At 29.5% G+C, this 60,948-nt stretch overlaps 1 protein-coding gene across 1 annotated transcript; it reads right to left on the bottom strand.

Moving 5' to 3' along the window:
* Nucleotides 1–3,164: 3,164 nt before the first annotated feature.
* On the bottom strand, nucleotides 3,165–21,486 carry LOC107451570 (GILT-like protein 1). The gene is made up of 7 exons (XM_087168665.1): nucleotides 21,333–21,486; nucleotides 16,489–16,632; nucleotides 14,507–14,581; nucleotides 11,665–11,760; nucleotides 10,623–10,754; nucleotides 7,137–7,205; nucleotides 3,165–3,352 (listed from the first exon to the last, which is right to left on the bottom strand). The coding sequence occupies exons 1-7, from the start codon at nucleotides 21,393–21,395 to the stop codon at nucleotides 3,326–3,328; spliced, it is 606 nt and encodes a 201-aa protein (XP_087024791.1). The 5' UTR covers nucleotides 21,396–21,486; the 3' UTR covers nucleotides 3,165–3,325.
* Nucleotides 21,487–60,948: the final 39,462 nt, after the last annotated feature.

Here is a 60,948-nt window from a genome sequence, read left to right as displayed (position 1 = left end):
TTACCCGGGCGGGTGGTTAAACACAATTTGAACCTACCTTCCGGATATGTATCTACTCTAAGTCGTGTGGTGGGGCAGTTGTACTGGATTATAGGTCCCCACTCTATTTAAAATTAATTTTTCAATTTATATGTTTTTATTCATTATAATAATATATATTTTTTTTTCTAAAAAGAAATTGATAGTTAAAATTTCAATCATCTAGAACGAAATTTCTATAGGCAGTGGTTTTTATATTTCTCTATTCACGCATTCAGAGAAATCAAAATTATAGTGTCAAAAAATATGATTTAGTAATTTTAAAGTTTTTATATGATTGTTTAAACTAAAATATTCATCCCTTTTTTATACTCTTTCTTGGTATAACATCGATCGATAAAAATAAAAGTATAATCTGAAATTTAAATTCAATTTTATAATTAATAACTTCCTAAAATTATCATTTTTTATGAATAATTAGAAAAAACCATATATAAATGATATTAAAAAATGTGAAGTAAATTCTAAGCTATCGATTTTCCTACATCCTGCAAAATTTATCGACAGCTCTGAACCTGTTTATGATCATACACATTTCCAAACATAGTTAGTAAGTGAATCTGTTATGACCCTGTAGATGGCGCCACGAATATTAAAACTTTATGGCATATTGTAAGGTTTTATACATCAAGTCTCTATTTCCCCTAATTCTCGGTACTCAATCTTAAAAGAAAAGAATTATTTTTCATGATCTTTTTACGTAGATGAATCTAAATTAAAAATCACTATATGATACTTTTATTTCTCATTGGTGCCAAAGATATTGTTTAGAGATAGAACGTAGTAACCTTGTAAATATTCTTTGTCACAGTAATAGAGTCGTAAAAAGTTACTTTGTTTATATTGCAGATGATATGTAATGAAACTTTGAAAGGGTAACTATTTTATTATTTAAAAATAAATTAAACCCTGAATGTCCACTGAATTAGAAATCTCTGAATATCAGAATATTAAAAAATTGTTTCAGTACAAATTGTTTTTAATTAAGTAGTGGCGTCATCTGTCGAGTGTCTGCTGTAAAAAACAGCTACTAAAACTAGTATTTTTTTCGTTGTGTGCGTATATATATATATATATATATATATACATTTTTCTATTAAATACAGTCAAGCATCACTGGCTGCGGTCAGTGTGCAGGTGGGTGACCCACTTGGATCAGTCTGCGTAGGGACCGAGGGTATGCTGTATTGGTCCTCGTTAAACTGTGCTACCGTAAAGTGCTCAACTTCGCGTGCAGGTCGTCGGGCTACCGAAGCGGGGGTGCCATCCCCTCTGCAGAGGATCAAAATTGTGATGGCATGTCTTCGGATCATCCTCCGGGATGTTTCCCAGACCGTCGCCAATAGCCCATTGTGCAGCTCTAGTGCGACGTAAATGATCTACAACAACAACAACAACCAAAGGTGGAAAACTGGAAATTAAATTGCATTCCAAAACTTCCATTGAAGATCTTTAAAAAGAGGAAATAATCACTTTTAAACGCCATTGACTTGAAAAAAATTCTCAATTGATAATATCTTGACGCCTGCTTTTTATTCCTACCTTTTCGCAGTGGTGTCTGGGACAGTCCCGCAGTGGACTGATCCCAGATACGGTTCCCAGCAGATCACCGAAGTCAAGCATCACTGGCTGCGGTCAGTGTGCGGGCGGGTGACCACTTGGATCAGTCTGCGTAGGGACCGAGGTGAGCGGTATTGGTCATCGTTAAACTGTTCTACCGTAAAGTGCTCGACTTCATGTGCAGGTCGTCGGGCTACCGAAGCGGGGGTGCCATCCCCTCTGCAGAGGATCTAAATTGTGATGGCATGTCTTCGGATCATCCTCAGGGATGTTTCCCAGACCGTCGCCAATAGCCCATTGTGCAGCTCTAGTGCGACGTAAATGATCTACAACAACAACAACAACCAAAGGTGGAAAACTGGAAATTAAATTGCATTCCAAAACTTCCATTGAAGATCTTTAAAAAGAGGAAATAATCACTTTTAAACGCCATTGACTTGAAAAAAATTCTCAATTGATAATATCTTGACGCCTGCTTTTTATTCCTACCTTTTCGCAGTGGTGTCTGGGACAGTCCCGCAGTGGACTGATCCCAGATACGGTTCCCAGCAGATCACCGAAGTCAAGCATCACTGGCTGCGGTCAGTGTGCGGGCGGGTGACCACTTGGATCAGTCTGCGTAGGGACCGAGGTGAGCGGTATTGGTCATCGTTAAACTGTTCTACCGTAAAGTGCTCGACTTCATGTGCAGGTCGTCGGGCTACCGAAGCGGGGGTGCCATCCCCTCTGCAGAGGATCTAAATTGTGATGGCATGTCTTCGGATCATCCTCAGGGATGTTTCCCAGACCGTCGCCAATAGCCCATTGTGCAGCTCTAGTGCGACGTAAATGATCTACAACAACAACAACAACAACCAAAGGTGGAAAACTGGAAATTAAATTGCATTCCAAAACTTCCATTGAAGATCTTTAAAAAGAGGAAATAATCACTTTTAAACGCCATTGACTTGAAAAAAATTCTCAATTGATAATATCTTGACGCCTGCTTTTTATTCCTACCTTTTCGCAGTGGTGTCTGGGACAGTCCCGCAGTGGACTGATCCCAGACACGGTTCCCCGCAGATCACCGAAGTCAAGCATCACTGGCTGCGGTCAGTGTGCGGGCGGGTGACCACTTGGATCAGTCTGCGTAGGGACCGAGGTGAGCGGTATTGGTCATCGTTAAACTGTTCTACCGTAAAGTGCTCGACTTCATGTGCAGGTCGTCGGGCTACCGAAGCGGGGGTGCCATCCCCTCTGCAGAGGATCTAAATTGTGATGGCATGTCTTCGGATCATCCTCCTCAGGGATGTTTCCCAGACCGTCGCCAATAGCCCATTGTGCAGCTCTAGTGCGACTTAAATTAACTACGACTACAAAATATATATATATATATATATATATATATATATATATATATATATATATATAATATTAAATATTTCCATAAAAGAATAATTTCCATTCAAATAACAAGTATAAAAAAAAACAAAAAATAAAAAAAAACAAAAAAAAAACAGTTAAATGAGGAAGATACTATACCAGTGTTCCATAGACTAATAATAATAAATAATTTATTTCTTTATTTCTCCACATTTCCAAACTAAACTTTTTAAAAATGGTTTTACAAATTACAAACTAATTGCAACAATTTTTTATTTTCTTCTTATATTACATTGTTTATGTTCTCTATTTCTTCTCTTTCTGTTTTCTCAACATCAAGACTATTATACTTACCAATATATCTTTATTTGCACTCGTCAGGTTTATCTGCCTGTAAACATATGAAAATATTTTAAATTATAATAGATGTGTTTATGCTTAATGGGATTTTATAAACAAGAAGAAAAACGCAAGAAGTCATTGTTTTTTAATTTCATATAATAGTTTCATTATTTGAAACGAAAGTTTCACACATTAGGGAGGCGAATAGAGTAATTTTTTTTCCCCTGAGGGATTATCTCTGAAAATATTTCTTCCCACGTATGGTATCTATCTTTGTAGGAAAAAATGAGTTACAGTTGGATAGCGATTAAAAAAAATGAAGTTCGAAATGAGTTTGAAAAATTACGATGTAAATTGTAATTCAGATTTCTTGTTTTAATACAAGTAAAAGAGTTCTTATATTCACTGGCACCCCCGTAAGAGAAATTAAGCTGAAGTATCCGGAAATACCAAGTACAGCATCAGTTTTGACTTAATCAACCTTCACCGAAGATAATACAGATTGAATAAATTAAATTCAAAAATGGATTACGGCAATACATAATGAATGGCAACATTGTGACATTGGTAATAGGTACATAATAAAATATGCTCTCTTTTTAACTGCGACTTTCGATGTATTTTTACAATCATCTATGCTGTTTAGTTAGCTGAAAGTTTCTTTTGCGTTTTGAGCATAGGTACGCTATTTTTTTTTTGCTTCATGAGTCATGCAACCAACAGAAGTATGTTTTATTCCTGTGGTAGCCGGGTCGTCAGTGTAAGGTTCGTAATCATGCGTGGCATATACCCTTTTGGAAGGGAGACTTAATTTTTTATTAATATTTCCTTGTTAATAATACATAATTTCTCATTGTTAATAATACTTAGGACTTAAAAAAAGTTTATGTAAATGAAATGCCGTTATGTCCTTTTTCTAACATAGTTGATTAATAGGTACATTCATACGCTTTCAATAATATGCATTGAAAAAAGTTGACTAAGGCGTAAAAAATTTTTACTAATGAGCATCTTTTATTTTATAATCGCCGTTGTACAGCCGACCCAAATTTGAGTTTACGACTGTCAATGTTAAATTCCGTAGTCTTATAATTTTGAACGTAACCTATAAGATAAGAGAAGTCTTAGATCATGCATTGTGACAAACTAACCTTTGTGGGGGACCACATTTGCGTTACACAAAGAGAAGAATCACGAAAATCTTTCACTGCTAGTCCGACGACAAAGAGATTCTAACCCATGATCTGCCTACTACTGAAGATATCTTACGTCAGCACTGTGGTCAGTGAGAGCCGGGAGCAGAATTCATACAAACCATCGATCTCTGGGATTCGAACCAGAGACATCTCATTGGGAGAAGAAAGCCCTATTCCCTGATCTACAGCAGTTGTTATGCAATTTTTTGTTTATTTTATAACCGTCAGAGAACAGCCGACCCAATTTTTTAGGTTTACGACTACTTATGTTCTACTCCGTAGCCTTGTAATTTTGAATCCAATCCTGAATATAAAGGAGCTACTGGATCAAGTATTGGGAGAAATTTGCCTTCGTGGAGGACTTTTTTCACGGAATTAGCCCACATTAAAAATGCATGGAGAGGAAAACCAGGAAAACCTCGTACGATTAGCTTGACGGCAAGGGGACTCTAACCCATGATCCGTCTACCACTGAGAATATTTTACGGCAGCACTGTGGTTGGTGGTAGCCAGAATTCATACCGACTAGCCCTAGCTGGGATTCGAAATCAGTTCACCTCATTGGAAGGCGAATGCTCTATCTCCTGAGCCACCTCGGTTTTTATGAAATTTTTTTATATTTTATTTTATAACTGTCGTTGAACAGCAGACCCAATTTCGAAGTTTATTAGAACTTTGTAGACTAACATGTCTGGTACCTAAAATAAAAGTTTTAAGAAACTTTGAGTCCCATAATATATATGTAGGTGCAAAATCAGGATCGTCTAAGTATTCAGCAAAATTAATAGATTGCAACTGTATTGAGAGTAACCGTTGAATTTCACAATATCTAATTCAAATACCTGAATGAAAAATCAAAACTATTACAAATAGTTTTCTCGAAAATTAATTTTATATTTAATATTTATTTATTGATTACTTTCACTTGAAGACTGTTAAAGATTGTGAATTTATGCAATTTTAAGAAAACAATTTATTAAATTCTCGTCATGGGAAAGTAGTCTAAAGAATTGTTGTGGAAAATATTGAAAATTCATTTTATTTAATGCTTTAATTTATATATTATTACTGGGTCACTGTCATTGTCATTTATAAGGTGTGTTACAGTGAAATAAAGCTACCTTGTTGTTGTGCCATAAATGGGCACAAAGAAATCCAATGAAAACGAAACATACATATGATGTAAGTCTATGTACAAATACTAATTTATTAGGAGTAACTTAATTCCTGTCGCATCCTCGGTAGGAAAAAAAATCGTATTTGTAAAAATGGAAATAAAATAGTAACTAGCTGAATACACACACTTCTGTTAATAGCCAACATATCCACGATGTTTATTTACGACTTGTAATATACGATGCTGCTTGGCGTTTACTAACCCCTGGAGGACACTACCATCAATATTATCTCAAGTTTCAATGTTGGTAATCTTCAGTGTTTCTGTAATCTGAAACTGCTTTTTTTAGGAATAAAACTCTCGTTCAGATATTGGAATGGTATAATAAATGGCAGAATATGTAATCCGGACACCTTTTGTTTTTCTTTAATAAAATTTTCGAATTTTTGGTCATTTCTATAGTAACCGGATATAAATACCCCGGATAGTATAAGATCATATTTAAGGAGTATCTTCTGTTCAGATCTTTGCTTCTTATATTTTCTTTAAATGCACCGGTCATTCCTTTTCGTTCTTCATCGCTATCGTAAACCCCGTCCAGGAATAAATCGTAGTTTCTTCCTTTAAAAAAAAAAAAACATTTTGACCAGTGAGAAGTTTACGAAGCTTGGTACTATATGGTATATTTTAAAAGGGAGCGATAGTTCATCTCTAATGATTTTGCCTGTTCTCATATAGGAGAAAAGAAACAAATATGTACGTTATTTTATTATAAAGTTTGTTTCCGATTTTATTTTGCATAATGCTGACATGCATCTACTTTTCTTCACACACAACTTACATTCAGTTTTCACTTTCCTTACCAACATACCTAATCTCTTAAACTTTCTTCACAAATATTTTTAGAAAATATAAGACAGATTCAGTAAGAACCACAAATTAATAATTAGCATGAACCTGATTAAATATCATAGTTCAAGTATAATTGGAATAATCAAAACCTGCTTTTTTGTCTGATAAAGTAACAGAAAGATTTTTTAATTATTTTCTTGAGAGTTTACGTAACAATCACTTTGTAAACAAGTTGAAAATTTAAAAATAAGTAGAACAGGAGTATTTTTTTCTTTCTCTATTTTTTACCGACTCGATGTTTCCAAATTGAATATTAGTTTGTTGTCTATTTTAAAGGTTGGTAGTAATTTATAGTAAATCAGTATTATAAAAATTCGTTGTAAGACCTGCTAGTTTTTGAGACAAGTCATTTAAAAGAAAAAAAATTAGATAGACTTAATTAAAGCTTAATGAATTTTTTGTAAAAAATATGCCAGCAACTTAATTTAAACATAAAAAAAAATAAATCTATTTCTACTTTGGCTATTATTAGTTGTCTTCATTAAGAAATGTTTTTATATCATTATTTTGTACTTAAACAAAAATAAAAATTGCATAAGTTAAAAAAGTTCAAAGGTTCATGTCACTTTATACTAAATTTAATCATAGATAAACAGTAAAACACTTACCTGAAGCTCATCACAAATAACGTTCATGAAATGTTTAAAAGCTCGCTGGTTGAAGTTCTTCCCACTTTTCTGTAATTCAAATATTTTAAGCTTTCCGTTATTTAAGTGTAAAAAGATTAATAATATCTAAAATAATTCCAACCCTTGCATTTACTATTAAATGTTAATTGCGTTTAATGAAATCAAATTAGTTTAACTCAATAAGTTACCTTCTCTCCTTTTTTATTTTTTAATAAGCGGTGTTTTAGCTCTTAGCCAGGGACTCCAAAGCTTTTAAATGTTGCATATCTCATTTTTCAAAAAAAAAATCTTTATCGATATATTTCCCTCCTTAACGCAAACGCGTTATTATGAATGTGATTATTGCATTGTAAAAAATTACTGTAAAAAGTACCGGACCGGAACTTTTTACAGAACATTAATATGTTACGGAACAGAAAATGTGATATACGGTACAGTAAAATTACTTAATCACTATAATTGAAGAAATATTACTGTAAAAATTGCGATGCGAATGGATTTTACGGTAAAATAGATTTTACGGTAAAATAGATTCCTCGATAGAATAAATTTTGCGGATGATGCTCTCAAAGTGTACTTTATACCGTAATTTTTCCGGAATTTTTCGCAGTGTAAGACCTTAGTGGTATTATAGAATTAAAATTTTTTTTTATTTATTAATGCTGAAAATAAATTATTAAATTTGTGTTTTTCATATTAGCTGTAAAAATAATTTGCAATTACTCTGTTAGCATTTTCATTCTATAACTATGGTAAAATAATCGCAGCAGTTGCCCAACCGATTAATGTTTGAGTTTACAGTGAAGAAATTTTTTTACCTTTATGGTTTCGAAACCGTTTACAACTAATATGGCTGTAAAACCGTGAATACAAAACTATTCGGTTTTTTAACCATTTACAACTAGCATGGCTTTAAAACCTTAGAAAAAAATTGATAGAACATAGGAACTAGGCTTTTCCTTAGACAATGGAGAATTCAGGGCATTGGAACCTCTTCATGTGTTAAAGGGAATGGAGGGAATAGTGTGGTATCAGCGCTCTCGACCCCTAGCTTATGAACTTAAACATGGTGTCTGTTCATAAGTAATGATAATGATACTAACAGATTATGAATGAAGTAGATTTAACACAAGGATCATCTGAAGTGTTTAATTAATGGCTGCATGTCTTAGAAACGACTTAATTAAAAAATCTGACTCTGGTTATGTGTAGATTAATGGGGAGATAATGCGTAGCAGAAAAAGAAACTTGATATTTATTAGTCTGTTACGGGAAGTTGAATGATTTTTTGTACGAAAACTCACCCCAAATTCTAATAGGGCAAAGACTAAGCGCGAGTTTTTGTAATAAGATGGATAAACGATCCTGAAAACGTTTGCAATGTTGATTCAAGTATACAGAAAATTTGACACATGTGAGCTGAAAATATGTTTGCAAATTTTGCAAACGTTTTTCAGACGAAAAAGAAACTATGGATGAAATTCAGTTCGACAATCAACAAATGGACAATATCAAGCTGATGGGAAAGATCAGTTGTTCCCAATTTTTTCCAACTGTGGAACCATAAATGATCGACCTTATTTTGACGGAACGTTGAGAATTAATGAATAAATTTCATTAGCAAATGTGAACAAATTAACGGAAGACTATTAATTATTTTAAAATCTAAACTTAATGAATTATTTCGAAAATATGTAATGATCTAAACTTTATTAACTATTTTAAAAATATGTAGTGATTTGAATTTTATTAATAATTTTAAAAATATGTAGTGATCTAAACTTTATTTATTATTAATTATTTTGAAAATATGTAGTGAACGAATGAAGAATGTAATTTTTTCATCATATATTAGTCATAAAATTGGATCTTATCTCAGACAATTGAATTCACTGGTCTAAAGCGGCATCTAGTCTAGTTTTTTCTTTCTTTTGATTTTGAATTGAAATACGATTTCCATTAAAATCAAATCGAAAAAGGAAAAAATAAATAAATGTTGAAAATGGTTATCAGAGGAGCATACTTCTCCATTGTTAAATTTTTTTTTTATTCGATGTGAAATATGTATCTTTTTCAAAATTTATTCATTATATTGTTATTAGGAAAGACATTGTTTTGAATTTTCTTTCTTCACAAACATTTTAATTAATTTTCTATGAATAAAGAAAAAAAAAATAAATAATGAACATTTGGACTTAAATTTAATTACATACTTCAAAAATAATAATTGGTAAAAAAAGTCAGGGAACCCATACCCCTTTACAACGGAAACCTAGGGCTCCACGGAATATTATATGGGAACTGCTGAGATAGATGATGCAGCTTAGATATAGGTCTTATATTTGTAAAGAATTAGCAATTTGCATAGATAAATTAAACACAATCTGTCCTTATTTCATTCTGAACACATTGAAGACATGTCGGGATATTATCAATCCTACAAAATTCCTTTACTGATTCCTCCCAGTTGTTATTTTGACTAAGTCCAAAGTGTGTTTTCGCTGTTTGTTAGTTTGCTTGAGAACGAGTTGTTATTTTTTCAAAAATGTGCTTTTGTGGTTCAATTTTGAGATGCATTTCGTACAATATAAGTGTGTGACGTCAGGATTTTGCATCAACCAGCCACTGTTGGGGTTTGAACCTCACTAATAGGTGAACGCTCTATCCCCTGAGCCACTGCGGATCTGTATGTGAATATAGAGAAAATCACGATCAGTAAACTGTAAATTGACTAGTGGCCTCTGCCACTAACTCACTAATGCTTATAAAAATTACCATATGTGATCTTAATTGATTATCTCAGCTCGTTTATCTCAACCGATACCATATGAGCGGAGAATTTACCAAATGAATAGTTTAAATACCGTACATTTTGTTTTTATGAACCATAATTTTGGATTTTTTTATCCGTATATAAGACAAAGCGCATGAAGCAAAACACATACTTATTCTTTTATTGTTTTGTAAAATAAATGTATTGAGTACAAGCATTTGTGAACATACATACATTTGGTAAAAATATTGTTCGCAATATTTTTACCAAATGTAAATGTATACAATAACTTTTAGTATACTTATGATCTTCCTTTCGAATCATTAAGTTTGCACATAAGAATAGATAAATCCAGTCAATAAATCAAAAGTCATTGAGGTCTTTATTGAGGTCAAAAGTCATTATTTTTTTTTTAATTTTGAGCTCTGTATATCATTTGACATTTTTAATTAAAGAGAAATAAAAAAAAAGATACCTGCATGATTTTCGAATTATAAGAATTAGTGATTTATATAGAGTGTTTGAAACTAAAAATTTCCGTAACTTGAAATGGTTTGAAAAAACGAAATTAGCTAAAAGTAGGGTTAAAATAAATGTGTTTGCTTTGGAATGACTAAGAACAAATTCTATGACTGTTAATCTTAACTGCTATTATTTTATAGAATGTACGAAAGAACTTTATTTTCACTTACGCCATTGATGACTATCCAGGGAATAAAGGAATGAGGCGGCGTTTCGAGTCCAGCCTTCAGAAGTAATTCATCACCCATTATTCCATCTGCGCAGTGTTTAATTTTATTGTGAAAGTTCTCATCGTCAAAACACTAGATGGCACAAAAAATATCAAAAACATTTAAGGAATTACAAACATGAACTTAAAGTATTTTTCGCATTTCTTTAAACTTGTGACAACAAGCCTTAATAACCTTTAACCGTTGGGAGATTAATCTAAAATTTAAGGGTTCAATTCATGATATATTAGAACTTTTTTCAAACATTCGCAATCTTAATCTCTTTTTGTTTATTTGGGGGGGGGGGAAGCGTAGTAATAAAGCTTTTTTGAGCGTATGTCGATCGTTAAAGCTGCCTTTTTCTCCTGATCTCAAACTGCATGACTTTCTTTTGTAAAGCAATATTGGAGACAAAATTTACGTAAATAAACTCCAAACTATATCTGAGATCAAACCTGCCACTTAAAAAACCATCGAAATTATCGATGTCTCGAAACGTTAGTAGTTTATTCAGAATTTTGCTATTGGTTTGCACTACACCATTGCCATTAAAGACAATCATATTGAACATGGCATAACTAAATTCGAATATGTCTAGAGACATTCAAAGTTTGCCAGCATTTTTTTTAGCTCAGTTATTGAAAATTTTATTTTTTTATCTCATTCAGCTTATTTAGTCATTCTGTACCTAAAAATAAGCAAATGAATTTTTCTATTATGGTAGGTAAAGGTGTAACTTTTTTTTTTAATATTTTGTACTTCAAAAAAGACAAGCATTTTTTAATATTATGAAACAGAGTAAAATAATTATACTTTCCGTAAATAATAATCGATCTAATAATCGTTTTTGTATGCATTCTGGTACAATCATCACTATTTGAGAATCGCAATTAAAATAGTCAGATTTATCTGATTTAAGCATTATGGAATGATCTCGTTGCAGGGAAAATATATGGGGATGACGATTAGAAAAAAGTATATCGTTAAAAAGAAGTTAACTTACGTTTTCAACGTGTTTCTTTGCCTTTTTAACATCAAATGCACAGTTGATGAATTTTACTTGATTTGTTGTGTTTCCATCATATGCTATGAAACATGCCTAAAATGTAAATAAGTCATATATTTTAAGTATAAAAATATCAGTAAGCACCGCTGTAGTATCTACACTGCAAAAACTGTGGTGTAATATCTCTATTAATATGAAGTTGAAAAACCCTAAAAATGAGGGAACACTTAATTCTCGGTTAACACCAAATCGATCGTTCGTATACGTTTTAAAAGGGTCCCCTTTCCTTCTCTTAAGCCTAATTCGAATTCATCTTAGAACTGTTTCTGTGCTACGCGGATATTTGATTTACAAACTAATTTTATTTAAAAAAAATTACTGTATATATATTTATCCTAAATTAATATTTCTTTCTTTATATTGTATTGTAAAAATAACTTTATTGACGGTTATGTGTACCTTTTCTTACTGTAATTATATTGTAATGTTATTGAATAACAGACATCATGGTGACGACTTTACACCAAGTAGTGTAGAACATTGGTGTAGTGAAACATTAGATCCAAGAATAATGTATGTGTTTCACTGTGCCACTTTGATGTAAAATAGTTGCCACCATTTTTAGTGTTGAGATACACTAAAATGTTTTACATTATGTAATTATAACCAATAAAAACCTATTAAATTTGTCTTAGTTATTTTAACCGACTGAGCGTTTCGTAATTGGGTACTTGCACTTCAAGAAGAAAAAGAATTTGGACGCCCGTACATGTGACCCATGATGTCAGCGCCAGCTTATAGTTATACGCAAAATGACATGTTGCAGTTGAGAAAAGCTTCTCCACATAAGTTAGAATGTTAATTAACGTGAAATTAATTAAATATAATGCCGTATCGCTCCTCGAATTCGTTGAAATATAATTCTTTCTCGCCTATGTTTTTTACTTAGCTTAGATTTATTATTTGTTTATGTATTTTATTATAACCATGATATATTTTTGTTTTGTGTACCTGACAACTTCAATGCATAATTAGTTTATGTTCTGGATGGCTTCGTGCCTGTCTTTGTGTTAAGTAAGAAATATATGGTGAACGAATTGAAATCTTTGTGTAATTTTTTTTGAAAGAATATAAGATTGTGTCACTTAAGATAATTGATACTTGACGAGTTTGGCTCACTCGAAATAGAATGGTAAGAGAAGCAAATGCCACGGTTCAGCAACCAATCAGGATCGAGAAGCCCAAACTACGTCACTTGTAGGTATCCCATTCTACTTTGTACAGATTTTCCTAGAAAACACAAATCTCTCGTTGAATGATACTTTTTTAAATAAACTGAACATGTAAGCGTCTCAGACGATCAGTTGGTTTTAAGACAGAACATAAAAAATACGCGAGACAGGAGACGAAATGTTTTTTGACTATTACATACAAATAATTTAAAAGTCAATGCATTTTACTGCTTTAATTACTAACTTTAATAACATTATTGCAAAATACACAATCTGTGGTATGAACTTAGAGCGTCCTCAGGCTCATATTAATATGATATTGGTCACCGTTTTGCATCGATGACAGCCTGCACACGTCTGGGAAGAATTTCCACCAGTTCTTCATAGGTATCCATAGGAATTGACTTCCAGACTTCCATCACAGCTGAAGTGAGTGCTTGCAGAAAGGATAATCGATTTGGCTGGTTGCGTAATTTACGCTCTAATTTGTCCCAAAGGTGCTCTATGCGATTTAGATCGGGGCTCCGAGAAAGCCAGTCCAGTTTTAGAGCACCTAACACCGATTTCGTCAAACCACGTCTGTGCAAGCTTCTATTTGTGAATGGAGCAGTTATCCTGCCGGAAGAGAAATGGGCCTTCCCCGAAATATTGCCGTAGAGATGGGAATGCAGCATTGCCCAGAATATTCGCATGCATCTCAGAGCTCATATTTCCAACCACAGGAGCTGACGAACCCAGGCCAAATCACGAGAAACACCTCACCATTATGCTTCCGCCACCAAGCTTAACAGTTGGTACAATGCAGTCACTAAAGAAACGCTCGCCGGGCATCCGCCTAACCCAGACGCGCCTATCCGACTGCTAGAGAGCAAAGCAAGATTTCTGAATCCAAAGAATAGTTTTCCACATGTACACAGTCCAATGATGGAGAGATCTGCACCATTCCGATTGATTCTTCGCATTCTTTGGAGTGATGCTCGATTTGTGCGTGGCTGCACGACCATGGAATACCAAGTTTTTTAACTGTGGACGAACAGTCCTGCTGCTAACACTAACGTTTGATGAGCTTTGGAACTCCTGAGAAATTTCCACCAACGGGGACTTGCGATTTTGTTTCACTACACTTTTCAAAGTTCTGCGCCTGCGTTCACCAAGTTTTTTCAGCCTACCAGGTCGTTTCTCCATTCGCTCACAATTACATCACAGTGGATTTAGGCTTCTGTAGAATGTCAGCAATCTCACGAACTGATTTCCCACAATGGTGGCATCCCCCTATACTGTTACGGTTACACAAACTAAATTCCTTTGACTTACTCATTATCGCACAAACGCATAAATGCAACCTGACAAACCTCTACCAACACTTTTATAGCTTACGATTACGTATCAAATTGCATTACTCGATGGAACCTCTTTTCAAGGGGCGTCCGGATCCTTTTGGCCAGATAGCGTGGGAATATTTTATCCTGTTTAAGAAATTCACGTATTTAAACATTAGTTTGATTCTAAATATTATGTTAATTTTATTCTAAATATCGCTTACTAAGCTCCGTATTTTCAGAATATATTTGTAAATCACAAATATATAATAGTAATGATTTTCTTACTTGAATCTTGTTTCTGTAGCATTCATTTGGGCCATGTTGACATTCGAATTTGACTTTACTTGGTAATCTACTAATCTAAAATATAATAATTTATTAATTTGGTGATGATGAAATAAATTAGAAATGTATAAAATAGAATGTTATCATAAAAAATTTTATTTGACATTTTAAGGAGAATCATACTTTTTAATGTAATGCTTTTAAAAGTATGTTTATTGATTAAACATAATATAAAAATATGATTATTTATTTTTTCATTGTTCTGAACTATATTTATTATAGTTAACGAAAATATTCTTCAAATGAAAAACTTTACTAGCAATATCATGTTATTAATTTTTATTAAGCAACATGAAAATGAAAAAATAACCAAATATCCCGAAAGAAATTTTAAGCCGTACTCATCTCGAAAACTTGGATAACTCTGGGTACTATCTTTTAAATTCTTATGTAACGCAAGAGTTAAAATATTGATATTTTGAACCTTTCTCACAGGGAGGAATTGTGACTGAAATGATTTATTATTTATGAAATCTCCTAAAATTATTAAAATGCGCATTATTAGAAATTTTAAAGCATGATGTACAATAATATCACGCGAATATTCTCTACCCTTATATCAAAGCAGATTGGGAACCATATTGCCATCGTTCTAATGAAATAATCTTTAACTTAAATACGCCTACTGCGAAACAAAATAAGGTTAAAGCTACCATAATATGATAAAATTTACATCGTTCCTTGCTTTATTAAGAATCTGGGGAATTTTTCTGAAGGGCTTTTGTAGAATTAGCTATAAAATATTTTTTACTAATATGTGATAAAATTTGATAGTTTTATCATGATATCTTAGAGCATGGCATGAAAACTATTCATTCGCATAAATTTCCTTTTTAGCTTGGTATTTTTTAATATATGTGCCGTAATAAAAACTATGATTTTGAAATTCTAATAACAACTATAATTTCAATAAGAACTTTAATTTTAATTCGTAAATTCGGTCAGCCGACACCATATGAGCGGATAAATTGCCAAATGAATGGCTTAAATACTGTATGTTTCAGTTTTTATTATCATAATTGTGTTTTTTCTATCAGAAATTTCACTAACATACAGTATGGTAATTTTATCAGAATTTTTTTCCGTGTGATAACAAAGGCTCAAATATGAACGGATATTTAACTGAATTTAGCACCTTATTAAGGTTGAATAAAATATGCTAGATATTATGGTTCAAGCTTTTATGGTTTAACGTTGGAATGATGTGCGAGTGTGACCCATTAAAACATTTATGTAAAATATGTTTTAACTTTTAAAGTGTGTGAATTTGTTTGGAACTAATGCAATTTTCATTATTTTGAAAGAGATAGTGTAAAAACTTTCGTCCGCCATACATTAATTTATTCAAAAAAGGGGGTACTTGTTTTTCCTTTCAAATATCATCTAAGATGCTTTTGAATGGGAATTCGTTTTAAGAAAAACATTTTGAACGCAATGCAAGCTCACATTGATACAAAAAATGTACTAGCATTTCCAGGAACAATATCCTTAGAAAAAGATTCCTGAAACAATCAAAGCGGTTGCTACAACTTTTGCGTTAATAAAAATTAATTTTTGAAACGAAGTAACACTTCGAACTTTTCCACTAAAATAGATGTCGCAGATAAATAAAGTGTTTTTTTCTTCTCAAAAGCTAAATTGAGCTTGCCTTTTTTAAGGCCAATTCAATTTCAAGGAAAATATTACAGAATTTATGAAAAAATTTAAGACTAAAACATTTGAAGAACAATTTAAAAGTGAGATCTATAATTCTTTGTTAAATAGTGGTCATTTTACTGAATCAATTGGTTAATAGACGAAAATAATAAGCATTTTATCAAATATAAATTTAAATTTTTCGATTTGTAATTGGAATAGCTGTTTCATATATAACGTAATAAAAAGACAGTATATACATGTATATTTATATATGTTTCACTTACCAGTTCATTTCCAAATGGTAGAAACTTTACATTCATATAGTTAGACAACCTGTTAAAAGTTGGAACAAACTGCTTATGGAAAAACCTTTTACTGTCTGGGCAAAGGGATTCATAAGCGATTGTCACATTCACACGTACAGGACTCTAAAACAATGAATTATTAATATTTTACAAAAATAAATAATAAATTTACTGTCAGCCGGCCAGAAACCATTTTTTCACCATTTCACCAATTATATTCATTAATTTGTAGAAAAGGCGTTATGCATAAAGTCAAATGTCATTTCACGACATTTAACTGGATGTTAAATACAAACGTTTTATTTAACCATACATCTTCTTCTCCACTGATTTTCTGGAATAAACAGAAATTCAACTCAAAGCGCCACCTAAAGCGTTTGCGACTAACCTGATTTTGTTGACTTCTATCTACAACTCTATTTTAAAAATTTGATATGGGTGCAAATCATTCAATGTTTTCTATCCGTATTACAGCCAATATGTTAGATATTATTCAAATAAAGTGGAACAGCAATTAATAATAATTTAAATAAATAGCAATTTATTTAATTGTTATTTAACAATATTCAATCAAAGAAGAGAAAAAAACCAGAAAAAAGGAGGTATTTAAACTGTTAAATGTGAGAAAACTTGTTTACTGATTCTACGGTTTATTGACTGATAAGGTTAAACAATAAGAGTTTTATCTAAGAAACTAGGATGAGAATCAAGCTCACGTTCATGGAAAGCTAAGCCATGTGACAAGGATTAAGAATTCATATTTTTATTTCGCATCATCAGATAACTGACACAACAGAAGATGTCTAATTTTCTTCTAAAAATAAGTGTGTGGTGAACACTTTATGAACTTACTCATGGCTTACTTCCCTGCAATTTTTAGCCGAGTAATTTAAATTAGCTAAATTTTTTGGCCGAGAGGGCAAATTTGACCACCGCATGACAGGCTGAATAGGAGCTCGAATTCCAGCCATTTTCCCTCTATTCCTTCATCGCATGAAGAGTTTCCAGTACAGGTGTGAAGTATGATGAGGCAGAAGTCGAATTCTTGGTCATAGGTGGCGCCACTAAAAAAACAAGAATCGCACACTCTAACTTAATTTGCTCTGTTTCACCAAGCAGGCTTGCACGTTGGCAAGTGGCATTAGAACCAATCAACCAGAGTTTCCAGTGTCCTGCGTAAACATGGACTATTGGAATACGAAATTCTTATTCACAGAGATGCCAACTGCTCCGGACACGCTAAAATAATTAAAAAAAAACGGTAAATAACTACGAAGTACATTTTGGAAATATTTGTTTATTTCTGCTTGCTTTTTAAAAGGTATAGCTTATCATAACTATCATACAGTGGTGAAATATATAAGCCTACGAATTATTTAGAAATAGTGGCGGATAAAAATCTACTAAATTGAATTTATTAAACCAAGAATCACAATTGATAAACTACCACTTTAAAATATATAATTGCTGTCCGGAACAAGTTGGCATCTCTGTATTCATGTAAAGGTGGCAGCACCACAGCTGCTTAACACAAAAATGTCTAGTATTTACCATCTCACACGATAGCATCAGTAGTTAAAACTAATTAAAATAAATTCCATGGTTCAATTGAAAAATAAAATACACATCACAACTACAACCTAACTCCTGTCTCCATAACCTAGCTTTAATGTCCAGTTAGATTTCGTTTTTACAGTTTTGGAACCATGTAAGGTGTAGTTTATTACAAAACTGTAAAGTCTTACATTTACGATTTTTTTAACCATTCTAGCTGTAAAAGATTTCAAATCCTTAAAGGTAAAAAAAAGTATATTTCAACCGTAAACTTTATGATTAGTTGGAGAGACAGACTGTTGCCAGTTATTTAATCGTAAGTTTAGAATGAAAATTCTAACAGTGCTTTCGATTTTGGAACGATCTCTAAGTTAGAAGTTGAACTGAAAGGTGTGAATATCATTCATTTGGTGCTGCTTGTTAGTGAAAACGTAGAGCATTTTTTTAATTTTTTTTTTATAATTCTTAATAGCATAGATAATGCTAGTAGAGCTGATATTACAAACTAGAGATAGATAAGTGCTAAAGCATTCTATTTCAGTTACAAACTAATACATGCTAATACGAACAATAACCATTTAAAAAGTTTTCATACTTTTCGCATCAAAAATATATCAATATAAATTTAGAATAAAATTATCAAGAGTATACAGAATTGCTAAGTAGAAATATTGTTATTGAGGGTAACTCATATTATATCAACGAGAGCAAATCCAATTATATTTTTACATAGAGAATTACTTATAAAAAGGAAAAATAATCTAAAAATTTTATTCTTTAAAATCTCGTTCTTTTGACAAAATTTTTCTAAATTATGTTTAATATGTTTGACTTAAGAGTTTAAAATATCTTAACTTAAGAGGTACTTAAGAGGTTAAAATATCTTAATACTTTCTTTGGAATTAATTTAAAGGTATTTTTCAATAAAAATTATTTATTTGACTAATTTGAAAGTATAGCAGTTTCTTTTTTCAATTCAACATATGCTTTTTTCAAGTTTAATTTTAGTATTTCATGTTTAGGTTATGTTTCATCGTTTGTTATCCATTGCATCAAATAAAACAAAATAATTCGGAAAAAATTTATGCTGAAACTGAATTGAAAATAATTCATTTCTGTCCAGCAGTCGTTAAATCACGCAAACCACCGAAAGTATGAGTTCGGGAAATTTCAGCATAGTTGACAACAAAAGTATTAACATTATTTACCGCTCTGTCATAAGATAAGATAAAAAAAACTCATCCTAAAACTTTATTACATGCTGAACTACTTCCTCGATCATCTCTCGAGCCATAATTTGAGTATTGTGCATGCTATTGCTCGAAAACGATAACCTCGGTCACCAATATTTGGTACTGCAGTATGTGTGGCACCATAGCACCGTTTATGTTTAAAACTTCTATAGGCATTTTAGGAAGGATAAAAAATAAATGAAAATAATTAATATTTCTTAATGAAATTTTTATTTCTATAAAAGTACAAAATTATTCTAAATAAGTACTTAATGTTTATCAAACTATTTAATACTACTTGAATTATTATTTAAGACATTTTAACAAAATGAGTCTAAATAAATACTTAACGCATAGCTAATTATTAAAAACCACTTAATTTATTACTTAAGACAAACTTAAAAGATGAATATTTACTCTAGCATTGCCAATAGATAGAGAAATTCATTGTTTATGGGCCACATAAAGGGTATATATGTATTCGTAATTTTGTATTTTGTATATTTGTTGTTAAGTTTTCGATTAAAGTTGCTAATGTAATAAAAGCAATTCTTTTCTTAGTATTTTCTTGAGGTATTTATATACATTAAAGTATTACTTAGGATGAATTACCATAATATCTGATACAAAACCATCTCTCGTACTAATTACATTCAATATCAATGAATAAAATAGGTATTAATTGTAATAGGTCTGCCACTTAACAAAAAGACTGTTCCTAATATTATCAATAGCAAAATAAGGTGATATTATCGAAACACATTGTGTACCGTAGACACAAAAGGTATAATTGTTATTTTAGAAGTTTTCTCATGAGGTTAAAATTTCGCGATTCCTGATTATGCTATGGTGATTTGTACATTATAAAAGGTCCTCACAAATATTCCCAGTGAAATACAGTTCACACGTTTGAGTCCCATTGGCGACTTGCTAAATTTTGGCGGTTTTCCATCAAGTGCAGAAGCGAGTTACATTACAAAAAAAAAAAAAAGAAATAATGATAAAAAAAAATGCTAGTTTTTCTTTCTCAAGATTTGGTTTAGGAATTTCTTTGTTACCTGACTTGAGTTTAAATGAACAAGGCAGTGGAGGGTAAAAATGTACTTGAGGGTGTCCCTTGGCGAAATCGGCGACTTACGTTTGGCGCCATTCCTGTTTGCGCGGAACACCGTTGTAACAGGAATGACGGCCAAAACATAATGATATTTCAATAAAACATTAGAAAATTTCAGCAAAACATCGGCCTAAACTTTATAAAATTGCAATGAACCCAACATAAGCAAAATTAATAAACCCAATAAAGTGCATTTTGAATCGAAACAAAAATTATTGGAGTAAGCACAGAAAGAATGAGAAAAAAAACAACTCAGTTTTTCATTAAGCTTGAATATCCTCAGGCACAGAATTCTCTAATAGCAGTTAGATACTGTCTAAATTTAGCATGAATAGAATCTGCGTACCTCCATCGTCCCATAAATTCGGCGAAATACGAATCGAAAATGGCGACTGTGGTACCGGACTGGCGGTGACATTTTTTTTCTCAAGTCCCTTTTTATGACTGCGCACATACCTTCGATCTTATTGACCAGAAGCAAAAGTAACCTTACCAGCCAGTATCCAACCTAGAACTAATGGACCTCTGAAATTACATATACCGTTGAATATTTAAAAATAACGCTAAAATCTAAACCAATCAGGATCACGATTGTGTTTCGACATTGCCCCAGCTTTGGCGATCACAACTTGGCGAGAATCAAGGGGCAACCTCAAATATAGTCTACCCCAGTGGAGTTTAAAATTGGTAATTGAAAACTTGAAATGAATCGACGTCTTTTCCAAATTAAAATACAATTTATGCTTGAATTCATGCTGCGTTTAGTTATATTCAAGCAGCAGATTATACAAAAGTGTTATAGTTCAATATCGAAAATCTCGAAATTTAAAGATCACGCACAGAAATTTTAGACATTCAAATAGTTGTAAACAATCAAACTATAGTGGATATTACTTCTTTTAAAAAATAATCGAATATTTTACCTGAGAACTACCTATGCTTTGTAGACATGCAAATAACAAAATTATGAACGAATGAAATATCATTTTCGTTTTCACATGTATCACGAAGAGATAGTGGTTGTATGAAGCTTACGCAGCTTTTCGCGTGATTGCAGGATTAAAAAAGCATCAAATGAGCTATGAACTGAATTCCGTCTGATTAACAATCGAGATTACCGCCATTTTGGGAATACATTGAATTCTTGTTTTCTCTTTCGTAAAAGCATTCTCCATCAAAGCATTAAGCTTCGATTTAAAATATATCGAATGAGTGATACATTTTTGCAGTGCATAATTCTGTAACAGTAGATTTAATTTAACATTCTATTTGGGTAATATATATATATATATATATATATATATATATATATATATATATATATATATATATATATATATATATATATATATATATATATATATAACATAAAATCATAGAAGCCTGACTCCGTTTTCCATTGTTGTCGGCGCCAGTTTTCCCTCATTCATTTCCATATTGTTTTGGTTTTCATCACCACAAAATTAACAATAGTCGTAAAGGTATTGTTTTTCTTTAAATATTTTTGTATCCCTAATTTAAACTTATTTTCCAGTACTGCTACTATTAGCGAGAGTATTAAATTATGGTTGTGAACTCATCAAGTTTGTTTGAACAATACAATGCTATAAGAATATAAATATTATTTTAAAAAATGATTACTTCGAAAAATCACTTCCGTTCACCAAGAGATGTAATGTTTGGGTAAAGTGATTTTTGAGAGTAATATTTAGACGTGGGAAGTAGAGGCACAAGAGTAAGTAAACAGAATTCCTTTTAGTACATACATGTTAAGTGAATAATTTTAACTTTAATAGAAAAATTGTTTTCTGCCAAGAAAAGACAATTATTGCGAAGCAATATTGCAAAGCAATAATCGGGGTTGGTGAGCGGCAGCGAGCAGGGGGCTTAGCCCCTTAATATATATATGTACAGTGGCAGTCAAAAGTATTCGTACACTTAAATTACTAACTTCAAAAGTGAGTAAAAATTGAAATTGCGTAAAAATTAATTGAAATTTTCAAAAAATCTTAATGCTTTTCAAGTTGTTGCATGAATGATTTGAATTTTTAAGAGGAAATTTTTAAATTTGGTCATAAAGAGCTCCTCTATAGAGTGAGAATTTGAATCTCACCACTAAACCTCGTGCTTCAAAAGTATTCGTACATCCACATTTCAAGTTGTAAAATAATAAAATTAAGACAATTTGTGAGCCAAATATCGTTTGTGGGAATATATTTGGCGAGATTTTATATTATTCTTACTTTTACCGCTTTATCTGTTTCATTCTTATGTTTACTAGCTTTGAAACTCGCATTTTTTGTTGTCAATCATACAGCTTTAAATTGAGATGGCTCGGAAGGGAAAAGAAACTTCTCTCGCTGAAAGAAAACTGATAATGAAACTACATAATAACTCTTTAAGAAAGATATCACTTGCTATTGGAAGACCCCGATCTACAGTGCAGAGTGTTATAGATCGACATTGCCAACGCAATACTGTTGAAAATATTCCACGAAGTGGACGCCCAAAAATTCTCAGCATTAAGCACAGACGCTTACTCGTAAGATTGATTAAGAAAAATCCAAAATTGAGTGCCCCGGCAGTAAAAGCAGAACTCCTCAAACAGGGAATTTCGATCTCGGTAAGTACTATACGCCGCACTTTTAACGAATCAGGATTCCATGGTCGAGTATCTCGAAAAAAGTTTTTTGTGTCGGAAGTAAATAGAAAGAAACGAATGTCTTTCGCCAAACAGCATGTTAATAAAAATCCTGATTTCTGGAACAGGGTTATATTCTCGGATGAGAGCAAGTTTAACGTGTTTGGATCTGATGGCAGACAAATTGTGTGGCGTAAAAAGAATACAGAGCTACAACCAAAAAATTTGAGTGCGACAGTAAAGCATGGCGGTGGTAACATTCTAGTTTGGGGATGTATGAGCGCACATGGAGTGGGTAAATTGCACATCATTGATGGGATTATGGATCACAAAAAGTACATTGACATTCTAAAAAGTAATTTAAATTCTAGCGCTTCACAAATGGGTCTTCAAACTAACTATATATTTCAACAAGACAACGACCCTAAGCATACAGCTTATAATGCTAAGCTCTGGGTATTATATAACACTCCCGAAAGACTCAACACACCTCCACAATCACCAGACATGAATCCTATTGAGCATTTGTGGAGTATTTTAGACGACAAAATCAAAAATCGAGGAGTAAAAAATAAAAATCAGCTGAAAACCGCCATATTGGAAGAATGGGCATCAATTACACCAGATATTACAAAGAAGTTGGTAGATTCAATGCCAAGTCGAATGAAAGCAATAATTAAGGCGAAAGGGTATCCTTCTAAGTATTAAACTGTGATATACTATATAATTTTAGGGAATTTTCTTAAGTGTACGAATACTTTTGACACAAAAGTTTTGATAATTAATTTCTATTTTTTATATTTTTTTCTGTAATTGTTTTACAAGAAAACTTCTTTTGATTAAATTGCTCAAAAATAATGGATACAAGGACAGGTATCTGTGTTTAATGACGTAGTATAATTAATAAAATTCTATGAAGCAATGAGCACTTCAAAATTCATTGTACGAATACTTTTGACTGCCACTGTATGTATGTTTTCACCTCGATTTAGGTCAGAAATTACTTTTTTAAGCCAATATGTAACTTGCGACACCAGAGTTTTGCTACAGAGTTTACTCTTATTCTTAGATTTGATTTGAAGAGTTTTCTGGCTAAGGTTGGCAAGCGGATAATGTTTTGAACCTGATTTTAGGATAATCGTAAAATGTTTAAGATTGGCTGAGTTACTTAATTTCTGTTTGTTACTGATTTGAAAAGACGATTTCGAGTAAAAATCGCTCGAAGTTAAAATTTTTTTAGAATGGATGATAAAGCTAATAAATATGAATAAGTTATGCTCATAGTGGTCAAGAGAATATAGAAACTTGTATGGTAATCTGGCACAGATTTCTAGATGAGATTTTAACCTTTTTTCCTTGTCAGAGAGTAAAGTCAAAACTTCGGTTGTCAAAAATGCCGATTGTAGATAATATAGTAAATAATTCTGCTCATAGCAATCTGAAAAGGAATAAAAATACGTGTTGTCAGCCATCACAGAACTCCAGGTACAATTTGCCTAGTTTGAAAGTTGGAAATTGGTTGAAATTTGATTAATGATTAATTCTCAATTGCGATAATAAAAACAGATACAGAATAACGATAGCAACAATGATAGTAACTAAGATAATGTAAGAATATATTCTGCTTGTAGTTGTCTGGAAATGAACAGAATTATTTATATTGTCATCCAGCACAGATTTCCAGATAAGATTTAAGTGCTCCAAGTTAACCGGAAAAGTCTCAGAAATTAAATTTACCAAAAATTTAGCAATTGTCATCAAATAATCAAGCGGTTTGAATCCAAAATAGCAGAATTACTATTTATTTAATTAAAGGTGCTATTTATTGCTTTCCTGAAACATAAAAGCATATTTAATACCAAGCAGACAAATAAATTTCTATTAGAAATTTATTTGTCTGTTTGGAACAGCAGAAATCTAATCTTTTCTTTCTCCTAGGTTCAATCCAACCTTTTTTTTTTTTGTCTTCAAATAAAATTGTGGAGTTTCGTTATGAATTTTGTGGCTATCTCATCTTTAACTTTAGGAGAGATGGCAACTTTTCATTAATACGTATTGACGCATCAAGGATAGTAGAATTCTTAAAAATTTAAAAAATAAGTAGCGAAAGTAAAAGAAATAAATCGTATTTTAGTAAATTAGTCTTCACTACCACGCTTAATATCTCCCAATAAATAATTCTAGTTAAGACATCTTTAGGTTCAGTAATGGTTTTCATATAGTTTTGTTTCATAATTCGTAATTTTTAAAGCTAATAAAAAAATCCTTACCTTTTTAATATATTGAAGCCACTATTTTAAATTTTATTTTAAAATAAAATGCAAAAGTTGTTTCTTTTATCTTCAAACCTATCTTTATTGCAACTGCTTACTATCTGCGTCTTAATTGGCATTCTCAGTTCAGATTTTATCTTTTTCAAATGGTGTCAATTGACACCCACCTTTGATGACTTTTCCTTCTAAATAGCTAGTGCATTTAACTAAAGACCTTTATTGCTACGCGATTTGTCATGAACTTTTGTAGAATGTGTTTTAATGTTACAAACATGCCTCAGATACTTCTTTCTCCAATATTCCCTTGACTCACACCTGTGCTATAACGCTCTAAATTCTTCTTCGAATTGTTTTCTGTTCGCAGCTAGGGCTAGTTTACTTACCCTTTTCTTTAGTGCCACCTCGCCAACTCATCTTATCTCATCTCACTATATCTCCCTTACCATGGTTTCCATCGCCACCTTCAATCACCACAGCTAAACATTCTCTCAAGCCTTTTTAAGTTGTCTCTGGTATGTTTTGTAAGATTCCACCCTCATACTCAAGTACGCATGATAGCTCAGTAATAAAAAATCATTAGTATTTTTTCAATGCCTTTGAATAATTTTTAATGATTTTATGGTGGATATTTTTTTTACATGCATGAAAGTAAAAATATGAAAGAAAAGTACCAGTAAAAGGGGAAACTTATGTTTAAAACTATTCTACATTTTTTGAGTTGTCGTTTCTAATGCCACTTGCTAATAACAGCAAGCCTGCTTGGTGAAACCAAGCGAATTTTAGGCAAAGGGTGCATTTCTTGTTTTTCAGTGGCGCCATCTATGGCCAAAAATACGATTTAAGCAACACACACGTCACTGCTCGTTTATAGGGTGGACTCATTCATACATCCATTTATTTATTCACAAATCGTAATTTTGACATGAACCAGAGAACGATCAAGCTCCTATTCAGTACCCCAAGAGGTATTAATTTGGCATGGGAACATGAAGGACTTTGTGGCCCAGCAGATTTAACATGCACCAGTCACCATTTACTATACGGGGAGTTTTCGGAGGTGGGGATCGAACTCACGACCTCTTGGACATGGGCTGAACGCCCTACCAGTCAGGCCTACCTGCCTCACAATTAAAAAAAAAACTCGTTTTCCAAAAGCTTTATAGTTTTTAGTAAAATTACGAAACACATGCACTTTCTTGTCACCAGCTGTTTTCAAGATAGTCTATCTTTAAATTTGTTACATTTATTTACTTAGCCAAGTTATTTTCCTTCATTTTTCTATTTTCCTGTGCTGAAATGAATCAGAACTCGGATATAATTATTTACGCAGCTTAACCAAATATTAAAAACAAAAAATACACTCATTGCTTGTGATAACAATAAAAAAATATTAAATTGAAAAAAAATTAATATCGAGAATTTTTATTGCGATGTTGTAAGAATTTTTTTCTTCCGAGATCGTTATTTCCACATCTGATAAAATTCACCCAAGCAAATTAATTACAAATCTTTTCATTATATTTGAGCCAACTTGACTACAGTTTTTTTTATTGATGATTAATTTGCTTCATATAACTTTGAACTATTTTCTTGTTATAAAAAGTAAGCATCTAATTTCCCGGATTTCTGTTATTGGATCTTTAATAGAAAAATTAATAAAACTTCTTATCTGTGTAGTTGAATCATTATCTAAATTAAAATATTAATCAAACGCAAGGCTATCTTACTAAAATATGAAAAAAAATAAACCGCAGGATCATGTTTCATTAAAATGTTTCCTGCCGTCATGAGTTATATTTTCACTTTAATTTTGGTAACAGCTTAAAAAAGTTTTGCGAATTAAATTTTTTTGTTTCGCAAATAATTATTAATTTTAATTAGTTTTTAACAGTGGTGGTGTTTTTATGATTCATGAACTTTTCAGTAAATTGCTCGGTTAATAAAATTGTATTTGATGTACAACGTTACAATGAGAAAAATAGTATGGTCAAAACTACCAGAGTATGTTAAAACTTACCATGTTTCTAGATCAACGAGAACACCAAAAAGCTCAGTAATTCTTACCAAAGCTCTTTAATAAATATTGTTTTAATAAAGGGTTTTAAAACATGCGATAAAATTTGATAAAAGTTTGCAGTTTTATCGTACCTTAGTGCAAATAATTTATCATTTATTCGGTTAAATTTACTTTTCAGTTTTGTATTTTTAAGTAAATAAACTAACTAATAAGAACTAAAATTTTGAAAACCAGAATTTCCTGTAAACTGATACCCTATGAAATGATAAAGTTACCAAAATGAATAGTTTAATTACCTTATATTTTTGTTTTATTAACTAAAATTAGGATTTTTTTCCAAAAAATGTGATTACCAGACAGTGCGGCAATTTAACAAAATTTTTATCTCCTAGTAAAAGTATTATTTCGAATTGATGCTGAATGTTCTTCAAACTAGTAGTAATCTTAAGTGCCAATTGCATCATAATGGTGCATATAGACACTTAAAATTACGCTAAGAATTAAAATTGCATTAAGAATTGCCAAATAGGGTTTCATTGCCAAGTTGCACCGTAAATGCGAATTTGGCATTTAAGATAACAGCAAGAATTAAGATAACATTAAGAATTGGCAAATTACATAATGGTTAATTTGGCAATTTCAATGAAACCCTATTTCTGTATTAAGTTAACAATCTGATGTAAGAAGAAGACCTTATTTTGAGCTACGTGACACCATAATCTGAAATTAGTGAAAAACCAATTTGGCGTTAAATTAATCTAATTTTTGTGCTAATTTCAATTGTACTATTGCTATTTAGCTTCTGTAATGTACCATACTATGTTTAAAAGTAGATCAGAATTAAAAATTTTTTTTTTTAGATAAAAATACAAAATTTGAATGAGATTGGTCGAGTAACTCCAGAGAAATCAAATTTTAAAGAAGTTATGCATTTAAAATTCAATTTTCAGAGAACTATTTGTCCGACTTTGTTCAAATTTTATATTCTGCTATCTAAATTTATATTCTTTAAAATCTAAAAACTTGTATACGTTACAGATTAAATTTTTTTCGACTATTATCAAATTAATAAATAATAAAGAATAATATATAATTACTAAAAATAATTTTTTACTTGGAACTATCATCGGATGAACGAAGTTTATATTTGTGTACCAAAATGTTTCAATTCACTTAAAAACTTTGAAGATATAACGCAATACACAACAATTAATATTAAGGGATCCAAACTAGTGAGGTCACACTTTCCATATTGCGGCTACTCCCTATATTTTTTTTTGGGGGGGGGGGGCAGAAATCCGAATCCATCAAAAAAAAATGTACGTTTATTCAGAGAAAGCACGTTTCTGTATCTGATTTCGTAATCTAAAATATAATTTTCTCTAGTTAATTAGAATACTTCAGGTCACCCTTTGAACCGTTAAAATTGAGTCCTAGTACGTTAAAATCCGATAATTACATCAAAAGATACCAAGTTTTTTTTTCGGCGCACTATACATTAAAATACGCATTATGCTCTTCATGAAACTTATTGATAGTTTTATTCAAATGTCAAAGAAAATGTTTCTTTTTACATGAATTTGATATGCATTTCATCTCATTTTAATCAGTATCACGGATATGCACTAACAATCAGTTTTTTTTTTCAAAATAAAAGTTACATATTTTAATATTTAACATATAGTATTGAGTGCTACGCATAGTAAACCATTATTTTAGATCACTGACGCTAATTACTATTGAAATTCTAAATTGCTACTGAAAACTCTAATTTGTTGAGAATCTGCAATTCACCAGTTTGGAATCACCATTTCGCTCGAATATTTTTCATTTAAAATGACATAATGTAAAATTATGCAAAAATTGCCCGTTTAAAAATTTTTATATTCAACCATTACTTATTTGAAAAATTTGAAAAAAGGCAATTATCCTTTTCATTTGGAATTATCTTTCAATAAATACATTATAGAGGATAAGTGTATCGTTGTGTGTAAAAATATTTTGATTATCTTAAATAGTTTTAGAAACATGGTGGGATGCGTAAAAAGTAAAATAAACCTTAAGAAGTTAAAAAAAAATTCAGCAGCTCTCCTGATTATATATATTCGACCATACTTTCTAGATTATTGCTATTTATCTTTCACTGTCCGAATCTGCCGGAAAAAGGTACGATTGTCCAGAGAAAATTCTTCTTTGTGTCTTATTTAATATTTTAATGAAACAACAAATTTAAAGTATAATCATTGAACCATCCAGTTAGTATCTTAGTGAGTGAAAATCTAACCATTAGATCAAAGGTTATTTCGTTTCATTTACTTCGCAGCCCTTATGCATAACTTAACGCTAAAAAGGCAAGATACAATTTTCGTAGCAGAAAAATGGAAATAGATTACTTTTTGCTCAGCATATTGAAATATATATACATTAAAAGGAGAAAAATCTCCTTCTCTTTGGATATTTGTCTATTTATAAGGACAAAATAAATAAATATCGTTAAATGTGACCTGAATAAGGAAATAGAAAAGTAATACCGCAGTGTACTCAATTTATCAATATTGAGAAAAAAACACGATATGGGGCTCAGATCTAGAATATATTGAATTATTGATCAAACAATGACAAAAGCCTACTGCCGAAAAATCTAGTTTTTCCTTTTGCATTGACTGAGATTAATAGATAATTTGTATACCTTTGATTCTTTCGACTTTTAAATCAGCGTAAACAGTATTAAAATTATTTATTTCATCCCATTTTTGGAATGAACTATTTTCGTTATTATTATATAAGAGTTTCGTTTAAAGCAATCGTTGAGATCCATGCAAATTAAATATCTTGGATTTACAGACATTTCAATTTGTTTAAAAATTTCTTAGGTAATTCTTAGGTGCTTCTAAGTTCAGATTTGTTTTTGATAAAATAAGGAATGAATTTTTGGAATGCTGACAATTTTTGGAATGCTGAACTATTTTCGTGATTATTATATTAGAGTTTTGTTTAAAGCAATCGATGAGGCCCACGCGAATTAAATATCTTGGATTTACTGACATTTCAATTTGTTTAAAAGTTTCTTTGGTAATTCTAAAGTCGGTAATTCTTAGGTAATTCTAAATTTTGATTTGTTTTTGATAAAATAAGGAATGAATATTTTTATGATTAGCTTAGTAGTATAAGAATTAATTTGAAGCCATTTTTAACCTTTCCTCTGAAATTATTACTAATATATTGATTTACTAATCTATCGAATACGCGTTAGTGCTGGGTATAGGGGCTGCAATTGGTAATTTAAATGATTAAAACAAAACGTAATCTGATAAACGATTGAACTGATGAGAAATGTAAAATAATTAATTAGATCTTTGATGCTGGATAAGAAATTAGAGACAGTCTTATTAATTTACGTTTATTGAGGAAATTAATTTAGAAAAATAAGAAAAGTTAATTAATTTAGAGAAATAAAAAAAGTTAAATAATAAGCGCTCATAAAATTTAAGAACATAAAAAAATGTTGCATAAGTAATTTTGACATAATCATTAAATTTTTATTGAGATGCAGTTTTCCCTGATAAAAAGCAATATATTCGAATGAACATACCTTTTCCTAAAATATTTAAATGCTTGTTCCCTTCCCTGCAGCCTGGAAGATCTGGCCCCGATTATTAAGTGAATTAGACCATCATATTTTTATTTTTCGTTTATTTTATTATAGCTCTCAGCGGGAAAAAGTATGATTAAACTATAAAACTGCCGGGATTTGATAAAATTTACATTGTTTCTGACTCTATGGTAACACCAAAAAGCTTTGCAATTTTCATTATACCACTTTTGTAACGAGTTTCGTGAAATTAACAACAAAATATGGTTTTATAATATCGCTCATAGGCTGCAATAGAGGCACAACTCAAAAAAATACGATTTTTGGACTAAGAACAGGTGTAAATAGGAAAATACATATTCTTTCAGCTCATAATTGCACACAACTCATAATTAAACTCATAATTTAACTTGATGGTAATGTTCGTTTAAGCGAGCGAAAGCATTTCTTATGCATTTTCCTTAGGAATGAAAACTTTAAACCCACTTATCTCAAAACATGATGTTTTGAGTTTTGCCGCTATTGCAGCGCATGATAGATAAGTAATAAAATTCCAAAAATTTGATTAAATTACGTAATTATATGGCATAAAAGCCACTTTTTTTTATCAAATATATATTTCAGATATATGCTTTCAGTTATGTACATAATTGAAAGCTTACTTTAGATTATTAGTGTAATGTATTTTTTACTAAATGTGTGGTAATAAGAACTATAATTATGAAAACCAGAATTTCCAGTAAACTGTGTTACCATATGATTAGAAAAATTACCATATGAATGGTTTAACTATCGTATCATTTTGTTTCATTAACTAATATTTTTTTGTTGCCAGAAGTAAATGTTGTTTTGAAGTATGAAGTTATTTACAAAAATTTTTTTTTGTTCTCAATTTTATTTATTAAGAAAATTATCCAATTACATTTTAATTTTATTTCGATAGCATAGTTGAAATATTTTTAATACTCATTTACTTGATAGGAGTCTAAACAGTAAATGCAAGGTTAATTTAGTAACAGGTTCCATTAGTATGATATTGCATCAGTAAGCAAATCTTTTAAAATTGATTATTCAAAAAAGTGTGTTTAAGAAAACTGTAAATTTGTTTTAAATTAAAAAACTTACAATTTTAGTAAAAACATTCGAATTTTAGAATTATTGAATAAATAAATGAAAAAAAAGCAGCAAAACTTATAAAACGGAAACGTAATTTAATATCAGTCCATTGTTTTTACAAAATATTCTAGAAGATTTCATTGGTAAAAATTATTTTCCAATTGTTTTTTTGTCATTAAAATCTCATTATTGATGAGTTAAAAAAAGCGCCTCGAAGCGTGAGGCTTATTTTCAAATTATCAAGGAAGGTTTAAAAATTTATTTTCGCTGGATTGGGTAACAAATGATTTCGTTTATATCTTACAAAATAAATTATTGTAGTGAGAAAAAAAATGTCATCGACACAATGCAGTTTTGAGCTCGTTATATTGTTTGAAAAATAGAAATGAAAACATAATTCTTTAGTTCTGAAAGAAATTTTCTTTTAAATTTCAAAGCTTGTTTGTTTCGAAATGTTAAATAAACAGAAAAAAATATTTTCATTTCAAAACGTATTTTACCAAATTCAATTTTTAAGAAAGTTAGGAATATTAATCATTTTTCATTTCAAAGAGGTTTTGCTTTTAGGCAAACATCATGATACCCCAGGAAATATGATACCTTATGGTTAAAAGAAAAAAAACTAGCAGATATTGAGAGCGATAAGAAAAAGTTTCGAAAAGACTTGAATACATTTTGCTGAAAAATTAATTTCAGATTTTGTATATATTCCACTCTGTAATTAAAAATAAACAAACGAAATAAATTAAAAATAAACGGTGTTCATTTCCATATAAGCTATCAGCTTTACTTGCTTCAAAAATCATGAAGGAGAAAGTCGACTTATCCCAAGAGATAACAAAATAAGTGTCCATTTTTGATTTGCCAGATATAAATGATGTCTGGTGAATTTTCAGAAGTGACGCCCTGTCCAATAACCTGCTGATGAAGTCAAGCACTTTAGAACAATTTAGCGAGAACCGATACCGCACATCCTATGTCCCTTCACAGTCTGATTAAAGTTGTCACCCAGAACGACAGCTGCCAGTGATGCTTGACTTCAATGATCTACTGAGAAATATTTCTTACTATCAGTCTACTCAGAGACTAATATTTGAACTAAATGAAGTGATAATATATTCAAGTATATCATTTCACTTCAGTTTATTGGGATTATTCATTTGAATCTAAAGCTTGTTATTCAAAAAGTATTTTTAAATAGTACTAAACGAACTATAGTTCGTTAAGGATAGGTTAACTTTATGGTAATGGTAAAGGTTAAATTTAAATGCATAATAATTATATCACGTGACCTGATTCAATAAAGCTATCAAAAATTAACTTTTAACTCCCATGGAGAAAGCAATTTTGGTAAATTATCTTACTGTATGGTAATGATGGCATTTGTGTTAAAAAAACCCATTTTGAAATCTGACATTTAAATTTACCATTTTGAAATCTGCACGTGAAGCTGTCCCAGATCTGTTAGTAAGTGAACCCAACGAAGTAACTAATGTGTGGAAGGAATACTTTCAAGACCTACTTGCAGGCAAAAACGATACTGTCGACTCTCGGATCGACCAAGTGGATTCAGTCACTATTCGAGATGCGGAAAATCCTCTATCCTATATATATATATATATAAGTTAAAATATTGAGAAAATACAGAAAATAATAACAAAATAATGACAAGAGAAGAAAATTATTAAAATTTTTTTCAAAAGTATTTAAAAAAATATTTGTTAATTATCTAGAAAAAAAATTATTAAAAATCCGGAAAACAAAATAAAGGAAAGAATCTCTTCATCAGCTCACACGATTATATCCGCAAAAGGGAGTGCTTTCTTTGTTTTTTTCTCTTTTCTTTTTATTGTGCTATATATATACATAAATAGCACATATCTATCTATCTATCTATATATATATATATATATATATATATATATATATATATATATATATATATATATATATATATATATATATATATATATATATATATATATATATATATATATATATATATATATATATAATATTTACAGTTGTTTTATCGTTATAAAAACCACACAAAATTTATTACAATATTTTGCGATATGATTGATAAGAATAACTTAATTATTAAAATAAATTTATCCACAATTACACAGCACTTATATACCATTATTCATAATACTAAGAATTAAGTAAATTAAGGCTGAAATTTATAACATTTGTTGAATAAATATATATTTTATGAAGCACATTGACATCAGAACACCGATGGTTGTTTACAAATTCTAATCAAAGATGTCCGCCAAATGGCTGAATGCTGTGAACGACAATACACAGACACAATATTGCCTACGACATAAGTACATTAACGCATGGGTGTAAAAGTCTGTATAACTGTACTTTTTTATTTGATTACATTACTACTGTTTACTATTAAGATTAAAGGTAATAAAAAAATAGTGCGTGGAGTCCCTCCGCGTGGAAGAAGTTAAACTTCGCAACCTGCGACGTTAATTGTAGAAGAATCAGCTGTCGTAGAAGGATCACTAGTTCTATTTAACGACTCTTTTTCCTGCTCCGCTCGCTTCCGTGCTCTGTAATCACGGTAATATTGTGCATTTTTCCCTCGTGGACCTCTTGAACCAGTGGAAGTGCTTGTGGTTGCCTCATCGTCTCGCCCTGGAAAATGTATTTGTATCAATAATGTATATGAATGCGTAATGTAATTTCAGAAGAGAAACAATCAATTGATATTCACATTCGCATTGTCCGTGGGATTGTTTTCACTAATTTTTTACAATTGTTATCCACTAAATATGAAAATAAAAAATACTACCCTATTAAATTATCTGTGTATCAAACCAAACTAAAAAAAAAAATAGTGCGTGGAGTCCCTCCGCGTGGAAGAAGTGAAACTTTGTAATGTGGAAATGAAAATAGGAAGGGGTAGAAATTGATTTTTAGTGAAATCATATTGCTTCTTTAAGACAAACTTTATTAACAATGCTTACAATTCACAATTGATCGCATCTTTTAATTATCATTTTTGAGTGGTGAAATATCCAAATCTATAACATTTACCATGGGATTTTGATAACTAAAATAAGATACGAAATGTTTGAGTTCTATTTTTTCAATATTTCTTGCAAAAACTGTATCAATTGTAGTTACCCCTTTGGTTGTTGGATCATTCCTACCATATATCATTTCCAATCCAAATTTGTCTTTAAGGAAGGTTAATAATGTTTCAGCTTGAGGTAACGAGAAACTCACATTAAAATCTCCTGCAAGGATCACAGGCCGCTCACAATAATCAATTTCTTCACCAGTAACGTCTGCCAGAGCTTGTGAACCTGCAGTGGATAGTGGCAATAAAGATTTTGCAATAAATAATTTAATATCCCTCATGGCTGCATTTGATGAAATATAAATGGCAATTAGAAAAGAAAAAACCTAACAATCAATTGATATTCACAAGAGACGTACCTTGACATAACCTTAAATCCGTCGCATTGTCCGTGGGATTGTTTTCACTCATTTTTTACAATTGTTATCCACTAAGTTTGAAAATAAAAAATACTACCCTATTAAATTATATGTGTATCAAATCAAACTAAAATATTTATAGAAAAACAATACTTTTATTATTTTTATGCTAGTGAGAACCAAAACAATATGGAAATGAATGAGGGAAAACTGGATCCTACCACGTGATTTCCTGGCCAATAAAAATGTAGCGTTAAATGTTTAACGCAACCTTGTTGGAAGTCGCATAAGAAGTATAACTTCAAAAAATTCTATAATTCTGTTATATATAGTATATCGAAAAAAATAGTACGATTTAAATGTGTATATATATATATATATATATATATATATATATATATATATATATATATATATATATATATATATATATATATATATATATATATATATATATATATATATATATTAATTATATTTTCTATTTTCTATTAAATTACGTATTTCTATTAAAATACATTGCATAAAAAATAAATAAAAATTTCCAATACAAAAGTGGAAAACTGGAAATTAAATTGCGTTCCAAAACTTCAATTGAAGATCTTTAAAAAGAGGAACCAATCACTTTTAAACGCCATTGACTTGAAAAAAATTCTCAATTGATAATATCTTGACGCCTGCTTTTTATTCCTACCTTTTCGATCTTAGTTGAAGAGGGTGAAAAATTGAGTTTAATTTATTTCTTTTGTTCGATGTCAGCCATTGAATTGGAACATGAATAGTTTGATTGGGAGTTTAAAAGTGGGAGATGGTACTCTACCTAATTATTTTTTAAAATTGAATTATGAATGAAAAGTCAGAAACAGTTCAGCATTTGTTATTAACTTAGGCTTAAGTATCAATAACATATATATACTTATTTATACTGTGTTGGGTTAAATAAGAAATCAAATTTTATTGAAAGGTATTTTATTGAGGTTTCAGACAGGATATAAATCGGTAAATTTGGCGAAAATTTCAAATTAGATAACTGAACTTCTTGTCAAATCAAAACATGGTTATAACTTTTATAATTAACTATTATTTCATGGTTATAAATTTCAAATCAAAACATGGTTATAGCTTTTAGAACCAACGTAATATAAATTTTTAATAATTTTTAAAATAAATTTTTCATCTAATATTTGTCTTAATTTAAAGTCAAATTGTTAAAAACTTAACAAGAGTAAAAAACACATAAAAAATATTATTTTTTGTCTCTTTCTTTATGAAATATATTCCTATGTGCTCTCGAAAAATATGATTAGTTTATTATTTTGTTTAGTTTAATTATAATATTTTATAATTACTTTTCATTAGGTATTTATGCTAACCCAGTTTTGAAAGCTTAACCCTAAAAATATTATTATCTTGTTCTTCCATTTCATAATGTTAATGTATTAGTTCTACAACACAACGATGCTTTTATTAAACCTTTAAAACTATGGTCAGAGATAGTAGTTAGAATCAATCAGAGGTTGATAAAAATTATTTGAAAATAATCAAACGATTAAATATTTTTATTGTTAACTTTAAACATATTAATATAAACATATTATATTAATAAAACATATTATATATATTATATTAATAATTTACATCAAAGGATAAAACAACAAAATGGGAAACAATCTATTCAAATCTATCATTACATTTTTAATCTTAATATTATTTACTTAATTTATAAATTCTGCTACACTATGAACACAATAGCTATAATATATTAAGCTGATTTGGAAACTTTATAGTTTTTGTTGCTTGTTCTGTAACAATAATGAATATTAAATAGACATTGTTAATTCGAATCAGGTTGTGTTTTTGAAGATGATACGATTTTTGACTTTAGGTTATCGTCAAAAATGTTTGTGAAATACTAAGCTATAAGAAATTTTATAGGTTATGTCTTTCAGAAATGAGTTTAAAATTTACGGAGTAAATTTGATTCATTTTTGATAATGTATTGAGTAAGTTTTACTCATTTCTGGTAAATTTACTGAGTAGATCTTATTCATTTCTCATAAATTTGCTGATTAGATTTTATTAATTTCTGATAAGTTTACTGAGTAAATTTTATTCATTTCTGATAAATTTACTAATAAATCTAATAAATTTTAAATTAGATAAGTTGAGTTAGTAAATCAAAATTTTCTGTGTTTCGTAATTTCAGAAAAATTAATTTCATTATTTTTGAATGATTTCATTATTTTTTTATTACTGTTTTCGTAGTGTCCATCAACTAATCAATTTTGAGTGCTAAATAATTATGTTTAAAAGTAAAAAAGTTTCATTTCAAGTAATTTTATATAGCCCCGAAGTTTCAAATAAAATTTCATTCTAACTATAAACTTTGAAATTGAAAAAAAATCTTGTGATGCATGATGTGAACTGCAGTTAGATAAATATAAAGCTGTTTAATACATAAGTCCTTAACAGAAGACTTATAAAAGAGGTGATATTTCACTGAATTTTGCAATATTTTACGACTTTTTTGGACGTTACTTATTTAGATGAACTAGAAAAATTTATTCTCGAAATGAAATTATTCGATATTTAGTCAAAATTCTTCTCGAAATATTTGTGCAATTATGTAAAGGAAACTTTATTAAAACATCATAATTTTTTTAAAATTTTAGCTACTTAAAATACATTAACAAAAGTTTAATACCCGAAACTCTAGTTTGCATCATAGATATTCTTGAAATAAAATGGGTTTTGAAATATTTGTGCATACATATTTAGCATAAAATGAATCATTTTGGACTAAAATTTCATGGAAAAAATATTTTAATTATAACTACTTAGAATTCCTTAACATAAGTTTAACAGCCAAAACTTTCGTATGCATCAATTATGTAGGATTTAAAGATTAACTTATAAGAAAAAAATGTGTTGCCTCAAGAATATTTTATTGCTAAAGAACATAACTTTATTTTTTAATATTTGGAAGTAGAGAATCTAAGTTTTACGGTGGTTGATGTTCTCTTTTTATGAGTAATAAAATGATGCTTTATTATGGGTTATGCCAGTAGGGATCATAAATATTAGTTCAGGCTCGAAGGTGATAATTAAATTCGGAAAATTCTAGAAATAAATATTTAATTTATGGCTTGTTGATCATTATCGCTAGACTTTTTCCTTTTGAATATGTCTATAAGATTTATAATATTATATATGATTCGAATTTAAAAATGGCATTAGTTTTCTAAGGAATTACTGAAATTTTTTTCCCTAATTATTAATGTTTTTAATCAAAAATTGTAATTAAATTTAATATTGAAATATGTAATAAATTCCTCACTTTTTTGTGTTTTTCTATAGTCGTGTTCAAAGAGTTCTTCTTTATAACAAACAAAAGAGTGGCCAAATGTATCTGTATATTCAATAAAATATTTAATAGAAATAACAAAACCAATAAATAAATTTTGACAGTGGTAATATCAAAGAGAAGTTTTATTCAGGGTTAAATTAAATTGATTATTTTTGAGATAAAAGAATTAAATTAATTATCAAATTAGGTTATGTTAGTAAATTGACCAATTATACCAGTTAAATTTCTAAAAGTTTATATTGTGCAATAAATGGTTAAGTTTAAGTATTTAACAAAAATTTTATGACCAAAAACAAGGATGATTTATGGCAAAAAATTATTAAAAAGAACCTCCCAGGAATTTTAAATTACGCTAAAATACATCTTTATTCAATTTCAAGCTAGATCAGATATAAGCTTGGTTTAAGTTATGAGTTAACTCATAAACGTAGCAAATGTTTTTTAACTTGAATTGATGGAAAATTTCTATAATTTAAATTTTTATTGGAAATATCATAGCAAGAAAAATTTGCTGATAAAAAAGTGATTAAATCTTGATAAAATTATCCTATGATATGAATTTTGTTAATCATAATTTTTTTTATTTTAATAGTTTTGACTCAAAATATTTAATGTTAAGTTAAATTACTATAATAATATCATTTCATCGTATCATTTCAAAGTTCTTTAATATCGCTTCCTTTCAGAATTGTTGCAAAACGAAGTATAATTATATAATGATTATAAAAAAAGATATAAATTTAATAAAATTAATAGATGACTGCTTCTAAAACAAGGTTAAATATTGAAAAGATTAACTTAGAATATAAAGATGGTATGTGTAAATTACTTAAATGTTCATCGCTTTAAATTAGAATATTTGAAATGGAATATAAAATTATATCTTTGTCAATTTTTTTCTGTAATTTTGTTTTATTTCATAAGAAAACATGACAATAAAATAATAATAAAAAGATAACCATTTAATAACATAAACAGTTTTTATTTAAAAATCACAGTTGAATCGTAATAAAATTGCTGCAAATATATTAAAAATATTTTAGTTTTAATCATCTTCCAATATTTACACACAAAATAAAACAGCAGCTTTTGCGGAACGTCAGTGTTTGCAATTTTCTAATTTAGACTTTTTCAGTTGAATCTCACATTCAATCCAAATTATTTAATCCAAGATGCATCATTTGCTATACATCTTTAGAAAACTATTCCTTCGATGGCAAATAGTTTCTAACGTTGTGAGTTAAAACTAAAACTAAATAGATTCTAATTTAGCCCATGAAACAGTGTCTTGGTAATACTTAATATCCGTTTTCAACACATCGAGAGAAATTGTTTTAAAATACATAGGAGTACCGAAGACAAAATTGTTATAACTTAATTATATGAAGTTTCGATAAACGCGAGGTATATTAAAAATAAATGTTTTGTCAACTGAAGGATTTTTCTATCATAAATAAAGTTTTAGAGAGCATAAATATTTGCTAATTTCAAAAGTTTTTAAGATATTTATGATACTGATAAGAAGAGTTCATTCAGATGAAAAATCCCTTTCTCCCAAGCGAAAATCTTTATTTAATTTTGAGCTGATTTAATTACTTTTGAAACTTATTTTATTATCCTAACAGAAGAACTATTGCTTGATGTTTCACGCACAGAACAATTCATTTGTCTTCGGGGGCATTCGAAGAATTTTTGTTATCAGTGATTTTGGCAACCCAATTAATTCTCAGGTAAGATAAATTGACGAAACTTCTGAAGTTAGACAGTGAAGAGAACAAATTCTTCGTTTGGCCTTAGGTAATGGAAACCAACAAAACATTTTTCACATCTAACTTGCGTTTACGTACGATAGATTTAATTCTGTGAATTAGAAAGATTTAACATTTCAAATGGGTGATTTTATATCAGTTGGGAAATAAATCAGTCTTGTATGTTAGAACTTTATTCAAAGCTAATTGAATATTTATTTTCACATTGCCGCACAAGATAATGATCCAATATTACTGATAAAGATTTCAGATAAGTGTTTTGACAGGAGTTAAAGAAATAGAAAAGCATTGCAAATTGAGATGAGAAATCGGTCTTAAAGAAAATGCCTTCATGTATAGCGTATGTTTTAAAATCGATATCAGTTTTAAACTTTTTACAAACTAATGTGCGAAAGTTGAAGTATTTATCTTTTAAAGGAGTCATTTAAATCGTTAAACCCGTTATAAAATTGTTTTCAAAACTAAATATTTGATTTTTTTAAAACTTTAAATGATGCATATATATGTAATCTTTCAGCCTTAAGAAAATTCGATAGATACCTATAACAAGAGGGAATTGTTGGAATTGAGCGAAGGAATTCAAGGAAGGAGAATTGTAAGAGAGAGAAATTCTTCGTATACAGAATTGTTGTCCGTAAACGAAGAGGGAAACTGGAGGAAATCCAAGAGGAAGAGGAAATTGTTGTATGCATTCCAGATATCTAAAATATAAATTTCAACGCGCAGACAATATTTTAGATACAAACTATAGATGAGTTTATTGTACCATCAAAAGGGGATGAAGTATCTCATCTATTTATTTTATTCAGATACTTTTCATAACGCGAAAAATCCTATTATAAGCACATGGCATAGTTGCTTTTATAAAACAAGTTTACTGTACCACAAAAAGACTTTTAATATGTTAAATTTATTCGAAATTTTATTAACATTTATTAAAATTTACCTTAAAAATTGTATACTATATATTTTAAACACCAAATGTTTCGTTTTTGCAACATTAGATGTCTTTGGATTCCAAGTCATTCGTTGAGTTACGCTGTGTGCATTTCATTCAATTCTTATTATGACACTTATTCAAAATAAATAATCCTGCTTGAATAAGGAACAGAGAGCTGAATATAAGTTCAATTTATTTTGACCATGAAGATCAGAATCATAACTTTTTAGGGGTCTCACAAGAGAGTGAAAGTGGCAGATATTATTGAAATACTCAGAAAGTAATACAAGATATGCGTTTATTCGTGCTCAATACTCAGTTTTTGAAAGTTTGGCGATTAATAAAGTGATGACTGGCTTCCATCTTTTATACTTTCTTGTATTATTTAAAAATGATCGAGTTGAAATTTAACATTAAAGGGGTTATTCAATGCATTCCTAACAATGGCATTTTAAGAGCCGCGGTGGCTCAGGAGGTAGAGCGTTCGCTTTCCAATAAGGTGAACCGGGTTCGAATCCCAGCAATGGCTGGTTGATACGAATCCACATCCGGCTTGCACCGACCACACTGCTGACGTGAAATATCCTCAGTGGTAAATATATCATGGGTTAGAGTCCCCTTGCCTTCAGGCTAATCGTGGAGGTTTTCGTGGTCTTCCTCTCCATGTAAAGCAAATGCGGATTAGTTCAATCGAAAAGTCTTTCACGAAGGCAATTTCTCCTTATACTTGATCCAGGAGTTCCCTTTTCTTATGGATTGGGTTCAAAATTTCAAGGCTATGGAGTTAGTAGTCGTAAACCCAAAAATTCTGTTGGCTCTTCAACGATGGTTGTAAAATAAAGTTGAAAAAATGGTATCTTAAAGATTTATTTTATTTTTAGTGATTTCTTTCCGATTTTTGCAATTACTATCATTTTAGCGATGCTGTTTTTGTAACTGAATAAGTTAAAGAAAAAGTGGCCTTCTTTTATTTGACTCATTTACAGATTTTGCTTGCCCTTATAACCATGTCTAAGAAATACATAATGATAAAATAAACAATGGCCTTCGTTAGAAACATTTTCGGATTCAGATTTGAAAGATGTAGATATTTGTCTGTTAGAGTCTAATGAACTGATGTGGGAAATATAAATGAAAGTAACTAAGAGTCATTTATTCTATTTTATGTCTGAAGAATAGTGTTTATATAAGTGATATTAGACAAGAGGAAGTAGAAAATTTAATACTCGAATCAGCTGCAAATGAAAAACGAAACAGTGAATACTAAATTAGACAGTCAAACGCGAAAGTGATACTTGATGAGCACCAGAATTGAAAAAGAATGAAGCATTTTCGTAAAACCGGAACATCTGAACTCATAAAATATGATCTTTGTGACATAATTCTATAATATATTTCTGTAGAAATGTAGAATATCTTGTCATCATATAATCATTTTATGATTTATGAAGAGTTTAAGTGATTAATATATTTCCCAAAATGATGTTTTATAATTTCTTGGACTTCTAAAAGGGAACCATCTTGTTCCGACCGAATGTATGTACCGGAAAACAGAGTTTAACTACTGATTGTCCAACAAACTACTAACTACTGAATTTTTTACTGACACGTTAGTAAAAAATGTCCCAATCGAACGCGATTGTACCAAAGAAGAAGTATATTCAAAAATGCTTTAAAAATTTTTATTCAGTCATTTTTTTGCTTTTAGATACCTTTTAGTATTGAATTTATCAAATTTATAGTTATTTAGTTTATCCTTTCTTAATTCGGTATTTAAACGGTTTTAATGACTTAACTCTTTGAGTAGCAGAATTAAAAAAATAAATAAATAAAACATCAGAAGCTGTCAAAATTATTTCAGTTTTGCTCTAGTAGAGCAATTGAGGAACTGGAATCGAGACTGAAAATCTAGAAGAACAAACAATTTAAATGAACTTTTATATTATTTTGCGGTTAGCGTTGAAAACCTCAGCCCTTCAAAGAGCAAAGGTTTTCTGTTTTCTTCTATATTTGCAAAGGTTATCTTTTTAAAAGTGTTGAATAGACTGCAAAAGAATTCCATATGATAAGAGATAGTATAAATTTTTCAATTGCAGTTTATACTTACAATTAGTGTTGATTGCACACTGCAAAAAATTCGGAAAAAAATATGGTAAAAAGTACAGGCCGGTACGGTACTTTTAGCCACAAAATCCATTTTACCGGAACAAGCAATTTTGATATACGTAATTTTTACAGTAATAATCGCCCCAAAAGCCACTGACTCATTTTAATTAATTAAATATTACCTTTAAATATTTTACGGTAACATGGATTTTCCAGCTGATGAACCCGGAGTGCCGGTACTTTGTACCGTGTGTCTCGATTATTGTAGATTTTATGAATCCGTAAATATTAGGCTGTTTGCATTTTTTATAGACTTCGTGATTAAACAACATTTTTCATCCGTTATTTTCTCTTATTGGGCCAAATATCGTTGTTCTAATTATATTTTAAATGATTATTTGTTTTTAAGGAAAAGAAATATGTCTCTCGTTCAAAAAAGGAAGGTTTTATAATCTTTATGCATTTGATTTTGAATGTATATTATTATACAATACACACTGCATCTTTGTTACAGTAAAGAAATCAGAAAATAATGATTTTTGTGCTGCAAAAAAATTTATTACACTTGATGTGTGATTACTTTCTAGGTGCTGCCTCTGGGGGAAATATCTTCATTTTTAGCTTTAATATTTTTATGTGTTTGCTACGGAGTTAAGTAAATGGTCTACACCGAGATATTATTTTCTGTTTTATTAGCGAGGGAGTAAACAAATAAAACATTTTTTATTTGCCATGAAGAATTTCATTAAAGATTATTGGATCACTATTGATGTCATAAGTCAGCAAAAAATATTTATTATTTGCGTGCACATTATTTTATGTGTTATTTATGATGTAATCTTTTCCCCGTGTAGTATTTTTTTAGTTATTATTGAATTCGTAATAAATTGATTTTTTTCGTAAATAAAAACAAAAATGTTTGTTTCTTATTTGAAATCTCTAAAGATTGCAAGTTATTTCTTTTAAGAAAATAGTTTCGTTATCATAATTGCAGAATATTAATAAAGTGTAGCATGATTTATGTATGATGGATTCGCGTAGTTGAGTGTTTCAAGATAAATATAGATTTCAATTGTGAAAAAATAGGCGTGAGAAACGGCCTATATAAACCAAATTGAATTTCAGTTTCTCTTATATATAGGATTCATTCGCGAGTGATATTTTTTTTAATGGAATATTGTTTTTAAAAGTTTCAGAAAATTTTCTATCGCTGTAAAAATATCCGAATCAAATTATGACAAAATGTACCAGCAATCATGGTACCAGTATTTCTTACCGTAAAATTTTACGAATGAAGAAATCCGCTAGATGGTAATTTTTACTTAATATTTACTGTAAAATTACTGAATCACTGCAAGTAAATAAATATTACTGTAAAAATCATGGTTAAATATTTCACGGTAAAAAAAGGATTCGAGGTGAAATAAATTTTACGGATGGTGCACTCAAGAGGCCAGTACTTTTTTTGTACAAGAAGACAAATTTTAAGCCTATGTAGGCATATAAAATCATATCACAATTTTTGTACAAAAAGCTAAATTTTTTTAACAAACTCTAAACAAAAAACAACTGCATTATTTTAGAGAATATGACATTTAAAAAAGATACTTATTAAAATACCATTAATCCGATGCTAAATTAATATATTAAAGATTGTTACTATTTTGTTTTGTTTGGTAACTTACTTTCTAAATTATAAGAAGCATTTTGTTAAATAAAATATTAATTTCTGCAAAGAATTCAAGAGTTCAAGATTTTATGTTATTTAACTAATTGTATTTTTTTAGGATATTTTTAAATATTGTTTGTATACGCTAATTTTCGGATATTTTATTATTCTGATTTAATTATCGCATATATGCAAATGAACGTCTATTGAAAGCATATTTCTTATGGTTTGGTTCCTAAAGTAGATTGCCTAAACCATAAAATATTCTATACGATTTTAATTAGACATTAAACAGGTTTATTTTTTTGGGTGAAGAAATTGATGTGTTTAAGAAAAATGATCAATAGATTTTAAAATTAATAAGATTAGTTAAGTTATCTGGTTTACTTTTTAATATAAGGGTACATTGTTAGAATTTTCATTCCAAAATTACGGTAAAATAACCGTCAGTTGTCTGTCCATCCAATTGACCATAAAGATTACGTAAAGAACATTTTTTACCTTTACGGTTTTGAAAAAGTTTATAACTAACAGAGGTAAAAAAACATGAAAACTGAATGGTTTCTTAACCAATTGAAACTAGCATGGTTTCATAACCGTATAAAAGAAATTTAACTGAACTTTGATGCTAAGCTTTTTTTTAGTAATGAGAATTGGAGCTAGGTTGGGGTTGAGTTGTGTTTTTTCAAAGGAGTCGCGAAACGTGGTTTAATTAGTTTCTCTGGTTGTTTCACCTATCATAAGAGATAGGAAATACTAGACTGTTTTGTGTCAAGCAGCTTTATGGTACTGACATCCATGTGTGAATAAATAAGAGAGTCGTATTGCAATAGTCCAGGGTCACAAATCGGAGAGTGAGGAACACTGGAAACTCATAGTTTGTTGAAGTAAATGGTGGAAATATGGTGTTGTCAACGCTGGAATACGAATCCTCGTACTGTCGGTCATGAGATTGACAGATTAGGCTTCTCGTTTTAAGTAAGGATCCAGCTGCCAGCAACTAAGTGGCTTCATTAGGTGGCCCTAATTGTTGCGATAAAAGTCTGGTTGTTTAACAGCATTAGGTGAAAGTAGTTAATTAACGGTTTTTCTCGCACTGTTTTGCTTGAATTTGTTGATTTGTTCGACTGTTTTGTTTGAATATGGTAAAATAACAATTAAATAAATTGTTTTTTAACAATTTTTTTTTCCGAGAAATTTATAACACTGAAGCTTTATACAATGTCAACAATTTGTGAGATATTTTATGCTTAATGAAGTATGTTCAGTTCCTTTTATAAAAATAAAAATTATTTGCTTGTTTCACACTATATCTAAATTTCTCTATATATTGAGTGTTTGGTTTTTAAAAAGTAGTTTAAAATAAAGCTTTTTTTTCTTTATATGATTTTTTAAGAATTTTAAAAAACTTTATAAAGAAGTATGATTTTTAAAGTAGTTCTTTAGAATGTCTACTTGCGCAAAAGAATGAATTCTGCAGAAACAAATAGAACATTTCTAGTCCTGAAAGTAAATATCATAAAAAAGAAGGATTGTGTCGAACATATTTTTCAGATATTCTCTTACACAATGTATGCTCGGAACTTTTATTTACTATGTTTGACGTTCTTCAATTTGTTTATGCCATATGAGATGCTTTTTTTCATCCTAACAAATCAGTTTTTTCCTCTACATTTTTATAAGGGGTCTGGAATATATTTAACAAAACTGAATTCCTTTATTGTATGTAAACTAAATAATAAAAATATCAATAAAATAAAAGAACTGGGTTTTCTTAAAAAAAATAAGATTTATAACTTATTAAAATTCAAAATGTTTTTTTTTCCTTTTAACTATATATTATTTTATGGTTTGGTTTTTAAAGCAGCATCAAAATACAACCCCTTCAAAAAAAAAAATTAATGCTCAAAGCATCAAAAAAGGATAATTTGAGGCCATATTATCTTATAGTACACAAAGAAAAAATTTCTGTTAAAACTAACTTACTGTATGAAGATGACATTTCTGACAAAAAAAAACTCTTACTCCATTAATTTGGTCATTATTTAAACCATTAATTCGGTAATTTTTTCGTTCTTATGGTAACTGCGTACCGGCAATGCTGATTTTAAAAATCATAGTTCTTAATACCTAACATCCTATAAAAAATACCAAATTGCGTTATAAACATAACTGATTAAATGGATTTTATGTCATGCTCTGAGGTAGGGCAACAAAATAAAATTTCCAAATTTTACAACTTTCCAAATTTTATCACATATTATAAAACTACTAGTGGGCTGCACCCCCCCCCCCCTCACTAACGCTCGCCAACCCCAGAAATTGCTACGCAATCTTATATGATTTGCTTTGCAAACCAAGCTCGCTTCGCTCGCTACTGACTTAGGTACATTGCGAATGCACAAAATTCTAAGAATTCAAAACAATCATTCAAATCCATATAAAAACTTTTTTTTTAAAATTACATCTTTTAGTAAATACTAAGTCATTAAAATAAATGTGAATTCAAATAAATGGCATGTAATTCGTTAAACCTATTAGAAATGTGTTATAGTATAAAATCTTAAAGCGTAACAGCACGACTGAGACTCATTTTTCAATGAATAACTAATAACAATAATAAAACAAATAAATTCGTGACATAAATCAGGAATCGTCAAATGAATTCGTAATATATAAATTCGTGAAAAAAAGCGCTTTCGATAAAATACTAAAATAGAGATCTATCAACAAAGACTACTCACTTCTACCTAACTTAATAGTATGAGATTGCCTCTCTCTGGTTATTTCAGTTTCCGTTTTCAAAAGCGCTATATGTTGAACCACCTCAGCTAGATTAGGCATGTGACATTTTTAGCGGCAATCATTGGTCGAGTTTCTAGCGTTGCCATTCGGAGAGTTGCAATGAGGCTTTTTTTTGTCGCCGTGTAAGAGAAATATATATATAGATATTCTATATTTCATTTCTCCAAAATCATCAACAAATCGCTTATTTAAAAATCCCATAGTGCCAGAACACACAATACATTTTCCCATATTCTGACCATGCCTTTTTTCTCACTGTATGTAATTTAGTGCTTTACTCTTTTAAAGGGCGTGTGTCTGGAAAGTAATGTCACTGAACTAATACGTCATTCTCAGACCAGTTAAGATTGCTAAGATAGTCAGATTTATCATCCATGGTCATTCAATTGTGTTCGAACATCCTGTGGAGTAAGGGCAAGCTTTTAAATGAAACTCGGTGTTGGTTTTTGTGCAAGCTGTTCTGCATCGCCATCAAGTTTTGTGTGGAGCTCGGCAATTTCGCTGGGGAAACTTTTCTCATAATAAAGAAAGCCTTTATTGTTGGTTGCTTTTTGAAACAATAAGTCCAGAAGCTTGCACCAAGGCTCTAGAAGACAGCTTGGAAAATTACTGAGCACTTTATATGTGCATGAAAATCTGCAGATGCCTTAAAATCAGTGAGAAAAGCTTCTTTTGAAACGTTTTAAAGTAGTCTATTGATTTGATAAATAAATGCACTTTATTGGTTAGTGCAGACAGAAATCAGTAGGTGAAATACTGAAAACAATAAGATGACCTAAGACGACATAAGACTGAGGCTTTGTCCAGGCGTTTCTTGGGAGCAATCGAATAAGGTCTCTGGTCAAGAGATTGAACATCGTGGGATTCAATCCTGACGAATCGTCTCATACGTCACATGTGTTTCACGAAGAACATGCCCTCCCCAAACCGTGAAAGAACTGAAAACTGCCTTGAGAAAACCACCCCGAGAAATCCTCTATATTTTAGTATATAGTATGATGATAAGATTCAAAATGTGTATTAGTGTCCGAGGTAATCACACATTTTATTGAGGTATTCATATCTGTTTCATTCTGCCAAGAAGATCCATTTTTCGTGATTGTTTAAAGATCTTTTTCTTGTTTAATTTTCTTATTTTTTGATTTGATGATATCTGTACTATTTTGCATACTAATAAATGTTCATTGTCTCTACTAAATTTTTTTAAAATCAATGTCTGTAATTAATTATTCAAAAACATTTAACAGTTCCCTAGATATTATCAGCTATATATATATATATATATATATATATATATATATATATATATATATATATATATATATATATATATAAATACAAGAAAACACGAAGAAAGTTAAGAAAAACAATAAGTTTCATTTATTGCGCTTAAGCTGCAAGTAAACAGAACTCATTAGATAAGTTCATAACGAAGAATAAAACAAAGAAAAATAATAGACAAATGAAAAAGGGGGGGGGGGAAATAATAAGTAAAAAATAACAGACAACAGTTTATTAAAAATAATAATAATAAAAAAAAAATAAAAATAAAAAAAAATAAAAATCATGAAATGTTAATTAAAAAACCGGAAAAAAAAAGGATATAATCTTTTCTTCAGCCCACACGATTATATCCGCAAAACAGAGTGTTTTCTGATATTGTATCAATAAAGCCAAAGCTAAATAAATTAATACAATAGTGTGAGGAGCACTCAAAATTTTCTTTTAAAAATAACAACAAATGAAATAGATCGCAAAAAGTACAAATAAGTAAAAATAACATGTAAAAACAGATAATAAAATAAAATAAAAGAAAAAGAAAAAACATTAAAAAGGGGGGACTATAAAGCGAGCAGCAAAATCAGTTCAACTTACATGGACGGATATTTTTCAAGAATGATTTGAAAATGTTTTCGTAGAAAGATTGCCAGATTACAAAATATGAAAACAAAAGATGAAAACAAAAGCGCAAATTGAGTGTAACAAGAGGGTTTTAAAGTGTCGTTCTTACTGCACTGTTGAAGTGATTTGTTATTCTGAGTTTTGATTTGTTAGTTACCAAGGATGGGCCCGAAATGGATGTGCGCAAGGTAATATTATACTGGATAATTTTAAAAATTGATCATAAATAGTTTTAGAAGATAGATGTTTATTTAAGAAAAAGTATAAAATAGAAAAGAGAAACATAAATTGCTTGTTTTGCAGATAATTTTAGCCGCGGATTTGCACGATATGGATTAGCACATAGAAAAATTATTTAAATTATCAAAGAAAAAATTCTTTCAATAGATAATTTTGACACGGATTTGCCCGAAATGGATTTGCACATGGAAAAATTAACAAAGAAAAAACCCTAGTAGATAATTTTAGCCACGGATTTGCCCGAAATGGATTTGCACATGGAAAAACTGTATAGATTAACAAAGAAAATTATTTAGTAAAGGAATTTTTAGTAAATAATTCTAACCACGGATTTGCCTTTTTCATTTGTCTATTATTTTTCTTTGTTTTATTCTTCGTTATGAACTTATATATATATATATATATATATATATATATATATATATATATATATATATATATATATATATATATATATATATATATATATATATATATATATATATATATATATATATATATATATATATATATATATAAACAACTTCTTTCAACAAGCTGCTGCAAGTATATAGAACTCATGAAATAATCTAAAATATTAGGAAAAAATGGAAAATAATAGAAAAAAAAAGACAAGAGTAGAAAATTATTAAAAATATTTTTCAAAAGTATTTAAAAAAATATAATTTTTGATATCTTAAAAGTATATATATTAAAAATCCGGAAAACAAAACAAAGAAAAGATATAATCTCATCATCAGCCCACACGATTATATCCGCAAAAAGGAGTGCTTTATAATATTGTATTAATATAGCCAAAGCAAAATATATCAATACAATAGTGTCAGGAGCACTCAAAAGAATTGAAACGAAATTAGAACACATGAAGTAAAAAATATATACGAAGAATCAAACAAATATATCAAGCAAAAAAAACAAAAAATAAAATGTAAAGAGATCAGAGAACAGTACACGAAAGGAAATCTACATAGTGAGGAGCTAATTAAAATGAACTTAATCGTACAGGAATCTTTCAAGAATGATTTAAAATATTTTTGTAATAAGATTGCCAGATTACAAAATATGAAAACAGAAGCATAAATAAAGTGATATCTTACGGTACGTTCTTACTGGAGTACTGAAGCGCTTCAATATTTTTTCACCATTTTTTCTCAATATTTTAGCTTATTTTATGAGTTCTATAGACTTGCAGCTTATGCGCAGTTAATAAAACTTATTAATTTTCTTCGTTTTTCTCTTTGTTTTTATTGTGCTATGTTATAGTGATAATATTTAAAGCAGCTTTAGCGCTTGATATTATCTACTATAAACTTACTTTCGTTTTCTTTTTGTTTGAGTTTTTGGTTCGGTTCTGTTTTTATTGTGTTATATATATATATATATATATATATATATATATATATATATATATATATATATATATATATATATATATATATATATATATATATATATATATATATATATATATATATATTAATTTTCATTAAGTAATGTTTCGCGGAGGTGCACAAATTTAAATAAAATATTTGAAAAATATTCGGAATAGATTCTGGTAACAGGAACATTTTTCCAATGACTAAATATATCCTTTTATTACATTTAATGACAAATAGAAGAAAAATAGATGGAAAAAGTTAGTGGTTTGAGAGGGAACACATTAAAGTTTCTTGAGTAAATTGACTGGGAAAAGTAAGGGTGTGTCAGTTAATCGAAAATTCCAGAAATATTTTTAAATCAAGTTGGTAAATTGGTTTTTCACAAATTGAACGATTTATCAATTTTTTTTAACAATATTTTTATTTTTACATTTTTTTATAATCGACCGTTCTCGATGATTTGAGAGAGAGCTCTTAATATTCGTTTTTGGAAAGTAGAATGATTTGAAGTCAAAGGGATTTTATTGCTCTTAAAAAGTCTTAACTGCATGTCAACTGCTTTTGAGAAGTTTTCACTAATTTTAAAGACATCTATAATGAATGATATGCATTTAGCATTTATTTTTGTAAATATAGTTAATTACTTTTATTGAATAAATCTAAAATACTGTCACTTCATGTGATATATTTACCTCCATTTTGTTACGATTATTTAACCTAATATAATTGCATGCCTTCATAACATTTAGAGAATAGATAAGTTATTATAATTTAATCTGACTATAAAGCTTTCTTTAATGCACTCACTTTTCTTGATTAAACTTTAATCGTCTTACTAACCTAACCTAGTCATTTATCTTAATAAACCTATTTAGTTTAGTACGTAAACAGTAATAGTTAGCATTGCTATTTTATTTTATTCCATTTAATCATTTAAATTTATGTATTATAATAGTTCATATTTATGCTTTTCTGTTAGGCCAATTTCCTGACTCTAATAAACTACAAGCTTAAAGGTTCAAAAAATTATAGTAGAAATAATAGAAGATAGAAGAGAGTAAATAGTTAAGAAAAAAAATCTCTTTACTTAGTTATGCAAAACAAAGTTATCGCCTCCTAAGAATGTTAATTAAAAGAGTAAAGAACTATTACAAATATTTATCTGCGAAATATATAATTCCATCAGTGGTTATGGCTATGCGAAGTATGTGAACTAGTAGAAGATGCTTCTATTAGATTCTGTCGCTGCGTTCAACATTCGATATCAAATAAAGTGTGTTAATTAAAAAAGGAATGAAGAGATTTAGTAGTTTTGTTTTGTTTTTATATTTGAGAAATAAGAAGGAAAATGACTGAAACCAAGCGAATAAAATTTCTGCCTCAAATTAATAGAGACGTGTTACTAAAATGAAAACACGTTTGATTTAATTTGGGTTACTTAGTGATTTTTTCATTTAATATATGATAACAAATAAAAAAAAGTTAAGATTTTTTTTCTTCAAAAATTATTATTTAATAAGAACATTGTTATTCTTGATCCATTCAATCTTATTTTGAGTTGTATAGAAACGTTTTTATTGACTGCTATACGAATACTTGTTCTTGTTACGGGATGAAAGAAAAGAAAACAACCAATGAATTAGTAATGAACTAAATCATGCACAAATCGAAAAATTATAACCAGACACAATTAATAAAGCTGAAATAATGCCTTTTTTAGTTATTATTAATGATTGTCTTTCAGGCTTCTTTACGTTATATTTTATTTTATTCTATAATTGTCGTTAAACAGCTGACCCGATTTTGACTCCATTTTTTTTCCTGCCTATGTTCAACTCCGCAGCCTGGTTATTTTGTACCTAATACAGAAGACAAGGCAATTTCTGAATCAAGTATTGGTAGAATTCTGCTTTAGTGAAGGGCTTTTTGATGGAAGTAACCAGCATTTGCACTACACGGGGAGGAAAACCACTAATACCTCCTATGGTTAGTCTGACGGCAAGGGGACTCGAACCCATGATCCATCTATCACTGAGGATATTTTATTCCAGCACTGTGGTTGGTGCGAGCTGGGAGCGTAATTCGTATCAACCAGGCATCACTGAATTCGAACCTGTTCTACCTGGTTCGGAAGCTAGCGCTCTATCCTCTAAGACACTACGACTCTGCCTTACACTATAAGAATAAGTAAAGCTTTTAGAAGTTCATCAGTTCATACCATCAAAAAAGATGAACTGTTTTCAGTATCATTTGAAATAATGCTGTTGCTTGAGGCCTAACTATGGACATCCAAAATTTACCACAATCAAGCAATTTTCTTCGTTAATTGTCCTTTTAGAGGGACCAAAAAACCTATTTCCTCAATTTCTATGCTAAAACTGTACAGTATTGATGGAGTTTTAATAGGTATAAAATATAGTATTATAATGCTTTGTATCTGTATTAGTGTATTTGGTATATTTTAAAAATGCAGCAATCACCATAATATCAGTAATGCCTATTTCGAAAGTTAATTAAGCGTTATTGGCGACAAAAATAATATATTGATTTTTTATTTTTCTCTTAAATGAATTAATACCATATTTCAAATTTGTTACTTAGTTATTTTTATTTCATCTAGGACCTATTACCCAGATTAATCAATCATCATTAGCATTAATAATATTATCGGTCAATTGGCATCAATAATTTACTTGTCCCTCAATGATGCTTCAATTAATTTTGCTAGAAAAGTAGTAATTTAAAAATAAAGTAAACCATGTACTATGTTGCAAAAGTAATGGAGAAAAGGTACTTATTCGTTATAAATACATTTCCTTCATAAATTTTTCAACTCAGTACATAGCTTACTTTCTTTTAAAATTATTACATGTTACCAAAATTAGTTAAAGCATCATTGACGTATATACATTATAGATTCGGAATTAGTCTTCTAACCAAAGTAGTCACGAATTGTTCACTAATGTTAAATAAGAAAATTTTCCTGGTTAAATTGAATAAATAAAATAATTTTGATAAGATGAATCATTTAAAGGAAAAAAATTAAAATAAGGTTTGTACAATCATAATTAAATCTCCTAAACATTATCCTCAATACTAATAAGTTCCTGATTTTAGGTAGGTTATAAGTAGTTTCAAAATGAAAAACATATTTATTAAGTTACTTAAATTAATAAACTTGGCAATATTATTAGATATTAGTAATTAGATATTAGTAATTAGATATTAATAATTAGATATTAGTAATTAGATATTAGTAATTAGATATTAGTAATTAGATATTAGTAATTAGATATTAGTATTAGATATTAGTAATTAGATATTAGCATTTAGATATTAGTAATTAGATATTAGTAATTAGATGTTGCAACAACATGACAATTCGATTAAATCTGTTTCAAAATACTTATATGATTTAGATTTCAGTTTGATTTTTGACACCTAAGGAAGTTTATGTAAAAACAATGTACAAGGTCATACCAGAGTTTTTGAAAGCGAATATAATTTAAAAAGACCTGTTTTAATTTTTTAAAGAGCGTTAAGATTTTTTTTTGCATGATGCTGTATTAAATAAAAAAATATCCTTTCTAGATCATTTTATGCCACAATATTTAAAAAAAATGTGAGTAAAAATAAAATTTAACTGTTCACTCAGTAAAAGAAGCTGATTTTTTCTTTATTTATGCCGTAGATCATTCGGCTGATTTTAAAAAAACTAACTAAACGGTAAATATTGTTTAAATATGTATTAAACCACATACTATTTCTGAAAGCATTGAAAAACGTGATTATTAGTGAATATCCATATAATTATTGGTTATGAAACTAAATACATAAGGTTAAAAACAATCAAAATTTCAATGAAATATTTTTGAATGATTTAGTGGAAAGAATTTCTTAACTTTTTTAAGTGATTACACATTGATACGAAATGCCGACACGTAGACATTAAATCAGACATTTTAATTAACATTTTCCCAAATTTTAGAAGTAATTTTTTAAGATTACTCTTCCTTGTTCAAAGTCAGTTTCATGTATGTCCAATATTTCTTGCAAAATATATCTTAACACAAGTAAGTATATTTAAAATTAAAACAACAGCTTAGTTTCTTTCAAAATAAGCTCACCTGTTGATGTAAATGAAAAATTTCTAAGGAATGGAACGTGAGGAAGATTGATCTGTATGGAAAGAAGTTTATTACGAAAGAAAAGACATCTTTTTTTTTATCGCAAATCGTCGTTCTATATCGAATTATATCCATACCATTAGACTGGAAGAAGTTACTGTTTGAAATTTATATAACGGTCCTATAGCAATTTTCGATTTCTTCCACATCACCGAAGAAAGAACGCGAATTTCCAATAACGTGTTTCGAGAGATATTGCCCCTGAAAAATATTACTTCGTTTATATTAAATTTTACTTGCAGTAGTTTTTACTGTTTTGTTTCATTTGGATATGAATTTTGAGTTACATGGAATTAACATTAAAAACTTATTTTTAAAAAGTGTTCTCTGACATTACCTTTAATAATAGTAAATATCCAAAGTGTGCCAAAGCAAAACAGACCACCCTGAATAGATTTAGATCTACTAATCCACAAATCGGATATTTATCTTTCCGAACTCAATCTTAATGGTTCGATGGGGGGACCTCAAATATGCTAATTAATTAGTGCAGACGATATTTTAAGCCACGAAATCAGACTCAAAAACGTACTTTCGGTAAATAAAGATACCTTTTTTTTTTTTTAACGGATTTGGATTTCTGACTCTCGAAATACAGGCAGTAGCAGAAATTTGGAAATGTGGTCCCCATAGCTTAGTCCAAAGATTCCAAAAGGTCCAAAGATTGGACTCCTTATTGTTAATTTTACTTTTTGAGTTCTTTGCCATATCTCGAGAACTTCTTAAAGCAAATTGAAATTATTTGAATGCAATGATAAAGTTCGTGTATCCAAAGATAATTCTATGCAAAAACAAATGCTAGTAAATATTTAAAATTTTTAATTATTTTATTTAATTGTAGTCGAAAAAAATTTGAATCGTATGGTAAATTTTTTATTTTGTCATGCAAAATTACATACTTAAAAATGATGTAAAAAATTTATAAAAATTTTTTTATTTTGTCATGCGAAATTTTATACTTTAAAATTAGGTAAAAAATTTTGTACCTAACAATTCAAAATTTTTTCGACTTTTATTACATATTATTCACCATCAACAAACAGATGACGTTGAAAAACTGCATAAAATAATTTTAAAATAACACCTATTTGTACCAACAATCTGGAACAATCTTAAGGCAAATTTAACTGTGGTTCGTCGAGTTATAACAATTAAAATGGTTTGAGATGCATCAGTAAACATTGTTTTTCTCTTTTCGTTTTTTTGTTCTCCATTTGACAGCCCCATTTGTTGACACAATTGGTAACTAATTTTGAAACTCTAAGAGAATGAATTTTCGTTCGTATTTATTACTTCATTCAATTCATTCATTCAACTACTATTTATTTCCGTTTTTGAAATCTTGAAATTTGAAATCATCAGCCATATTCCGAATGCGTGATGAAGGAAGATGTAGTGAATGATGTAAATTGATATTTCTAACTGTTCAATATTCCTGGATTTCTATTTTCATTCTGCAGCATTTGTTGACACACTTAAAATATTTTGAAATCCGATGATAATGAATTTTTGCAGACTACTTATTTCCGTTTACTATTTCTTACCGTTTTGCAAGTGATGTTGCATATAAGTAGTCATTTTTGAAGCTCCTAGTAAAATAAAATGCAATAAAGGACGTAAATTGATATCTGAAATAGTTCAATGTTTTTTAATTTCCATTTCCATTCTGCAGTGTCATTTGTTGATAAACTTTGTAACTAATTTTGAAAGTCTACAAAAATTAATTTTCGTAGACCAACCATTATTATTCATTTCCGTTTCTCAATTGATTTCTCAAATCAGTAGCTATTTTCGGAAAGCCTTATAAAAGAACATATGATGAATTATGTAAATTGATGCTTCGAACTGTTCAATTATTCATGATAATACTTACGCAAACTCATTTAAAATATGTAACTGATTATCTAAAGGTAATATGTTACATGTGAACAGCATTGTCATTTTCATTCCATTCTTTATTAAATTTTATGCCTTTGTCGTAACTGTTTATTTCGTTAAAGCCTGACTAAGCGAAACGAGGAAATTTTCAAAGTTTAAATGTACTTGTCTTTAAAGGTAATTTATTTTAGCGAGGAAGATTTATCTGAGAACGATGATATATTTTATACTTAATGACTTAAGTAAAATATGGTGAAATGACTTTGTACTTCGAAATTCCATTCTGGCATTTCCTTAGCACTAAAAGGTAAACATACTTAGATGCTCTGCGTTTATGATGATATTTTTACAATAACTGCATTTTGTGCTAAGTTAAAACTTTAAGAAATTGATTGGAGTTTGTATAAAGCAATTGATTAAATTATGCTTTTGCACAGAATAATTGTTTTTATTAAATTACAACGTGAATGCCGGTTTTTCGTACGGGGTGCAAAAATGAGCATGAATAAATAAGTATTGAATTCTGCAAAATCGTGAACAAAACGGTAAGACAAAAACCAACACAAATAATAAAGCTAAAATAATTTCAATGTTTTTTTCATTATTTGTTGCCCTTTTTAGTGACTTTACGCTATTAGATTAGGTAAAGCACGTATGCATGCAATCGAAATAAAGATTAATTGCCTTTAGTATCATCTGGCATAATGCTGTTCCTCCAGGCAACTCATGATACTTAGAAATTACCACCATCAAGCTACTTTTCCCTGTACCTATGTCTTCAAAGGGCCGTAAAAATTCTTGCATAAAATGCAATGTATTGGTGCCGCTGTAGTCTCTAAATTTAAAATACTTTGTAGTCTCTAAATTTAAAATTTAAAATACTAACTTATAAAAATACTTTGTACCTATATAAGAGTATATAGGGTACCTAATAAAACTGCACCAATTACCTTGATGTTAGTCATGCCTATTAGCAAAATTAGGCTTCATGGTGTCAATAATAGTGGGGCGAACTTGTACGCTCTCTTAAGCCAATTAGTATAATTTCTCCATTAATTTTCCTTTCTAATAGATAGCTTATTTTTTACTTCAATTAGTAACTATTACCAAATTTAACTGATATTTAATTCGAGCAGTGGAGAAAATTCCATTTTTTAAATGTCACTCAATAAAAAATCTTGTTAAAAAATCGAAAATTGGACTTCTTCATTTGCTAACAATATTATCCATTTAGCTATATGTTGAATGTCGTATTTTTATTATACTCATAATCAGGTATACAGACACTCTATGATACAGACACACAAACACACACATAAATTCTTTATCATGTTATATACATAGATAGATAATTTGTATAGATATTTTAACAAAGGTAATGAAAACAAATATAGTACACATTTTCAATGTAAACAAAATAGATATTATCCTGTAAAAGCTCAGTATTGCGGATTCATGAGTTTATTATTGAAACACTAAAATAATAGTTTTTAATGCTACAGATAAAGGGTGTTTTTCGAAATTTTTGTTCTGAGGAGAGTTAAAAAGATCATAGTTTGAGTGCCTCAAATTTGAAGAAAAGTTGTAATTTTAAGCTGTACAGGTAAACTTTTTTACCAAATGAGACTTATCGAAGAATTTTTTAAAATTTTTCAAACAATGATCTCTAATGAACTACATAATTGACGAGACTTATCTACCTAAATGAAATCCATAAAAGAATGAATTTAAAAATGTTAATAATTTTAAAATATTTAACAATAATAATTTCACTGTGGCGGCCTAAGAACATTCTTCGGCTTTGATTCATTAAATAGCGTTTTTACCGAATAATGATATTTTAATAATTATCATGAGTTTGAATAAGTGTTTGTCTTAACTATTATGAAAGTTATATCCTCTTGTAAAAACTTTTTATTTTTAAAAAAGGACTTGTTAAATGTTACAAAACAACATTATTACCTTATTTTTACTAAAACTTTTTCGCTTTACTTGATACCACGAAGCGTTTCGATTCTGCTTAATCCGTTAGAAATGTGCTTTCGTATAAACTCGCTTTATTTGCCACACGATTGCGCTTGAGGTGATCTAAGGATCCACTAAGAACGTGCCTTACTTTAGGTATTTTAATGTCCATTGTAGCAAGAGTAATTAATGAAATGTTTGAAGACATGAAAGATAAATTTATTTTACAAGTATTCAATTGTGCTAGACGGACTAAATAATATCTGAAACTAATATCTGAATTTAACTCTTACAACATTTGAATTTATATAAATGTTGTTCTTAAATTTCAAAAACTATCCAAGCAGGTAGTATATAGGGTACATTAACGTTTTTCTTGAGTATGAACATTTAATTACTAGTTTTGAGATTCTTTAATTTACATTAAAATGTTACACTCTAGAATTTTCATTTTAAAAATATGGTAAAAAAGCCATCAGCAGTCTGTCCATTCAATTAACAGGTAACTTAACGGTAAGGAACATTTTTTTCCTTTACGGGTTTTATACCGTTTACAACTAGTTGGGTTAAAAAACCATGAATAGGAAACAGTATGATTTTTTTAAAACTATTTACAATTATCATGATTTCATAATCGTATAAAAAGAGATTTAACTCGACATTGGATATAGTTTAGCAGTTTTACGGTATTGTTATATACGGGTGAATTAAAGTATCTTATTCTGATAGTCCAGGGTCGCAAATTGGGGATTTCAGAACTCTGGAAACTATTCATGCGTTGAAGGAAATTGAGGAAATGTTATATGGTCAACGCTGGGAATCAAACCTCCGTTCAGTCGGTCATGAGATTGACAGATTAGCTCTCTCGACTCATTTGCAAGGAACTGGGTAGTTTCATCAAATGGGGCTAGTGGTAGCTGCAAAATTCTGGTTGTTTAACCGTATTAGGTGAAAGCAATTAATAAGCGGTTTTTCACACAGTTAATAGTTCGATTAACATCTTATTTACGGTTATTATGGTGGTTGAATATGGTAAAATGACGATTAAATATATTGTTATTTAACCATTTTTCCCGAGAAATTTCTAACAGCGTATTAATAGAAACATATAGGTAAAATTTTGTTTAATTTCGAGAAAGTTCTATTTAAAATTCTAGATAACATGCTTAATGTGTTAATTAGTTTAACGTTACAATGAATATTATTTTAAAAAAATTCATAAATTTATTTAGAA

This window comes from Parasteatoda tepidariorum, chromosome 7 (assembly GCF_982258835.1).
Source record: "Parasteatoda tepidariorum strain Cologne lab strain chromosome 7, Ptep-v5.0, whole genome shotgun sequence".
In the NCBI taxonomy this organism is placed as follows: Eukaryota; Metazoa; Arthropoda; class Arachnida; order Araneae; family Theridiidae; genus Parasteatoda; species Parasteatoda tepidariorum.
The sequence above is the reverse complement of the archived record's forward strand: the minus strand, read 5'-3'. Positions and strand labels throughout refer to the sequence as shown.

Bases quoted from the DNA above. Each gene is read 5' to 3' on its own strand.
- LOC107451570 (XM_087168665.1), bottom strand. From the start codon at position 21,395: ATGATATTTCATTCGTTCATAATTTTGTTATTTGCATGTCTACAAAGC. The intron at 16,633-21,332 runs GTAAAATATTCG...TCATTGTTTTAG, and splicing joins AAAGCATAGGTAGTTCTCAG to AGTCCTGTACGTGTGAATGT. The intron at 3,353-7,136 runs GTAAGTGTTTTA...ATATGTTTACAG, and splicing joins TTATTTGTGATGAGCTTCAG to GCAGATAAACCTGACGAGTG.